This window comes from Chenopodium album, chromosome 15, assembly GCF_948465745.1.
Source record: "Chenopodium album chromosome 15, dcCheAlbu1.1, whole genome shotgun sequence".
NCBI classification, from domain to species: Eukaryota; Viridiplantae; Streptophyta; class Magnoliopsida; order Caryophyllales; family Amaranthaceae; genus Chenopodium; species Chenopodium album.
Window position 1 is genome coordinate 47,611,098 of NC_137848.1, and position 51,122 is coordinate 47,662,219.

The 51,122-nt window shown below is 34.0% G+C and overlaps 4 protein-coding genes across 6 annotated transcripts; 3 read left to right on the forward strand and 1 right to left on the reverse strand.

Moving 5' to 3' along the window:
- Positions 1-5,110: 5,110 nt before the first annotated feature.
- On the forward strand, positions 5,111-9,288 carry LOC145583235 (cytoplasmic tRNA 2-thiolation protein 2-like). Of its 2 annotated transcripts, XR_014100091.1 has the most exons (8): positions 5,111-5,517; positions 6,413-6,761; positions 6,845-6,931; positions 7,028-7,149; positions 7,293-7,371; positions 7,456-7,860; positions 8,665-8,789; positions 8,894-9,288. XR_014100091.1 is itself a non-coding variant. In XM_081640423.1 (7 exons), exons 1-7 carry the CDS (start codon positions 5,204-5,206, stop codon positions 8,707-8,709), a joined length of 1,401 nt encoding a protein of 466 aa, XP_081496549.1. In that variant the 5' UTR covers positions 5,111-5,203; the 3' UTR covers positions 8,710-9,288. The 2 variants fall into 2 exon arrangements, 1 of the variants encoding a protein (XP_081496549.1); XM_081640423.1 differs by having other exon boundaries at positions 8,665-9,288.
- A 219-nt stretch (positions 9,289-9,507) lies between these two features.
- LOC145583236 (tRNA-uridine aminocarboxypropyltransferase A-like) lies at positions 9,508-13,544 on the reverse strand. Its single transcript, XM_081640424.1, has 3 exons — positions 13,141-13,544; positions 11,971-12,407; positions 9,508-10,038 (listed from the first exon to the last, which is right to left on the reverse strand). Exons 1-2 carry the CDS (start codon positions 13,499-13,501, stop codon positions 12,010-12,012), a joined length of 759 nt encoding a protein of 252 aa, XP_081496550.1. The 5' UTR covers positions 13,502-13,544; the 3' UTR covers positions 9,508-10,038; positions 11,971-12,009.
- Positions 13,545-16,198: 2,654 nt separating this feature from the next.
- On the forward strand, positions 16,199-20,748 carry LOC145582380 (protein N-terminal glutamine amidohydrolase-like). The gene is made up of 6 exons (XM_081639382.1): positions 16,199-16,349; positions 18,125-18,230; positions 18,961-19,038; positions 19,222-19,349; positions 19,439-19,563; positions 20,079-20,748. Exons 1-6 carry the CDS (start codon positions 16,294-16,296, stop codon positions 20,234-20,236), a joined length of 651 nt encoding a protein of 216 aa, XP_081495508.1. The 5' UTR covers positions 16,199-16,293; the 3' UTR covers positions 20,237-20,748.
- A 3,663-nt stretch (positions 20,749-24,411) lies between these two features.
- Positions 24,412-44,407, forward strand: LOC145583238 (villin-3-like). 2 transcript variants are annotated; one of them, XM_081640425.1, is made up of 24 exons: positions 24,412-24,736; positions 25,243-25,383; positions 25,778-25,877; positions 26,881-26,949; positions 27,039-27,275; positions 27,368-27,545; positions 27,628-27,760; positions 29,483-29,642; positions 29,942-30,092; positions 30,173-30,273; positions 30,378-30,536; positions 32,727-32,795; positions 32,875-32,943; positions 33,855-33,992; positions 35,141-35,269; positions 36,049-36,196; positions 36,574-36,584; positions 36,680-36,820; positions 36,902-37,027; positions 37,938-38,000; positions 42,015-42,119; positions 43,044-43,299; positions 43,550-43,791; positions 43,883-44,407. In XM_081640425.1, the coding sequence occupies exons 2-24, from the start codon at positions 25,328-25,330 to the stop codon at positions 43,994-43,996; spliced, it is 2,955 nt and encodes a 984-aa protein (XP_081496551.1). In that variant the 5' UTR covers positions 24,412-24,736; positions 25,243-25,327; the 3' UTR covers positions 43,997-44,407. The 2 variants fall into 2 exon arrangements, with proteins under 2 accessions (XP_081496551.1, XP_081496552.1); XM_081640426.1 differs by having other exon boundaries at positions 25,319-25,383.
- The last annotated feature ends 6,715 nt before the right edge of the window (positions 44,408-51,122 follow it).

Consider the following 51,122-nt stretch of genomic DNA (forward strand, 5'->3'; position numbering starts at 1 on the left):
ATAGATGCCTCTTGCCCTACAAATAACAAACTTAAACTAAAAAATAGATAATGCTAGTACTTAGTCGATAAACATGAGCCATGATTTACTCCACCAAATAAACTGATTTCTAATACTCCTAAAAATCTACTACGCACTTTATTTGAGGAGATTAATATGGCACTAACAACCTAATATCCATTAATTCCTAACTTTTATGCACATAAAATAACTTAAGTACAAATTATTTTGAAGGAATAATATCAACACCTACTGGAAATTTTACACTTCATATTTAACAGAGCATAATATAAGATATTGAAAATAAAATTGGGTTTACAAATTTGGTCAAAGAAACTCAATTAATAAGAAGCTAAAGTAAGGTTGATTGTACTCCATAATTTAGAAGAAAATACGTATCATTAAAAATAAATTATATTTAAATATTATCATTCAATATAATAAATTATAGTCTAGTACTCTAGTATTATAAACAAGGTGCAATGCATAATCCCAAGCTCAAAATATCTATTTTTTATAACAAACTTAGCTTCTTATGAAATATCATAAAAAAAAAAAAAAAAAATCATCAAAGCTTTTAGGCGGAAAAAATTTAATAGAAAAGCAACACGTGTAAAATTGTGATGTCAGCGGTTGCTACTTTAGTATTAGTAATAGATGTGCTTATATTTATGAGACATGTTTTAGTGAATTGATTATGTTTGTATGGAATTATGGATGCAAGCATGTTGAAATTATATTGGAATAATTGTTTGTATGGAATGTTGATACAAGCATATTTTTATTGGATTGGTTTGTTAACCATATTTTGATTATTGAAGGATTGGAATTAAATGGTTTAAGTGGAATGAATTTATTAATTATTCCACAAAGTTATTATTATTTTATTGATTACTCAAGCATGACTTGTTAGTATGTTGAGTAAAAGTGGATTAAGCCGAAATGGCTACGTGGGTTGACTATGTTCAACAATTTTGGATAATTTGAAATTTAAAGGAATTAAACGTCAATTTGTGATATGATCACCATTTCCCTAAATAAGATTAAAAGTGAATTGATGTATAATTGTTATGTATGGTATACTTGAATAAGTCGGCTATTAATTAAATTTGTAATCACGTAAAGTGAAACATGGATGAGCAATAAAACTCTGGATTGGTGCACATCTAGAGTAATGACAATCAGGGGTTGGGGTATTAGCCGTGTACTTTTCTTGAGGCCGTCTGATCTACGAGTCTCTTGTTTCAAATACTTTTCAAAAACTAGGAGTTAGATGAGATCTCATACTAGCTATGGTCACGGAGTCGCGCCCGTGGCCATTGGATGTTTAATGATGTTTCCGAAAAGAGGCATGGGGTTTTTCTTTTATTGATGTTCCAAATGGAGCATGGGTTGGACAACCTTTTCTATTGCTTAATCCGATGAATAAAATGAAATGATTTAACTACTATTAACTAGTGAAGTCTTAGTAAAACTGACAGTTGAGTCGTGTGTTGAGTCTATAATTTAATTGTGTGTGATGATTGAATTTTAGTAGAATGCTAGGTATTTCTTATTATATTTTGCAGCTTGTATATACTCAGCGTTGCTGATTGCGTGCTTTTGTGTGTCTTTTTTTGGTCATGGCCTTCGCCTTTCAATGACACTGTAATGATCCAATCTTTACACTTGTAATATTGGGGAGCAGACTTATCACAGGTGTTTACATAGTTTGGACTTGCATCAAGGTGGTGGGATTTTGAGTGGAGAGTTAGTTATTGTTCGCAGTTTATTTCTTTTCATAAGTTTGAATTTATTTAAACTCTGGTTTTATTTATTTACTACTTTTGTTGGGTTTTGAATAAGAGCCTAAATGGTTCCAATTTGTAATACTTAATTTGGATTTATTTGTTGGTTTTGAAACTTATTTATAACTGAGTTAGTTTTTTCGCTGCTAAATTCTGAATTAACCATAACGTTTGAACACGTGGCGGTAGCACATCAGTAATTCTCTTGCATTTTATTAAAGGCATTTACAGGTTAAAGAGAAAATTATTGGGGTGTTACATGTAGAAAACCCAAAATTTAAAATTTAAAAATTCAAATGGAATATATTTTCAAAGCTATGTGTAGGGAATATTTCAAGCATCCCACACTTAAGCCCCACTGTGATCATACACTTAAGCATGATGACGTCCAAAGGGAAGGAAGCTAGAGTAAAAGAGTCGCCAACAAGTTTTAAAAACTTGTAAACCCCTTCACGATCCATGAGATCGCTAACTCCATAGTGGTCTGGAACCATGACTAGATATTCGGGGATGAAGGTACAAATCCAACCTAAAAGAGATTGAACCTGCCCTAAAATAGGCCTCTACTTTATTCTTCTCATATCCATGTGCGCTTTCTGACTAACATACAATCAATAGGTTAACCCTAAACATGTTTAATCTATGTTGGTTGAATTTAATGCACAAACAAATCTATTATTGGCGATCACTTGAATTATAATCATATTAGCCTAAACAAGATTATTAATTATCTTATTAAACGTGATTACAAGTACAAATTTCCTTTAAACCTGCAAGAGAGGGCGTGATTAAGCAATAACAATAATATATCAATCAACATAAAACAATCACCATTAATCATAATAATCTCAATAAAGCATAATGATAATTGCAAGATCCTAGGCATGATACTGACAAGATTAATAATAAACCCTAGCATGTCACTAAACAATAAAGATCAAGTCTTCATCCCTAACATGATAGAAGAAATAGGAAGAAACCATACATGATATTAGAAATCTTAGTTATTACCCTAAACATGATACTAGGAAGCAATAAAACATCCTAACATGATACTAGGAATCAAAATAATCAAAGCATGATTTCTATATCAAAATAATAACAATTAAATTACTTACTTGGATGCCTCGTATCTCTTTCTAATAACAAAATACACACGTTAGTAACTTCAAGGAAAATAATAAATCAAACTAAATAATTGAAATAGAGATTTGGGACCAAACCCTCAGAAATAATCAACCTTTCACGTCTAGGGCGAAGGCAACTTCGAACTTGGCTGGGTGTGTCTAGAACTTGTGAATGTGGAATTTTGTATGAGGGAAGGTTTAGAAAAGAGGGAGAAAGAATAGAATTAGATCGTTGTTAATAATTAAAAACGAAGATCTAGGACCCTATTTATAGAAAAATAGTCCGAAAACCGATCGAAAACAAATCAAATCCCATTCAGAATAAAATACGTTCTGTCGCGAACGACAGGAGTTAGCGCCAGACGACAGGCACTGGCGCCAGGCGACAGTCTTGTCATCTTGCGCTGAGTCAGAAATAAGACGTGCTTTGCACACGAAATCCTCTTTTTAATATGATTAAGCAGCAAATTCTGCGTTTATCTTTAAAATCGGGTTTATCATAAAACACTTATTTTATTCCAAATAAAACTCTTTAAAAATTATCAATCCTAATTCCATTAGAATTTAAAAGAACCTTCTAGATATTCTAGAAGATTAAAATCAATCCTAACAACTTTAGGAATAATAATTAATAAGCCCTCCTCTAGATCATCGGGCCACATATAAAATTCATTTCGAGCCCAATTTAGTATTTAGGCCATAACTTCCTCATTATTCGTCGGAATTGGGCTTATAATATATCGTTGGAAAGCTCTTTTCGAGCCCCATCCAACTACACTATTATTGGACCCTTATCATGGACTAAACTAAATTGGATTGACTATTTTCATAAATAGAGTATATAAAAAGAAATATTTTCAAAAACAGAAAGAGAGATATTTTAATAAAAACAACCGCATCACTAGACTTTTCACACCTTCACTTCGTTCGATAATCAAATGACGTGAAAGGTATTCATCACTGGGTTTGGTTTTGGGGAGACACATTTGGATGTCTACACTATGTTAAATAGGGTAGCTTAAAAAGGAAAAAAAATATAACATCATCCTTGCATTTTGGAGGGAAAAAATTAAATAAAAAAGTGACACATAGGCAGTGATAACATGGATGTTTGGATCGGGTTTGGTAAGGTCGAGTTAGGTCATGTCAATTTTTATTGTGTCTATGCGAGTCAAAATTTGAATTAGATATTTTTCGAGTTGGTTTCGAATCGGGTCGGGTAGTTTTGACACCTCTAATTATAAACGCTAAGAAAATTAGAAAAGGTGTTGATTCAAGTCATCGGGTCAAGTTTAGTTGGATCGAGTTTAGTTATTTATTCAATCGTGCATAACCCACCTACCTAGGTTAAATTTTGAATCAAGTCAATTTCGAATTAGGATATATCTAGTGAAATTGGGTGAGTTTTTTTTTTTTTTTTTAAGAAACATCTTTGGTAGATGCTAAGTAGAGTTGCCAAGAGTTAAACTAACAACATAAAATGATCTAGACTCCCAGCTGGGGAGATGGCTAGTGTTGGCATGATCTTTAGGAACTCTCATGGTGCATTTATTTTGGCTGCAACAAAGAACGTTGGTGCGTCTACTCCTGAGTGTGTGGAAACAATGGTTGTGCGGTATGCTCTTCAACTAGCAAGGAGATTTGGGCATGTAAGGTTGTGGGTTGAATCAGATGTCGCCAATGTCGTCATGGCGATCAATGCGAAGGAATATGGATTGTCTCCCATTAATGTTATATGATGATGTTAGATTTGATATGGCTTTGCTTGATTATTGTTCGTTCTCTCATGTTAAAAGAGGTTGTAACATTGTTGCTCACCTCATTGAACGATGGGATACAAGGGAAACTCGGAGTATGTATGTTCGGGTCCTTTCCCTCAAAGTATCACAACTTTGGCGGAACTGGATTTAATTTAATATAATTATTGGTAATTTTTCCTTCAAAAAAAAAAGATCTAGACGTAAAATAGCGGGATATTGATCCACTTAATGTATTTCAATTCCCAAAAAGAGGTCATCCTAGTTTCTCAAAATAGGAAATAAAATTTATTTTTCAAAAGGTTAAATTTGTAAAATTACAGGTATAATTGCTACTTACTAAATTAGCGATTTTACTAATTTAGTAAAATTACAGGTCTAAAAGTGCATTTTTTTCGGAGTTTACCATTTTAGTCCCAAACACTACAGTCAAACAGAACGGGATTCGTTCATAAACAAAGATCGGCTTAAAATCACCCTTTGTGCCTCTCTTCCCAATTCCACCCTATTCAGTTCAAGGGAACGCACCACCATGTCCTGCGGCAAGCCAACCTGCCAATCAGGAGGCTGCAGTAGCTACGACGACGAACAACCTCTCTCTCCCACCAAGCCTCCAATCACCACCAATGGCCGCCGCCAACCCCCCTTAAACCCTAACACATGCGTCAAGTGTAAGCTCAACGATGCCGTCGCCGGTGGTTCCGGCGGCGGCGATGACGGCCGTTTTTGCGCTGACTGCTTCCGTGGTTCTCTCTTCGGAAAGTTCAGGTTTTCCGTCACTTCTTCCGGCATGATTTCTCCCTCTGATAAGGTTCTCGTCGCTTTTTCCGCCGGCCCTTGTTCTCGGTAATTTTCTCTTGTTGTTGTTTCTTCATTGCTTAATCTCAGTTTATACTTTTTAGTAGAATTCTTTTGTTTGTGTGTTTTTGCTAGCATCACAGAAGCTTGATATTGTTGGTGAGTTGAGTAGCAAGTATTGTGATTTTATATTTGATACTGAAATCATGTAAGTGTGGATTTGGTTGTGGATTAATAGTGATTTAAAGTTCAGTTTCGCTGATTCGAGTTTAAGCTGCTAACGAACATATTGCTTTGCAATCTTTTAGGGAAATTAATTTTATCATGCTCTATAGAATGATTGAAATCAGGAATTTCATTCTGTCTCAAATTAGAGTACTTGGACTCTGACTTAGGGTATAAATGTTGGCATGTAAATCTAGTCATTCTCGTGTGATTCGTGCCCGTCTAACATAAGCCTGAACTTCTAATTCGTTGTTAGTTTGGTGCTTAGGAGGTATCTCTCATGATATGTACTGAGTATGATGAATAGAGATGCATTGAACTCTTCAAGATTTTGATTATATTAGTTTTTAGCATGTTAAGTCCTGGATCATTAATTAGACTACTAGAGTTATAAGTTTGCTTTTTAAAACAGGGTGGTAGTTTTCACCCTACGTGATAAGCAGTAGGAACAGATTTTACTTTTTTTTTTTTTTTTTTTTTTTTTTTTTTTTTTTTTTTGTGAAAATGCTCCGGTGCTTGTTTTATATTGAGTGTCACAAGGAGTTTTATCTGTTTAACTTATGATATTATGGTGTTTGTTGATACTAAATGCGAAAGTAAAATCTGACTGAATAGATTAGCCGATCACTTGAATCCTTAGCATATGTCAAGGTAGCAGTAATAGAAGATAACTGCTAGTGTTATTTCCTGTTCTGAAGAAGGAATTCTTATGTACCAGGGTGGCTTTACAGTTTGTCCATGAGATGCAAGATAAAGCTCAAAAGAACTTTGAAAAGAGTAGGGATAGGTCTCTTCCTGTGTTTGGGGTGGGGGTTGTTTATATTGATGAAAGCTCAGCTCGGCGTGTCCCAACTGCTGAAGCTGATGCAGCAATTCAACATATCAAGGCTGTTGTCAGTGATCTTGCCACGCCAGAAAAAACGTTGCACATTGCTCCTCTTGAGAGGATATATGACTTGAATCCTGCTGATGGTAGAGAGAGGCTGAGAATGCTTTTAGAAACTATCAGTGATAATACTGGTAAAGAAGATTTTTTGACGCATCTTCGTATGCTATGTCTACAAAAGGTTAGACACTGTTTGTTATCATTGCAGCAAGATTTATCATGGCAAAATTGGTTTTTTAAAGCTACGTGATGGCTCTTGTGCAGGTTGCTCTGGAAAACGGGTACACTCAGTTGGTACTTGGGTCTTGCACATCGACTATTGCTCGTCATGTACTTTCGGCAACTGTTAAGGTTGGTCTTTGTTTTTTTATCAGAGTTCTAACACATTTTTGGATCTTAGCTTAATTTTATGGGATTTTTAAAATTCTTTTCTACATTTTGGTGCAGGGCCAGGGCTACTCCTTGCCAGCAGATATGCAGTACGTTGATGCAAGATGGCATGTGCCTGTGTTGCTTCCACTTCGTGATTGTCTTGCACAAGAGCTCAATACTCTTTGTCAGCTTGATGGGTTTGTTAACTATATTCCTTCAGTGTGCTTACTTTTTTTTAAGGACCTCTATGCGTTTATTGTGTAGAAGCTCCTTTATGTCTTAGGTGCATATCATTCTCTTTCACGCTGATAACTCTCCTGTTCCATTTTTGACAGGGCAGATTAAAGACACTAGCGACAGTAAATGGTCCTCAGTCTGGAATCAATGCATTGGTTTCATCATTTGTCTCACTTTTACAGGTTAGAGAGTTAGGTATCTGTACTATTTCATGTGCAATTAGCATGAATCCTATCAGTATTTTAACAGATATTCTGCCCATTCAGGAAGAAAATCCTTCTCGGGAATGCACAATTGTGAGGACTGCTGGAAAGCTTACACCTTTCAGTTTTAATAGACTACCAGATGTTGATGACCCTAAGGCACGTCTAGCATCTCAAAGGCGTCAAAAGAAATTTAATATCAAGTCAGATGAGCATACTCCACCAGAATCGTTCTGTTCTCTGTGCAACAGCCCGCTTCATGCTTCTGACTCCTCAAGCTTAGGCATTATTTCTGGTGAGCAGCAGAGTGCCGAGACATTTGGAGCAACTTGCTGCTCAAGTTGCAGATACCAAATACTTCCTGACTACTCATTGTCTATGGACCAGTTCTATGCACTCTTACCCCAGCCAATAATGTCCAGAGCAGCAATCAGTGACGCCGCCAGTAACCATGCATTGCTAAGGCAAGTTTATCTAATTGCATTTTGTGCATTAAATCTTGCATAGTCAAATAATCCATTGAAATAGTGGTTAATACTTTGCATATGAGCTACTGTGTGCGTTTTTTATGTTCTGAAGTGTGATTGCTGGTTTGGATTAGTTAGTTATGTTGTTTGGTTTCTTTATTGATTTTTTTTTTTTTTTTTTTCCTTCTGGAAAGTCATTTATCTTAGAAACTATAATCCTTTTTAATAGGCATGGATTGGATGCATCTTATGTAACGAATGGTCAATGGATGACAGGCCAGTGGGTTTTTCCGAGAGTATAAATTGAACACTCCTCTCTGTTCGAATTTATGAGTGTTAAAACATATTGATGATCTTGTATATCAACAGCTGCCATGTTAGAAATTCATACTTTGTTTAGGTCTGAGAAGATTCAGACCTGTGTTCCCTTAATCACATGAAAATTAATCTGAGAGATCCACATAGAAAATGCCTTCAAAATGTGAATAATATGGTAGTTGGTACATAATATGGGAATCTCTGCTTGTAGCTAAGTTCCTGCCATCTTATTCATAGCTGTCAGGTTCTTTTGTTATCTTCTTCTTTTTTTTTTTTTTTTTTTTTTTTTTTTTTTTTTTTTTTTAGCTCTGGGGGATGCTGTGTTGCCATGTTGGGGATAGGGGGATGAGCGGAGAGGAGAAGAGAACAATTCAATAGTGCCTCTTGTTTTGAGTATTGTTCCTTGGGGAGAGGCACGCTTAACTCTTCTTCCTTTTATCCTGTTGATGTTAAATGCTGATGATCTCAATGACCTGTATACAGGGAGCAAATCCAGGATTTTCTACTTTCAGATAGTGAAGATGGAAGCTAAAGCTTGACAAACCAGATGGATGACTTGTCTCTGCACTGTTTGTAAAAGCCTTTGGTGATGTGATTTAGATGAATGATCAGGTCTCACGTCTTATAACTTGCTGTTTAATTGATTGGAGGATGTGCAAAGGCTAACAAGGTGCTGGCTACTGATGACAAGCTCCCTATATTTCTTGGCTTGGCAGATGCTGACCCTACATCAAAATCGTATGCTCAACTGTTATGGAGTTGATTCAACTCTGGCATTGAGGAGAGGGTAGACCTTCAAAGTACAGTGACAGTTTAGAAGCAGAAATAGCATTGCAGTATCCAAAAGTTGGTGTTTCTGCAGCAGCTGGTATTTTACTTGTTGCAAATTTGCAATCTATTTGTGATTCATTTCTGTTCTCTAGATTATGGTTTTGCAGAAACTAGAAGTTTTCTAGATTATTGCTCAATTTTGATAATCTTGTATGATAGATCAATCTTCCGAGATGGGTAATGCCGATGCATTAATTGTAATTTTTCTGACTGTTTTTTTGAAGTTAAAAGGGAGCCTGTTTGAAAGTACTTTGAGGTGAGAATAGCGTCATTCAGTCATTCAGCATATTACTCTCCTTGAAATTTCTGTTTCTTCAATATATTCTGCATTGAACTAGAATATTGGTTATGTAGTATTTTCTCCTTTTATCAGTGAAATAATGTGTTTTGATTAGAATTTAGAAGGAAATTATGGAGAGGAAGAAACAAATGGCAAAGTATATTGAAAGAATGAAAAAAGTATTATTCAGTATATAGTACTATTGTGACAGAGTGCATATAGTAAAATAGCCCAGAAATAAGATGATGTACAAGATAATAATAAATCAGACTACTAATGTTGTAGCAATAAGCAACTCTTTCCTTCATTTTTTATTTCCACTGATTCTTTCAATTCAGAGCAAGCCAAGTTTATATTGTCATCTTTCCTAACCTCTAAAAAAAAGCAGAGCTGAAGAGTGGAGCCATTTCCTACTCCCTTCACTCATGTGAACTGCGTACAAGTATGAAGTAGTTCCTTCACTATTCAGCTACTGAAATGTTGATTTACATGATTTAGCATGAAAAGAAAGGTGCTATGATAGTTGTATCAATTTCTAGCTTCTCTATGTTCTGAAGACAATGTGACTTGCATTGCACATGAAAATCTTGGATCTCTAATCAATATTACTATTCTGAATAGCAAGCATGAAATCTTTCAGGGTTGTTCTTCAAGTAAACAAAATACATTTCCTGCAATGACCGAGATACAAGATTTTGCCACTCACATTTGTAAACCTCCTTGTTATCTAACCTCTCACTATGCTTCAATCTGTAGACATTGTTCAAAAAGGGTCAATTAAAATGAAAAGGATAAAAATTAAATAAATAAGAAAATTGCTGTCTATTTGTTACTTGAACAAAGCAGATTACGTTGGCTGCAGATAGGCAAAAGGGGAGACCAAGAGCATCAAATAACATCTACAAATAACCACCAGTATACAGTAAGTAAATCTGACAAGTAGCCTACATAGTGCATATAATGCATTGATGCGGTTTTAACAGAAATTGCAATGTGTGATGTGCCAGGGTGATAAAATAATAACGAGTCAAGACTGGGGTATCTTGGTCCCACCAACTCAAACTTGAGCTTGGGAATTTCAGGCTCAACTTAAGCTCAAGCCTGAGTCATGCGTTCCAACTACAAAAATAAACTTTCAAGTTACTAAGAACTTGCAGCTAATATTTAGCAATGTTATCAAGTGCTCTGCTCATTTGTAAAATTTACTCCTATATTATACAACCTCTGTAAAAGGTAAAAGTGTATATGCTCACAACTGCTTAGCTCAATTAAGTCTCGAGCCAAGCTTACCTTTGCCAGGCTTTGACCAAGGCAAGCTCGAGTAGCTTGCAAGCATGCTAGGTTCATTATTACCTCTAAAGGTGCCTATGATGGAAGATTAAAAGTAACATGTTGTAGCTTGCAAGCATGCTAGGTTCATAATTACCTCTAAATGTGCCTACGATGGAAGATTAAAAGTATCATGTTGTAGCTTGCAAGCATGCTAGGTTCATTATTACCCCTAAAGGTGCCTACGATGGAAGATTAAAAGTATCATGTTTAATCCAAAACTAAAGGCAACTTTTGTTCTAGTGCAATCATGAAACAAAATAGCCCCCCAAAAATCAGTTTGAGAAATTGTACAGCAACAAATTTAAAGTCTTAATTCCAAAAAAAATGGAATTGACAGCACGAATCAAGAATACATCTCATGTTGTTTCAAAAAAAAGAATACATCTCATGTGGTCGTCCACAAAGATCCTCTTCATTTGCTGCTATCTAGTGCTACAAGTTCATGTAAACCCATTTCCTCCATACAGTCAATTTTTACTTCATCCATTTAAGTCAGCTTTAGTCTGCCTCGACTTCTTTCAAAATCTTCATAATCCCAAACTTCTACCTTCCCTATAGGTGCATACTCTGGCCAACTTTTCAAGTCAGCTTTAGTCTGCCTCAACTTCTTTCAAAATCTTCATAACCCCAAACTTCCACCTTCCCTATAGGTGCATACTCTGGCCAGCTTTTCACATGCCCAAACCAATGTAGGCAATTCTCCCTTAGCTTAAGCTCGACTACTCCAACATTCTTTTGAATATCTACATACTTAAATATTCAATTTCCCAGGGTGTTCGCACACATCTGTTTCACTATAAGCATTGTTGTTACACTCATCTTTTTAAATGCCCATCAGTATAACACCAGTCTAATTGTTATCCTGTAGACTTTCTCCTTTAATTTAAACCAATTGGCATGCTATGGTCGCATAATAACTTAGCCACCACACTTAATTCTATGAATCACATCCTGATCAGTATTTATATTTCTTTGTAAAATTGATCTGAGGTACTCAAAAAACTTAGCTAATGGCTATCTCCTTACCATCATATGTTACAACATCCTCACTCCTCTCTCTTACCAAAAGGAAACTAGACTTCTAATAAACATAGAAATATTCAATAAAACAAAAACATTGATAGAATATGGATGTATCCCAAAATTTTCTTACCCTTGATTTTCAAGGAAGCAGTGGGAAGGGGAATACATATATTGAAAATTGCTTGAAACAGGAACAGATTCTTCACATTCAGATCTGATGCATTCTAAAAAAAACTAGTAACTGGAGTAGATTTTTACATATTCTTGTTTCAATGTAATTTAACAAAGAACAAAAACTCAGTAATTGATATTCAATTATTCACTGACCTGCTGCTTCTATATTGTTTTTCCGCACCACACCCTTCTCTAACACTTTTGCCGTGGTTTCACAGGCTTAAGGTAGCAAGCCTGTAGACTAACCATCGACTTCAAAACCTCAACCAGCTTGGCTTCTATTTCTACCCCAGATGGCTCAAGAACTCTCAAAGCTCGAGCAACAGCTTCCATGGTACTCATGCACCCTTTAAAAGGTTCCTTCTTCAGAATGAGATCTGAATCATATATGGTCCCACCACCAACCTCAAAATCACAATCAAAACATACACGAGTAGCAAATTTCGATATAAATGGGAGACTCGCAAACATCATCTCCTTAGCATGTTTCCAAGTACCGTCAAAAACAATTAGAACAATCCCATTTGAGCACACACTATTCAATGATGATCTCCATTCATTTATTTCTATCGAAGGCATCAAATCCGTGCCTACATTAACAAAATTTAAAATATAAATCAACAGTAAAGATTATGTAAATAAAATTGCAGTCCACAGCTTTAGTCACTTCACTCGATCCAAGATATAGCAGTGCTGATAAATCATAGGTTCATAGATATATCTCTCCATGTACAAATTTGTTGAAACCTTTGCATAAACCATATAATTATACATTCGTCACAAAAATCAACTCAAAAACTAAGCACAAAAAACATAAAAATATATACTTTGTACACTCTTTTTATTTGAAACCGATGTTCCTTTACTTTGATCGGTATATTGGTTTAATGCAATTAAACAAGACATGCTTCGATTTAAAAACAATATCTTCCATCATGTTCTTTTGTTTGCATAATATATTCTTCTGATAAACATGTTTGAGTATTGAGGCATTCCCTCAAATTACGAAAATGTAATCCAATTAAACCAATGTCGTAACGAGGGCAAATACTAAAACGACTTATATTTTGAATAATTAATACAAGACGAAATCGTGTTTGGTAAGACTAGGGCTCTAAATGATCTAGTTCAATGCCATATAACTATATAAACATTGTAAAGTTCTTAAAAAAAAAAAAAAAAAATTATAAACATTGTAATAGTGCAAATAAATAAAAAAATTATTGTACCAAACACTCCAAATTACAAAATTCACAAATTTCATACTATACATATACATTATCTCACCAAATATTAACTCAAAAATTAAGCAAAAATCTATACCTGGAAAGAGAAAGACTGCGCGACGAATAGGGTCAAATTGAGCTGAATCATTGATTTCATGGTAGAGAGAATCAAGGGTTTGTGAGGAACCTTGGCGAAGTTTCCGACCAACAATGATTTCGCAATTTTGGAGGCATTTTGTGAGAACTGGAACTGTTGCTAATCTTTGGCGTTGTTCGTGAGGATGGTGTAGGATTACTATTTGGGTGTTGGTTGAAATTGGGTTTTGTGGTATTTTATCGCACAGGCAGACGTTCACTGGGCGGTCGCAGCCGCCGGAGCATATTTTCCGGCGTGTTCCGCCGGCGTCGGTGGGTGTTGGTGTTGGTGTTGCTGTGAATGGGAGTTGTTCTTCTTCCATTTGTTGAGTCGAGTCGTCATAAGTTCATAACTCATAAGCCCATTTGTTTTGAAATCAAATTTTGGGCCAAGTTCTGTGCTCATATGTCATTTAATGTTTTTGTTATTTAAAAAAAAAAAAAAAATGTCACTGTATTTTAAGGATTTTAGGTAAATAACGGCTTTAAAATGTACCCTATATTGAACTAACCATTTTTTTTTTCGAAACCAAAAAATATCACCCATTAATGTCAAAACAAATAAATTTTACCACTCTTCTCCAAATCCAACCAGTTTTCCGAATTAGTCCGGTCAGTTTAACACATGGTACATTTTGGGGTGTTTATTTACAAAAAATTCTAATTTTTAAAACTATTTTGATGATATTTTGATAATAAATAATCCCTACCTTATAAAAAATTCTAATTTAGTTTTAAAATGATGCAAATGAAATTTGATGATAGATTGATATGTATTCGTTTATAGGAGCGAGTTTCAGTTTCTCTAATTGAATTTTTTTCATTGACAAAAATGGTAAATAATCCCTACCTTATAAAAAGTATGAGATAATTTTTACAAATAGTATTTTGACAATTATATCCTTTAAAATGTTTATTTACTAATTTTCTCTCATTAATGTTAATTGCCTCTGTTTTTTAAACTCTTCAGAATAGTATACGGGCATTTATACCCCTAAAACATTTATTTACATGTTTTTCCTCATCGAAAATGTTGTCAATAACTAAATTTGTGACATAAGATCAAACCGAATTAAGAGCTCCCTAAAAATGACTAGGTATAGCGCGCATCACACGCGTTAGCCGTCCTGGTACTAAAAAAAATTATCAATATTTTACTGCTGTTTTGCTGCTAACGAACTCACCTTCTTCCTTTCGTCTATAAAGAGCTAGCTCCGTCTCCTTTTGTCTTCTTCAACCTTCCTTCTTCCTTTTTTGTTAGCAATGGCAGAGGAACCCCAACACCACAACAAACACTATGCTTAATACCATAACAAACTTCAACCCCAATATTGCATCAGTGCCATGCATGAGCTGAATCAATTTCCGAAGGAAAATAATGTAACCATTTTTCTTTATTATCTTTATTGAACTTTTCTGAAATATTTCTTACCGACTTGATTTTGATTTAAGATAATTTTTCATTTTTTCTCGCTTAATTGACATGTTACCAAGTATGTGATATGATGTGGCAAATGAGGTAACACTTTGAGAAATGGAGTATTTGGGTTGTTCTACTCTCATTACACCTAGGGGTGAGCAAACCGGGTACCCGGTCAAAATTTTAGGACCCGGACTTGGAATTGGTTGGAACCGGGTCCTAAAATTCGGAACCGGAATTGGAATTGGTTTAACCGGCTCCTAAATTTTAGGGATTGGAATTGGAACCACTGGGTACCGGTTCCGGTTCCGGGTACCCACTTATGTATGTAATTGTTAAAATATAATACAAATTATAATTCTTATTTTAGTTAGTATCATTATTAGTGTTTAATACTTATATTTATATATGCATAAAGCTATTTGTATTCATGTTAGGTATTAATAATACTTTTTTTATTGTACAAATTAGATACATGTAACATCTTTTTATTATTTAAAATTTATTTAGTTTAGGATATATTGGGTAACCGGGTACCCAACCGGTTCCGGGTCCAAAAAGTTGAGAATTGGAATTGGAATTGGTTATAACCGGGTCCTTAATTTATTACCCGGAATTGGAACCACCGGGTCCAATCTCGGTTCCGGACCCGCCAGTTCCTAACCGGTTCCGGTTCCAATTCCGTGTACCCGGAATTTTTGCTCACCCCTAATTACACCCACTTTGAAATACTCCTCTCTTAAAGTGTCACCTCATTTGTACTATCTCATACTCCTCTCACATTTGAATCCAACACTTTTACATACTTACCCTCACACTTACCTACTTCAAACACAATTCTTCCTATTTACCATATATTTACAAAATATTTACCGACTTCTAAAGTACGGAATAAATATCACCATTTACCACAAAAACAACTATTCTCATTGTAAGTGTTTGAACTCTCAATTAGAACTGGCAAAGTGGCAATCTTTATTCGACCTGAACGACCGACTCGTGACCCGAAACTTGACCTGAAAACAATGACCTAAAAACTGATCCAAAACCCGAATCTACCCTACCTGACCCAAAAGTGGAGCTAACTTGATCTTGACCTAACCCAAAGTTGATTTGATACCAAAATGAGTCGACCCGAAGTTGACACAATTTGATTTTAACCTGAATTACTTGACCTGAACAGACCTGATACTTGAAATGCCCCAAACTATAATTACCTAACACCCGAACTAAAAATGTCTGGTGCCATGAATGACTCAAACTGTTTCATCCCAACTGTAATTGAACTCACAAATCGAATAAAATTATTGATTTGAGCATGAATATCAACACAAAATGAACAACCCGAACATAACCCAATCCAAACCTACTTGACCCCAAATTGACTTGATTTGAACATACTCGATGCGAACTCGGGCAATACCCAACCCAAACATACCCATAACTCGTATTGACCTGACTCGACATAAACCGAACCTAATCCAAACATGACCTGACCCAAATGACCCGTTTATCAGGTTAAAGGCCCAATTTCACAAAACATGTTTTTTAAATTCCCGAATAGAATTGGCCAATCGTATATCGAAACGTTTGGGTCGGAACAGGTAATTGCAGAAATCAAAAGTACAACACTGCTGTAATTTCCTTTCCTTTGGCCTGGAGAACATTCCTGGTTGAACTGAGTTCCAGATTTCAATGGCTTCGCAGCAGGAGACAGAGACACCCCAGTTTGATCACACTCCGCTCTACTGGTATTTCATCTCTATCTTTTTTCAATTCCCGTAAATTATCGGACTCCCTGTAAATTATATGCATAATTGTATAATTTTGCTCATTTGACCTTGATTTTACGTACTTCATTTCCTTTAATTTTCTCAAACGGAGTAGTGTAATTTTTATTAATTGATTTTTTAGGTTTATGAGTTTCTTAATTGATTCATTATGCTGAGAATCAGACGCTTTTATTTGATTTTTGCTTTGATTATTTGCATTTGTTATGTTAAGTATCATTTTTATTGGTCTGATGGTTGTTCTCTATCATATACGCATAGTAGTAGTTATTTTTGCTTTTAATTTGACAATTTTGGGAAGAAAATTGGTAGAATGCTCAAAATTAGGGATTTAGGGATGTAAATGTGCTGATAGAAGCGAGCTCTGGACTGTTAATGTTCATTTATTAAATTTTAACTGAGCTTGTACATACATAGTCGAGGTTAATTTGAGGTCCTACTGTCTTTGTTCATGTATCATTGAGCGAAATCGAGTTGGTTCTCGAGTTCTAGGTAATTTTAAGATATTTTTTACTTGGATTTTTTTTGGTTGAATGATAGTTTGTTAAAAATACCATAAACATAGTTTAGATCATTAAGTATGTCGTGTTTGACCAATCAAATATCATAGGGAGAACAAATTTAATGTAAATGTACTCAGTACTCTTATAATAACAAATAAATTTCGTGCAAATTGCGTGATCATTATGCAGCCAAGTTGATCACAGACATTAATTAGAACTTTAGAAGTGTTCAAGATGTATTCAATTCTATGCCAAGTTAGAAAAATTGTTTGTAAGATTTTATGAGGAATTGACGAAAAATGTATACATTAACGTTTTTTTTTAAAAAAAAAAAAATAAATTGAGCTACAAATAGCATGCATTTCACTTGGAAAAATGAAGATCTTTTTAAAACATCTCGCATCTAACCTGAAAGAAGGAGGGGGGGGGGGGGGGGGGGGCGAGAAAGGATTCTTTATCTCAACTGAGATAGTTGTTCTATTTAGTTTATTTGTTGGAAGTTCAGGTTAAATCATATTTGCAAATATGTAATTCATAGCTCTCTATAGTTGTTTTGGTTGATAAATTAGGGTGTTATATTTATTTTTTTTCCTTTTTATTTTGGCTTATTTCTTGGATAAGGTTTGTATAAGCAAGGCTAAATGATACAACAAGCTTTCTATGGAATAGACAAGCTTCATAGGGGAAGGAAATGCCTATATATGCTTTATTTTCCTTTTTTTTAATCCACCTTGAATGGGAACTGCCAACTGCTAATGGGGAATTTATGAATAGTTTAAGTGTAATTTACATTCTAATGTCCACAGTAATGGAATTTCATCTCTGAATATGTGTTTTTCTTCATAAATGTCCATCACCACCCAATATCACACCGTAATGGTAATGTGTGGTAATGACAATTTGTGAAAGAAAAGATATAATTCGGGGTGAACTAGCATTGCCATGGGAATGAACTATGACTTTTCTTACAAATTCAACTACAATTCCATTCCCATTACCACCATATTGTCCATATATAACCATTGATAAATGGGCTGTAAAGAATATGATTTTTTTTTTTTTCATATTTTGCTCTTGTTACAGTGTTTAGAAACCTTATGACATGTATATAGAAGTACAGATCTCAAAATTTTTTTTGGCATGGAGTTTCTTTGAATCATCAGAATATCTAGAAGCTTCTCTCTCTATCTATCACTGTCTCATATTTATTTATTCTTTATTTTGTTTTGGTAGCGAGGAGAATGTGTACAGGCTTTCCAAGAAATTATGTTCAACTGGGGTTGCAGACACAGAGGCTTCTGATCTTTTTGTTGTTTTTATATCTAATGATAAGAAACAAGTATGTTTAACATTTTTATACTTAGTTCATCACTCTCCTTTTCAGTTTCTGACGGGCTCTGATCTTTATTTAGTACATAAGCTCCTCGTTCTGTGCACAGTGAATAATGGACATGCTGTTGAGTACATTTATTTTAGTTGTCTTAATAAGTTGTTCTAGTTGCTTATAGATTTTTGAGATTATCATTTATTACGTATCAGACTATAGCTGAAACCTGATGTTTAGACTCAGGGCCTGTTCTCTTACGTTGAAATTCAGTTCAGTTCAGCTCAGCTCAGCTCAGTTCAGCTCAGCTCCTAATTTCCTTCTCTTATAAAATATTCATTTCAGTTCAGTTCAGCTGAGTTCAGTTCAGTTCAGTTCAGCTGAGTTCAGTCAATGAGAACAGGCCCTCAGTTCAACTATCCTTGTCAGATACTTCACACTCTGAATGAGTATGGAGTTATAGACACTTCAATGTTGGCTGAAAATGAGCCTCTCTCTCTCTCTCTCTCTCTCTCTATATATATATATATATATATATATATATATATATATCTTTCTCTCTCTCTCTCTCTCTCTCTCAGACACACACACACACACACACCCCTACATGTGACACTCTCATCTGAGTCAAAGCATCATCATAGGCTGTATCTTTTTCAACATGTTATCATTAGGTACTACCTTACTGAAGATGGAGATTTGAAGTGTTTATAATGATAGGTGTTGATTTGGATGTTCGCTGTAGATTCCACTTTGGCATCAGAAGGCCAGCCATAGGGCTGATGGGGTTATTCTCTGGGACTACCATGTAATCTGCATACAGGTGATATTTCTCTTTCACGGTGATTCTTAAATGACTTTACTGCTTGAGAAGTGTTATTTATTTATTTTATACGAAGTATATACTATTTATATATTTATTGCTTATTTTTGTATGTAGGTGTACTGCTTCACCTCTCTATGTTGAGGATTGATTTTGAACTAATATATTTACCTCATATTGCAGAAAAAAGAAACTGAAAAGTCTCCGCTAGTATGGGATCTGGATTCTACTCTTCCATTTCCTTCTCCTCTAGCATCATATGTTGCAGAAACTTTTCGTCCATCATTTCCGCTCTTTTCTGAGTTTCGAAGGTGTGCCAATTTCCACTTAAAAAGACTTTTTACCACTTATTTCTATATTTAATGATTGTTCTGAAGCAGTTAGATTTTTCATTTTTCAGATTTTATCGAATTGTACATGCTCCCATGTTTTTCCGATGTTTTGCTTCTGATAGAAGACACATGAAGGATTCTGATGGGAATTGGAATGCCCAACCGCCTCCATATGATCAAATAGTTGCTGAAGGTACAATAAATCACATCAGATTAACTTTTATTATTGGGCCATTGCCATATGTTCTTGAAACTTCAGTATTCATAGTGTTTAAGAATGCTACAATTGTCTGTTGGCTTAAATGGGATTTGAAGTGAACACAAATCTTTCCTCCTGAAATTATAACTTCATATATTGCTGAGAGAGTTCATTCTACAATCAACCAATGCCTCTCATGAGGCTTCTATCTTGCCCTGTACTACACATGAATTAACCCAACGTTTCATGATTAATTATCAGAACAGCCCAGCATGTTCTATCTTATTATGTTTTTGTCTGAGATTATGGTAAGATTTGCTTTAAACTGTAAATCTATTTGCAATATAGTACTTCGTACGTTTAGGATTAATGTGGTGGTGTTCTCCCTTTGGTATATCAGGCAGTAAGCAATCATAAGTTCTTCTGAAAGTTCTTAATACTTGTTAATTTATTCTTAGGTTCATGACTAGCTGGACCATAATGCAATTTTTCTTGTCCTATTCCTGTAGATGGAACAGTGCATAACCTGAATGAATACATGGAAATTCGCAGTGCTGATGCTGTACCTAATATAGAAGCTGATTTGGTAAATGCTGTAAAAAACGAACGGCTTGGCGTGGTGGTAAATGAAAAACAGATTGAAGAATTCTTCTCTCTTCCTACATGAGCAATTACATGATGTGCCATTCCCTTCTGAAGCTTGTATGGTGTTTATTATGATGTACGTGTCTGTCGTGATAGACTTCTAGTTTTTGAAACATTCACATTTAGACTTGTTAATTCCTACATCCGTCCGGATTTAGTTGTCAGACTTGTCACACGCTAGTTCAAACTACACTTGACAATTAATTCTGGAAGTACGGTGTGTTAACAGAGTTGCTACATTTTTTGGGAAAGGAGAGGACTGGTTGTGGAATTATTTGGTGTCTTTTTGGGACTCCCAAGATTTATACTTGCGCCCATCTTTGTAAGAGAAGCATCAGAAGCGTGATGTACACATAGAGGAGTGTAGTTACAAATCCTGGAATGAATCAGTTTGCCTGAATAGAACCATTTCTGAGTTCTGACCGTCTTCTTGTAGCTGACTGAAAGTTTACTGTGTAATGTGTTAAATCAACTCTGTGTTTCACTTTGTAACGCATGTGTTGGGTATTAGTAAAATTGAAAAATTTACTGTGATATTGATGACTTGAGAAATTCCACATGGACTCAGACATTTGGACATGTTACATGTATCCTCTCATTTATGTTCGAAGCCTGTGCGTAAATCGTGCTAAGGTTATCCTACTGTTCTGTGAGAAATTAGAAGGCATCTTCCAGATGTACATAAATATGAAGATGAATATTCGTACATAGGCGCTTTCGTTTTGTACCTCTTTTGTGTTGCTTTGTGTGAACAATTTTGGCGTAATCACATGTTGACATGTTCTTATCACAGTTTGTTTGGACATCATCAGATGAAGGGTGTAGGACATGGGGTGTGTTAGTTAATTGATTGCCTTACTTGTCAAGTTTTTGAATGAAAATGATTTTTTTCCTATCACAGTTTGATTGCGTGCTTATTTTTAAAAATTGAATAATTTGTAAAAAATTAAGGTAACACTAGTATAATTGGATGTATGACAATTTCCTCACTAAAAAAAGAAGTTGATATGTTTGAAATTCAACTAGTTTATCCTGAATGATGCAAGGGTTTCTTTCAATGTGACTTGCTATATTATTATTTTTTTGAGAAAGCTTGCCACATCAATTTTGATGTGAATTTTATCATTTTTGGGAGGATGCAAATAGGTCAACTGAGTAATGCCAGTATGAAACTAGTCATAGTAGAATTGGAAGTTTTAAAAAATATGTAATGATAAACTTTGATTATGTAGGGAACAATGTCAAGAATCTGACTACTTGTATTATCTTATCTCTTTATTTTGGTTCTTTAGCAGTATTAATTTGCTAAACAATATTATTACTCGTAGTTTATCAATTAAGTTTATCGTCAAAGTTTTTTATGGTATAAAGAGAGCCACAAGAGCAATGATGTAAACGGGATTTAATCCTAGATTTTGAATACTTATCTTAAAACCTTAGCCAATTAAATTACTCTGTATTTAGCATCCCATTCATAATAATGAGATTATATAAATTGAAATTTTGTTCAGAGGATTAAAACAACCGGAATTATTCAAAGGGTGAAAATATGGTAAAAATCCCTAATAATGTACGAGGTTAATAACTAGAGTAGCAAAGCTCTTGAACAAAGCGGGAAGCAAAAGGGAAGTTGATGATTGGGTGGAATGGTGGGGTCAGTCCAGGCAAGCAAAGTATAAGGTGGTGCTTTGGGTCCTCTTAATAGTCCTACTTTTAGAAAGTCCAGCTAAATGGTTCAACAGAATGTTCTCTATTTTCCCTTTTCTAATCCTGTGGTGTAAGTTCACCGGATTCGCCGCATTCAACCGTGCATTTTTCTTTGTTAAAAATTGTTTGAATGAATAATAATGCTCTCTCTTCGTTTCGAAATAATGGTTACACTTTATATAAAAATCTATACTATATAACACAGGACCTCAAGATTAACCTATAAGGTGTTAGCTACTATGTTATTATTATATTGAGTGACATTTAATAAATATTAAATACTATATTCGTTTCAATTTGTTAGTTCCATATACTATTTGAGCGTTTTAAAAAAATCTACCCATATTGAATGTATTCCACTTTTAACTTAGTTTTTATTTCCTATTTTATACATATTAAATTGTGATTGGTTAAATTAATTGATTGTGAATTAATGACATGAGTCTAAGTAAAGAATTTATTCTTTTGAATTATGCAATTATGGTTGATGGTTTCCTAAAACAAAATCAAAAAAGTTTAAATAAGGCAAAACTATCTATGAATTGTTTTTGACTTTAATGTTAGATTTTAAATATTCTTCTTTTCTTATTTTATGTGATAGATTCCATATGTAACTATCATATTGAAATGGAGGGAGTATAAACAAAGACTATTATCATAGAAGTAATGCTGTAACTCGAGACATCGCCCAGACCCAAAAAACTAGTTATAATAATAAAATAGTGGTAATTTCATATTAAAGTAAAAAGTATTGTGAGTATTCATGATAAACTTATTAAATATGTAAGTGTTGCAATTAGTTAAGAACAAAGGGAGTATTTGATTTGTATTGATGTGTAATTGTAAAATACCAACCTATTATAATTACTGCTTAAAAATTTACATTAATATAATTGATGTAAGATAAAGTTACAATTACAAAAATAAGGGTAAAATATTGAGTAATTAAAACATCCTTTATGACCGCCTTCCCTTGTGATTAAAGTAATTAAACATTATGTATGAGTTAAATTTGCATTACTAATGTAATTGATGTAAGTATTTATTTCATCTTATTTTCATTTAATCTGATATAAACTTATTTTTTTTATCTAGATGATTGTTTGATTTGACTAAATTTTTACTTCTTGCCTATGTATGTTAAGTCATATGGACAAAATATAATTACAATTAACAACCTAATCTGACCATATGATTGATATAATCTTGAACATTAGTACCACAAATGATGCTTATTAGTTCTATGTGAGAAAATCAAGGAGTACTTAGTATTCATTCGATTCCTGAAAGATTGTTACATTTGATGATTTTATGCAATTATTAAGGAAAATAAGAAAGTGAAAAACATTGATTTGATGTCACATATATAAAATGCTAAGACATTAAATCAATGTTGAAATAGAAATATTTACATTGGAAGTATGTAAACAAATTTTTGTGGATGAAATACGGAGTAGTTGCTTAGGGAGTAGGTAATATTTTGGAAAATAAGAATAATTGCTTATTGGAATTTGAAAAGTAGGTAATATATGAGGGAAAATGCGTAAGTAAATAATTATAGGGTAATAATATATGTTGTCATCAAGGCTAAGAATTAATATTTACTTCGAATTATCTTTCCTGATTTGGAATCAATTAAGAAATGCATGACAAATTAGAATTTGTTATACACATCCGAGTGTACCATACACCCAGGGTCATTTGCTCATTTAATCAATAAATAAGCAAATAATATTTTTACGAGTGATTTCCATCAATATTGTTAGAAAAGTTATAAATTCCAAGGTTATGTTAGTTTTTGTAAATATTCCCTACATACCGTCCATGTCACCATTAAAATTGATTTATATATTTTTTAAAAAAGTAAAACAGCTAATTGAATTAGCGGTTTACTTACTTGAAATTCATGTACACGAAACAAAATAAATGAAACCGCTAATTCAATTAGCGGTTTCTTTTTCATAAACCCGCTAATTGAATTAGCGGTTTTGTTGTAAAATAGTATAAAAAAAAATAGTTGATGGCGTGGACAGTATGTAGGGAATATTAGCAAAAAGTGACATATTCTTGAAATTTATAACTTTTCCAATCATTTCTATGGAAATCACCCTATTTTTTCTCACTTGTTAATTGAATGAATAAATAAATCTGATTTACGGTATAACCGGGCGTACATAGTAGCCTTTCATGACAAATCACCGGCAAAATGACAATCGTAAGATAACAAGTACTCGTGCCACCTGTCTTGGCCGTATAACCTTTGTTACGCCTACAAGTCAAGTCCAAAGTAGTCAAAATCTCCAAAGAAAAGCAAAGAATACAATATTCCGGCACCCAAATTGCCTAACCCGACAAAACCGGTACCACCGGCCCACCGTCACAGTCACCCCCCGTCTTCCTCATTTAATTTTATAACACACCAGCCTGTCTTAACAACTAACCCCCCATTTTCCCACTTTATTACCAAATTACCCCTCCTTCTTTCTTTCTTTCCATTTTCGTCAGCAATCTTCTTCTTTCTTTCTCTCTCTGCAAATCTAAACATCAAAACTTCTAAATTTTAAAACCATCAAAATTATTTTTTAAAAAATAGTAAAAAGAAAAAAAAAGGAAGCAATTATTCAAATCTCCTTTTTTTTTTTTGGTATATCCCAAACCCCACCTATTTTTCCATAAAAATTGCCAGCTCCAAAGGACATTTTCTCTCTCCTCTTCTCCCTTTTTCTCTCTCCTCCTGCAATTTTCGTGCTCATTTTCGCCTTTTTTCCGTTCATCATCATCATCAAGCCTCGAGATCGTTGATTTATTGATTTAGGTTTGATTTTGATTGTTTTGGTTTAATTTTAAGCTTTAGTTAGATCTTTCTGATGATTTGTTTGAGGTTTTTTTGTTAATTTTTGATTGATTTTGCTGTTTTTTTTTATTGATCTGAGGTGTTTATTTGAATTTGTTTTGATGTTTTTGATCATTTGTGTTTGATTAGTAGCTTTATTGTTGTTTATTCATGCGTGAATTTGATTAATTTTTTTTTATTGAATTTGATTTGATCAACTTTGAAATTGAGAAGAAATGGCAGATTATATTGTTAGTTTTTGAGAGTTACTATTGCATGATTAAGGAAGAAGCTTCTAATACAAGTAGCTGTTGAATTTTTGATTTTTTCTTTTGGTGGGAAAATTATTGATTGTTTGAAGTTAAAAATCTGAAGAATGTACCTATGAAATGTATATGTGTCCTCTGAAGGCTCCGATGTTTACATTAAGCTTTCTTATTATTTTTGCTTATTTGTAAATCATGTTTTCGACTTTTCGGGTTCTGCAGTATTGCTATTTGATTGCTTTGATTTATAACTCGAAAGTAAACGTGTAAGAACTATTTCCTGCTTCAATTGGTTAAGAAATCGGCAATGTCAAGCACTACGAAGACTACTGATCCTGCTTTCCAAGGAGCAGGGCAGAAACCGTATCCTTATTTTATCGTTTGCTTGTATAGATAGGTAGTTGTCAATTTTGGGGTTTAAGTGGCCGGAAAGTGAAAATGAGAGTTAAATTTAGAATGATGATTCTTTTTTTTAATGCTTTTTCAATGCCTATGTCCTCAATTCTTTGTTTTATGATGAACCAACGAGGCTGAGGCTGCACAGTTCTCGAATCACTGAGGTTTTTTGGAAATTGAACTTGACGCTTGAAATTCTGGGAGGTATACATGCCATACATTCTAAATGCATAGACCTATTGCTTGAAAAGGATTGGGCTATTATAAGTGTTATTGCTTAAACCTACAACATTTTTGTTGATCTTGCTGCTTTTAATATCTCATGTACACAACTACTTGTTTGAGTCTTAACTCCTTGTAGAGGGACTGAGGTATGGAGAATTGAGGACTTCGTACCCGTTCCATTGCCAAAGTCGGATTATGGTAAATTCTACTCAGGAGACTCCTACATTGTCTTACAGGTATATTTAATTATTTGCATGATTTTTTTTCTAATTTTTTTTTTTTTAATTTTTTTTGTTTGCATTTGCAAGGATTTATTTTGTATGCTTTCCCTAGTTTTGGCTGCTAAGATACTTTTGATTTAATATGGTTCTAGTCAATAGTCATTATCAAAACATGTGTCTTTGTCATTGCAATTTGACAATCTCAGTTCAATTTTAATTGCTGATGATTACGGAATGTTGTGGCATGGTCCTTTTAGGGTTTGGACCCAGTTGTGATTTGGCTGAAAAGATAAATGTGTATGACTGTAATCTTTAAATGAGCTTCTTATGTGAGTAGTGATAACCTTTGGCTGCACTTTAATATTTTTGGGTAGGTGGGTGGGTGTTGGTAAGATTTCTTTTGGTTCTTAGGGATGTCAAGAAATCATTTTATTGCACAGAAATGTCTTGTCTTTATTTTCCTATTTACATCTTAACCATGATGGATCGCATTATAATACTTCATCCGTTTTTCTAAGTTCTAATCAGTTTCTGCTTTCATCCGTTTTTATAAGTTCTATTCACTTTGGTGTTTGTGGCTATATTACTTGTGAAACTTCTTGATATAAAATATTAGTATCGATATGGATATTCCATGCCTCTCTTTTTAGTTTCAGCGGCTTTGTTGATGCTAATCCTTCGCTTGAGTGGCTTTGTAGCTTCTGGAATGAGGTTTACTTGATGGAAAGGGATGAATAGCCTTTTTTTTTTTTTTTCTTTTTCGATCTCATTCTTTATGATATTCCCAATAAATGTAGTTGACTATCAAATATTGCCTATACCAATTAATGCAAGTAGCTACTATGAATATTTCTTGAATCATTTTATGGAAGAAATGTACTTTCTCTGCTCTGTATCAATCATCACCAATTTTCTCCTGTACCTTCATTTCTGTGCAGCTTATAAGTTATTGACCTCTCATCATGAGGGCTTACATTATGTTCTTCATGCCTATTAATGTTGATACATATTTTTGCAGACAAGTTCTGGCAGAGGGGGTGCTTATCTGTATGACATTCACTTTTGGCTTGGAAAAGATACTAGCCAGGTAGGTCTAATACTCTAATCTGTCTAATCATTCTTATTTCATTTTTCGGGCTGCTGTGTAGTTGACTGTGTGTTTTAAATTTATTTTAGGACGAGGCTGGAACAGCTGCTATTAAAACAGTTGAGCTAGATGTAGCTCTTGGAGGGAAAGCTGTGCAGCATAGGGAGCTTCAAGGTTTTGAATCTGACAAATTTTTGTCGTACTTTAGACCATGCATCATACCTTTAGAAGGCGGAGTTGCATCTGGATTCAAGACGCCAGTGGAAGATGAGTTTGAAACAAAGTTGTATATCTGTCATGGAAAACGAGCTATCAAGATGAAGCAGGTAATCTGTTGTAATTTCATTCTTAAATCAGCTTTCAGTTATTTATGCTGTTGGCTATACTTTGCAGAAGATAAGAATATCTGGATGTGCAGGTCCCATTTGCTCGTTCCTCTCTAAATCACGATGATGTTTTCATCTTAGACACTAAAGACAAAATCTATCAGTTCAATGGTGCAAACTCCAACATTCAAGAAAGGGCAAAGGCTTTGGAAGTTGTCCAGTTTCTTAAGGACCAGAATCATGAAGGGACGTGTGACGTGGCCATTGTTGGTATGAGAGAAACTTTTGTGCTTTCTCACTACCGCATTTATTGCTGGTTTGACTTTTTTCTAACCCATTGTCATTGATGTAGATGACGGAAACCTACAAGCTGAATCTGACTCCGGTGAATTCTGGGTTCTCTTTGGCGGTTTTGCCCCAATTGCTCGAAAGGTCGTTAGTGAAGATGAAGTTATTCCTGAGGAAATTGTGGCTAAGCTTTATAGGTACTCTCACTTTTTTAATGTTCTTGCAATTAGAAAGCCTAATTTAGGTTCTGACTGCATACTTCTTTGTATTTTAATTTCTGTTGTATGGACATCAAACACTCCAATCTGGATTACATAATAGCTTTGTTCTTGCTTTTTCCTGTTTCTGGTGAAGATGTCTCAACGCTATTGGTATTTGTTGGATCAAATTGGTTATCATGTACTGCAATTTATATTGAATATTTCTGTATTCCTGAGTAAATGGAATTTGGATAGTGAAAATATGCAATTGCTGGAAGATCTTATGATTGTAACAATGAAGTTCAGTGGTTGCTGCTCATTGGAAGCTGATAAGTGAGGAAATATCCATATGATTTGTTGCCAATCATTTATGTTGGTCAAGGAAACTCCTGTCCAGATTGTTGGGTTTCTTCCCCAAATTCCCACTCCCTTTTTTAACAAAATGACAAGCCTTTTTTAGTATTTGTATGTATGGAAGTGGAACAGTTGTATTTGGTTTTTCAGAGAAATGAAGCTGTTGGTCTGTGAATATGAATACATTGATGAAGTTTGCATCTGAAACCTACTGAAGATTAGATACCCTCACAAGCCTATTTCAAGAGCCACTGTTTCCATTGTATCTTTTGGGCCATTCTCTTTTTTCTAGCAATAGCTAGCACATATTCTTAGATAAAGCCTATTCCTATTTTTTATGCATGCATCCAACATTAAGATAAGTTTAAATTTAAAACCGGCAGATCTTTAGAAAACCACTGTAATGCTGATTCAGGCTACTTGTTTTAGATCTGGACAAATGTCTTCTTCTTCTTCTTCTTCTTCTTCTTCTTCTTCTTCTTCTTCTTTCCCTCACCCACCATGACATCTAGTCTCTACACCCTTATTTTATGGTTCCTCTGACTATGACAGGCCTTTACTTGCTGCTCTGCTCTTATGGGATGCTGGATATTCCCTTGCCAATAACAATGAGCCTACTAGATCTGTTGTTCATAATTGTGGTCTTAGGCTTGTGCTTAGCAAATTTTTTCTCTGCAATTTATCTTTCTTCAGTCATCAACTCTAGATCATCTGACTTTGCACTGCATCCTATTTTTGTATGGTTTGATTGTAAACATAGTGAAACTGGACTGTAGTGGATTTGATTTGGACTTCAAGATCTCATGGCTGTATATCTAATTAGTTTTTGACCCCTCTTTATCTCCTGGGTGGTGATTGTGTAAACATTGATGCTTATTGTTAAATCGGAGCTATTTGGGGCTAGATGTCGGATGATCCGATGATGCTATAATTGTTCTTTCTATTACGCAATAGTTATGGTGAACTTCCATGTAATCTGGCAAGGCACAATGCTGTATTTGTGGGCTATGATAAAATTTTTCGACGGATACTTCTATGGAATTTTCCTCCATTCTCATACCAAAATAAAGCAAGCTTAATTGCTCCATCATTCATGCCTGGTTTGTATTGCAAGCTTTATATCTCCTCTATATTAGCTGTAATCATTTTTAAACTTCCTGTCACGACTGAGTATTATATTAAATATATAGAATAAATTGAATTATACATTTTATAGTTTGCTTAGAGCTGATACGCAGTTGTGATATAGATGCTAATCATCATTTTGCAAAACAGAGCTCAAATTATAATATTATCATTAGTCATTGTTTAGAAACATACCTCTATGCTTTTGTGTGATTTTGGCTTTCTGATTTGGAACTGTAGCATCGAGGACGGTAAAGTTCAAGCTTTAGAAGGTGAGCTTTCAAAAGGAAAGCTGGAAAATAACAAATGTTATTTACTGGACCGCGGGGTTGAGGTTTTTCTTTGGTTTGGTCGTGTGACGCAATTGGAGGATAGAAAAGCTGCCTGTCATGCTGCAGAGGTATAATTAATTATTTAATTTTCAAGTTCTTCATCGTTTTCTTTTTTGGGTTGGTAGAGGACCTTCTAGCCTTTACAAAACTAGGGATCAAGCCATAGGAAATGCCTGGGGGCTGGATAATTAATGGCTTGAAGGTGATATGAGAATACCACAGGTGATCATCCAACCATGAGGTTGAGATACGTGAGACATGAATCCCTGATGCAATTTAATTGGCTGATTTCCTACTTCATAAAATGAGAACTAAGTGCATGTTTATTACTTGAGACTGTATTGATCTTGATAATTTTTTTTTGCAGGACTTTATTACTAGCCAAAAAAGACCGAAGACAACACGTGTCACTCGAGTTATTCAAGGATATGAGACACACTCTTTTAAATCTCACTTTGACTCTTGGCCAGCTGGGTCTGCTGCTCCTAGTAATGAAGAAGGAAGAGGAAAAGTAGCAGGTGATTTTATTCCTTTACTTGTCAAAAGACCAGTATCTTTGTTATTCTATCCAAACTCATCTTTCTGGGTATTTTGTTAGCTTTTCTGAAGCAGCAAGGTTTTGGTGCCAAAGGCACAAACAAAAGCACTCCTGTTAATGAGGATGTTCCACCCTTGCTTGAAACCAGTGGTAAAATTGAGGTACACTGCACTGCTTTTTTTGTTTCCTCTCATGTGAAATAATTGGTCATTGCTTTTGGCCTTTAAGGACATAGCTAAAGCAATTGATTATAATAAATTCTAAGGTATGGCGAATCAATGGTAGTGCCAAAACTCCCGTGCCAAAAGAGGATGTTGGCAAATTTTACAGTGGGGATTGCTACATTATTTTGTATACTTATCACTCTGGCGAGAAGAAAGAAGACTACTACTTGTGCTGGTGGATTGGAAAGGATAGCATTGAGGTAAGCTTTTAATGCATCATTTGACTTTTTTTTTTTTTCCTTTTGTTTTGGCAAGGATATATTTGCATCCTCAAACAGTGTTATGCTAAGAATTAGGATGATCCTTAGCCATTGCTTAAAGTGCATACTTTGTCACATCAGCTTTCTATTAAGTTAAATCAATTTTTAATGGACCAGACTCATTTCAAATTCTCATCATATCCGCTCAAATATTTATGCTTTATCCCTCAGACTCACTTCAGACTATAAAATACTCTTTTATTATTTACTCCCTCCGTCCCTTAATTACAAGCCTATTTCTCAAAAATTACGGGAATTAAGGAGGATGGGAATAGTTGAGAAATATTACATGGGAAAGATAAAAAGTAGAGAATTTTGTATTGGAATAATAAAAAGTAGAGAATGTTTTATAGAAAAGATAAAAAGTAAGTAATGATTTTTTTGGTGTATGTGTATGTTGTATGGGAAAGATAAAAAGTAAGTAATGATTGTGTGATATTTTTAGAAATAGGCACAACATTTTGGGACGCCCAAAAAAGAATACAGATTTGTAATTAAGGGAAGGAGGGAGTAATAAAATTGATCAAAACCCATGTGCCGAGATAATTGCTCGAGTCTTGTTCTGGGTCTTTGAAAAAATTGAAAGCAATGACCCTTGCTTAGGCTTCCCAAAAATGTATCCATTTTGTCAGCACTTATTTCCATTTTTTTTTTTAAAAAAAATTCTTACCTTGAGACTTCATTAAAGATTTTGCCTCGGACTACTGTTGAGGTTGCTCTTAGGCCATAGCTATTCTCTCCGTAGAACAGTATATTTTAGGCTACTAAGAAGAGTGTTTAGAAGAGTTAGAGAAGAAATCACCAACCAGATTATGAAATAGTAAAACATGATTATATGGATGATCAATGGAAATCACACTGATTACAACCAAGTCAACATTCAAAAGGTTAGATATATCCAATGGATTAACAATATGTGGCGAAGAATTAACGAATTAGGATGATAGATAAGGAGATGGCTACAATTTGTCATCTGATTAAGATTAACTAGCTATGGAAGATCGGCAACCACACTGTCAAAGCCATGTCCTTGAGGTTGAAGGTACTCTGAGCTTGCAAACACCAAGCTAGTTGCTGGTTGATGATTTCAAAATCCACCCCCACCCCCACCCTTTAAAAACAATGTTTTGGCGACAATTATAAATTTTATTTCGATTTTTGGAACACCAAGACTATTGCAAGATTAAACAAATTGATCGGACATGGGGTGATTTCGATCACTCGTTTAAAAACCATGCCTTTGAGATTCTTGGTAGTTTGAGCCTGCAGCCATCTGCTTGTCTCTAATGGCTAATTGATACTCCCTCCGTCCCGTTTTGATCTACCCTTATGATCAATTTTTATGGGAATTAAGAAGGGGAAAGAGGAAGTAGTAAAAGTACATTAGAAAGTTAAATTCACATGGGATTTGCAAAAAAGTAGAGAGAGAAAGCAGTGGAAGTACATGGAAAGCTAACTTTGCACAAATATTTTTGCAAAATAGAGGGTAATTTAAAAAGGGTAATTTAATGCTAGCCATAATTGGTAAAAAAAAATGAAATGGGTACATCATTTAGGTCCACCGAAAATGGCATAAGGGTAGATCAAGAAGGGACAAACCAACGGAGGGAGTATTAAAAATTATCAAAAAAAAAAAAAAAAGAAAAGAAAAAGAAAAAGCCAGGACAGGGTGTAAGCTAAGAAATGCATTATGATTTGGATCTCCATAAGAGAGGATATTGTTTTTTGAGAGTTCTTCCTCTCTCTTTCATGCATACACATAGTTGATGATCTAACTGTTTGAAATTAGAAGAGAAAATGTAAAATCTCAAAGTTAATAAAAGGGTTAAAAAAGGGTTGCAAAGTGTCTAAATTAGTGTATGTGATCCTATATAATCAGCCTTTACTTACCATGAGAAGTAAATCCATTTTTCCCTTGAACCTTGTATGTGTGTGTGTGTGTTTGTCACAATTATTCCTGTAGGAAAGTGCAAGTGCTTCATAGCACACTCTTTTATTAGTTAGTGTATGTGTTCCCGGTATCCCACATAATTCAGTATTTTGCTAGTTTTCTCTATTATCACTTGCTTTTGAGTTTTCTCATAATTCACTTCAGGAGAAGTTGAGCTTCCATTAACTTCTCGTTTACAGGATGACCAGAAGATGGCTGCAAGGTTGGCTAACACAATGTGTAATTCACTGAAAGGAAGACCTGTCCTGGTATTATCATGTTTCCTTTGATTGCATTATTTCAATTTCTAATATGTGGGTGGCTAATTTGAAGGTTTGACTGGTGCAGGGTCGTATTTTTCAAGGAAAGGAGCCACCTCAATTTATTTCAATATTTCAGCCTATGGTTGTGCTAAAGGTAGATTTTTATAATGCACTTGTTTCAAAACAAGTACCCCATACTTTGACTGTGTTGCGATTTTTTAGATGTGTTGTGTAAAAATTGTAGACAGTTAATGCATTGAAAATATGCATTTAGACTAATCCAACAATATTCATATATTTCTTCCTCTGTTTTTTTGTTGCAACATATTGACTTTCACATATATCAATGGATAACTTTGACCCTTATTTTTTTTTATAAATTTTTCCTCGAACATTTATTAAATATATATTTAGAAAATATATTCAAAGCCAATATGTTCTAATTTGCTTTGTGAAATGTGCAAAAGTCAAACTGCAGTTTTAAGTAAGCATAGAAAGTAATAATTTGGATCCAAAAGTTTAAGTAGTTGATCGTCAATTTCGTTTAATCAACCCTAATAGAACTGATTGGTTCATGAGTTTCCTAAATCACTCTTGAAATAAGTGCTCAATTATAGCAGAAAAAAAACTCTTACGTATCTTATTTATATATCTTCAAAACATGGTACAGGAGTTCCTTTATGGAGCTTTATTAAACTGCCATAAATCCTAAGAGAAGTACACTTTTGAGTTCATCTTAACCGTGCACAACAAATCTCACCAACTTTTATTATTAAAAAAATTATAATGTTAAACAATCTAAGTGACCAAACTAAGAAACCGGCAGCCGACTACAACTTAAATTCTTTTGATTATTGCCACTTGATTTTCATGATGATAACGCACATTATTACTGTAGCATTAAACCACTAAATAAATATAAACTAATCTATTATATTGATTGTAAGTTTGAGCTGGAAAATAACGCATACCAAATAAATCAAATGAATAAAATAAATTAATTATATTGAATCTCCTTGCGTTCACTCCAATTATTAGTTCTCTGAATTCTGTTTTCGTATATAGGGTGGTCTGAGTTCTGGATATAAGAAGTTCATTGAAGAGAAAGGGTTGACTGATTCCACTTATCCAGCTGATGGTGTTGCATTAATAGAGATATCGGAAACTTCCTTGCACAATAACAAAGCCATGCAGGTTGATGCGGTATGGTTTACCTGCTCGTTAGTAGTTTGAGTATGTTGAATTATGCTTTGTAATGTTTCACCTGTAATCATTGCGTCATCTCAGGGTTCTTAGTTTTTTATTTGTTTGGTACAGTCAATTGCTTGAAAGAATGTCTTGTGGAACTATTCTGAACTTCTGCCTTTTGCAGTACCAAATCTTGATTAAGATGCCTTGTAGAACTATTCTGAAGTTCTTCCCTTTGCATTGCCTATTTTTATTTATATTTGGGATATATTTTATGTATTACTGATGTATGTAACTGTCAATTGCCTGTAAGGATGTCTTGTGGAACTATTCTGAACTTCTGCTATTTGCATTACCAAGTTTTGCTTAGGGTGTCTTGTCGAACTATTCTGAAATTCTGCCCTTTGCTTTACCGGGATTTGATTAACATATGGCTTCCCTGGCTTGGAGCCTCTGTTTGTTAATACACTGAGTGATATTTACAGTAGATTGACTAATTCTAACATTGGTTCAAAATATCAACTCTTTTTAATTTTTTTTTTATGCCTTTTGGTTTTTTATATATGAGTGGTAAATTAACCTTAAACGTTGTTGTTGATCATTATGGAATGATAATGTGAGCTTATGTTGTGATTTGATTGTGTCTTATTTTTTCAGTTATCCTTGTGTCTAGGAACTGAAAGCTGCTTGCTATAACTCTATATTCTCTCACAGACATATATTGGAGATACTCCCTCCATCGTATGAAAAGTACATAGTTTTAGGAGAGTAAGTGGTGGGGATTTATTAAGTATTAGTGAATTAAAAATTAGGTTGGTATTCTTTATTTATATTAAATTGAGATGAGAGAAATTGGGGATTGTTGTATATGTAAGGTGCTGAGAGAAGATGAATATAACAAGATAAAGGAAGAATGAAAAACATAATTAAATTATTTGGACCCAAGTCAAGGGAAAATTGAAAAGTATCTGTATATCAAGAAATAAGAGAGAATGTGAAGTGTTTTTTGGGATGGAGGGAGTATTTGTTTACCTGATGTTTTTTTTTTCTTCTCAGATATAATTATATTATTCTGGATTGTCTGATGATGACTTCCTTATTAGTTGTTAGTTTTCCACTTTATCATAATCCATCTTCCATATTGATGACCATGTTCATTTCAGGTGGCAACATCACTGAACTCTTACAATTGCTATATTTTGCAATCGGGCTCTTCAATTTTCACTTGGCATGGCAATCAGAGCACTTTTGAACAGCAACAACTAACTGCTAAAATTGCTGAATTTTTAAAGGTTACCCTTTTTGCTTTTATTTTTTCTAATGAACATTAGCATCATGATTGGATGTAAGCATGTAACTATTTCAAGAATTATATAGAACTCGTGGATAAGTTTATTTCTGCTCCCCCTTTACTTTTGCTGCTGTTATCTTGATGTATTTCATCACCCTGGCATCATGGAAAGGCATGAGTTACCATAGCAGAAAACCTTTTGATGTATGAGGGATGATGCCAAGTTCCAAGACCGGTGCTCAATATAATTGCATCAATATCATATGTGATAAGACTCATAAGATCATCCATAATGAACTTGAACAATTTGCTAAATCCTGAAGTTTTATTTAATTGTCTGTTGCAGTTTGAACTTTTTACTTGCCGATAACTTAAGTCATCTTAGCATTTCATAAAATCACTGTAAAAACTTGAAAGTGAAGTACTATTTGCTCTGTTGTCAATTGACAAACTTGTGGTACAGTGGGGTACTGGAGTGCATAAAAGGGTATCCATGTTACATTTCCTGTTAAGGACAATTGGATATTTGCTTGACATAGGAACAGGAAATTGAAACAGACTATCTGATTAATTGTTATTAGAATGAAGTGTGTCTGATGCTTTATGATATGGATTTGGCTTACTGGCATTTTTATTATGGTGCGTTTTGCTGAGAAGTTCAGTGGTGGTATTGGCCTGATAAACAGACACTCTGGAAACCTTTTTTTTAGCTGCGATACTTTTGACTATATTTTAAAATTTGCTCATTGACTGATGCATATTGTTGATTTTCACTGCCAGCCTGGAAGTACTACTAAGCATGCCAAAGAAGGAACTGAAAATTCAGTATTTTGGTCTGCACTTGGAGGGAAACAACCTTACGCAAGCAAAAAAACATCTCAGGAACTTGTCAGGGACCCACACCTATTTTCCTTTTCTTTTAAGAAAGGTTTGATTCTAGTCTTTACCTGCAATAACCTATTTCACCCACATCTCCTGTATCTGCATAAAGCTCATTATTGTGCACATAAACGTCGGATTCTAGTATTATTGGGATGTCAAACTAACGTGTGAGTTGAAAGGATTTGATAACATATCATAAATAAGGGCACAATAGTTTGACATAAATGTACATTGAAAATGTGGAAGGGGAGCAATTTTTTTTTTTTTTTTTTTGAAACAATTCTTCCATTAAAGGAGTATAAAACTTGAGAAGGGAATTCATTTTTTACACTTTCAGCTTCTCATTGATTATTCGACAGAAGCTACTTCCTTACTAATACATTGTCTCCTTTTTTTTTTTTTGCCCTGGCTATTGATTTGCAGGAAAGTTTCAGGTGTGTGTTACATTAAATCAACTTGCAAATTGCTGAAATTCTCAGTGCATATTTATAAGATATATAATTTCTTGGTTCATATATGAATGGTGCAGATTGAGGAAATCTACAATTTTACCCAAGATGATCTGTTGACTGAAGATATGATGATACTTGACACCCATGTTGAAGTTTTTGTTTGGCTCGGTCAGTCAGTTGATACCAAGGAAAAGCAGACAGCTTTTGAAATTGGCCAGGTACTATATTGTAAACACATTGTGAATTGTAATTTTGTAGGTTTATATGAAACATCATCGTTAATTCTTGTTCAACTGCAGAAATACGTTCAGATGGCTGCGTCATTAGAAGGGCTATCTCCACATATTCCTCTTTACAGAATCACTGAAGGAAATGAGCCATGTTTCTTCACAACTTACTTTTCATGGGAACCAGCTAAAGCCATTGTAGGTGCATCTAAACCTAAAAAAAGTATATAGCTGCATACTTCTAGTATCTAAATGGCACTACTGGATGCTAGCTTTGCAAAATTCGAAGTTGCCTTTTTAAATAATTGAGATTTTAGATAATTCTGGAAAGTTATATTCCGTTGTTGGACAGCAAAGTAAGATTGCATTACAAAGCACTTTGTGAAGCCCTTATTCTTTTTTTTTTTTTAAGTTCCTTTCAATTGTTTATGGTGATAACAATAGGCTTATAAAGCATGGTAGGTCTTTCACACAACAAGTGTATTTTTACAACAAGCTTAATCACCCTAAATCACATAAAAGCTGTCCCTTTGTGAATCCGACTTATATGTGGTTTGAGGTGACTAGAAGCATGTTGTACACAACAATACTACCTTTGCATTATTTAAATTTTTTTATTTTTTTTATTTTTTTTATTTTTATTTATTTATTTTTTTTTGTAGCAATCAATATGTCTGTTAGAAACTCTAGACTTTTGACCTTGGAAGTAGTAAGATGACTAAGGTTAGCTTTTTTGAGTTAGTCATATAAGAGTTAGCTTCTTGATGAGACACAGGATTCGCCGTGCTGCTTGTTCTTGATTGTTTGTTTGATCCTGGTCCTTGTTTCCATCAATGTGATGGGACTGCTGATTTTAGTCTCTTGAACCCTATATTCTCATCTTGAGTAGTTTGTTGGAGCCATCTCTTTACGGAACATATTTTCTCAAATATTGTGGAAAAGATTGGTATTGTATGCCACATTATTTTTTGTGGTGTATATCATGCATAAATGATGCATTTTTGCAAGTTGTTTTGAATTGTAATGCCTTGTAATTATTTCCAAACAGGCGTTGCCTTTTCTTTTGGTTCTGTAGCAAATTTTCTGATGGAAATTATTTTTATCACAGGTTCAAGGGAACTCATTTCAGAAGAAGGTCATGCTATTATTTGGTGCTGGCCATTCTGCAGAGGTACATCATGAAGTGAATAAAATAATAATATATTTTTTTTTCTTCTTTTTTTTTTTGGTTTGTTGTATGTGGTATAGCATTTGACTTTAATAACTTTTGTACCTACCAATCTACCATTGTGGCATTCATCTCTGGGTAATTTATCTATACTTTTTCATTACTCTCCAATCTGTTACCTATGTGTCTTTTTCTATCTTGCACCTGCATCATCAACTTTCCAACTTTAGTTCAAAGCACTTTGTAACATAAAATTCTTCAGCTGGATTGGTTTTTGTGAACGTAGTGCTGCTTGTTTGCTGTGGTTATGGAAGTCTGTTAAGGTCTTCTTCTGGAAATCTGCCTGATATGTTTGTCAAGGGTTCTCTTTTGTTTGTTGCTCCTATGCTTTGCAATGTCACAGGAGGTTTATTCATGCTTGTAATCATGAGCTTTGACTCATCCAAGGGTAAGGAGCAGAGATTGTGCACATCAAAGTGCAGTACTGTTTTAGCTATTTTTTTAGGCTACTTCTAGGGCCAAGACAATGTTCACTTGGAAAAGTTGCTACCCAAATTGTCTTTGGTGTCTATTGTTTATTTGACTACTCTCTCCGTCTCATATTACAAAGCCTATTTGGGTTTTCTCACAGGAATTAAGGAGGTTGTAGATTCCTTAAAACAAATGATTGAGAGTACATATGTGCATGTGGGGTTAGAGAGAGATAGAGAGAGAAAAAGTAGTTGGGTATTATTGAAGAGAGGGAAAGAGAAAGTATTGGGAATTGATGTCAAAAGACATCATTAGTACAAAATAGACAAAGAAAAAAGATAACTCATCAAAAGGAAGGTGGTATTGTCAAAATGGACCAGTAATATGAAATCCATAGGTTGCTACTGAATTTCTTTTTACTTGTTTCCCTTAATCTAAACCAATTCATGTTAAGGTGGCATTGATGAAATGTAGTCCACCCATCCAAATTATGATAAATTACCCTGAAAGTGGTTCATAAGATCACAGTGTTCTGGGCTGTATCCAGTGCTTGATTGGGTTGACATATGATTTAGCCTTTTGAAGATGAGTTTGAGATAACATGTGGGCTTTGCCTAGCTTCTTGCTGGAAAAGACGGTACTTGGACCTTACTGACTTCGCACCTTTTTTTACAGCAAAAGAATTGTGGAAATTGTTATGCTTGCTTTTCCTTTACTGATGTAGATGAAAGAGCTTGTCAATGGTTCTCCAGCTTTTCCTTCAGCCAGTATTGGCTAACTTTTGAATTCGAAAGGCTGTATATACCTAGTTATCTATATTCATCAAAAATTTCTGCTATGTAAATACATAAAGGTTGCTCGGTATAACCTTTATTGTTTTTAAGTTTGTTAACAGTGTTCCTGGAATCCTGGCATAGCCTCATTGACAAACAAGAGGGAAACATGTTGTGTTAGAATGAGTGGTTGCATAATGGAAAGATTATATACATTTGAAGATTCTAGAGCTATTTTATTTAGAGATATCAATTTTCTAATCCCCTATTAAGGTCACTGGGAACTTGTTAAGAATCTATGTACCCAGGGGATGAGGCTAAGACTTAGCAAAGCATTCAACATATCCATTTCATTCCAGTGTTTTGTGTCATAAAGTGTTGGCTCCCAATATGTAAGACCAGGAAGAATGTATACTTGGTTCACTGCAGAATTATGAAAAGTGAATGGGCTATAGAGATGAGAAAAATTTGCTGTCAAATTGTGAAACCATAAAATCGGGTGTATTCCTCAATTAGTGGTCTGATACCATCATTGATCTAGCTGGACTTGTAACGAGAATTACTGGAAATTACCCTTGCTGCGCTGCCTTTGTTTTTTCATCCTTTTTGCTGCTGACCATTTCTTATTTTGTGACACTAATATGACAGAGTGGGTTCTCAGGGATTAGGTCATTACCATTTCCTTACTAATGTAATATCTTTGACATTACATATTCATAGACCCATTCCAACTTTGTCGTAGTCAATCACACACGCTTTCGGCCTACAAGATCATCTCTAACTTTCTCTATCCTGACCGAACAAAGTCTTATCTTCCTAATGTTTTTAGCAACACTAAAACCACGGCTTATATTAACTAATAAAATAAAGGGTGAAGCACATTTAAAGGTTATTTGTTCAAGTGGAGATAATTACCTGTTCCATAGGTTTGAGAGTGTTATTAGATTACCTTGTCACCTGTGTTGTTACCCCTGTTGTCTCATATACCCCCTCCCCCACCAACCTCCATAGGTTTGAGAGTGTTATTAGATTACCTTGTCACCTGTGTTGTTACCCCTGTTGTCTCATACCCCCCCCCCCCCCCCCCCCCCCCAAAAAAAACCCAAATTTTTAGCTCCTTCTTTCTCATTCCCATTGTTGCTGAACTGTGAGAGCCTTAATGATGGTGAAAAGAGAAAGGCAGGTTCTGAAAGTTTCCTATAGCAAATCATGACTTAGAAATCCGCCAGGAGCTTATATCAAGCTAGCAAGATAAAGGATGAGTGGGAAGAAAGAAAAGCTAGCACCAAAGATATGTGATCTTGCAATCTTCAGCCTACTAGAGAAGTGCTCAGTCCATCAAGGTCTACGCCAAAAGTGAAAGAAACTTTGAGCAGAGAAGCTCTGGCAGTGCTGGGAATCAAGCTGTATGCATTGGTGATAGTAGTGTAAGGGAAGTAGAATGCTGGTTATAGTGTGTGGGGGTGGCATGTAGCACCAAAGGTATGTGATTCTGCACTCTTTGGCCAACTGGGAATGTGCTGAACTCATCAAGGCCTTTGCCATAAATGAAAGAAATCCTCGGACAGAGCACCACAGTGGTTGTGGTTTTGATGGTGCCATTGGGAAGTGAAGGTGTTGGTGACTGATGATGGGATTGTAATGTTAGGGTTGGGGAGTGCACAGCGGAAGCAAATTAAAGATGTATTGATTGATAAGATAATTAAGAGATAGGTAATGGCAAGATAAGTAGTAGAGAATGGACACACAATATTTAACGTGGGAAAAATCATCAAAAAAACCCACGAACGACGAGCGTCGAAAAATAATCCACTATATGAAAATAGGAGAGTACAAGAACCCTTGCAAGGGTGAGTATTGCAAGAGAACTCTCACTATAGAAACTCGCAAAGGAGTAATACAAGTTAAGAATAGTGGATTAGGGAGATTGTGTGTGTGTAGAAACTCCGATCATGATAGATATCTTAGAGAGTTGTATTTGTAGGTAAATTCTCTCTAAGCATAGAGGGACATTCATAGAGTGATATGAGAGTATCGGAGTATTGGAGGATATGTAGGTGGATACATACCTCAAATGATGCCCAACACCTTATATTTATAGGTGATGTAAGGAGGTGGAGGAAGTGTGGAATTTTCTACACACAAGCTCTTCAAATTGTCCACATAAATCTAGAACTTTCTTGAGCATTCATTGCTTCTAGATCCTTCCACCATTCTCCATCAATTTCTTGATTATTTTAGAATTTTCTAGAAACCTTGACATATAATGAGTTGGGCTATGGAATTTGGGCCACACTTACCCAACATGTAAGATGGTAAATAAAAAGAGGGGTACTGGGACTGTTATCCTTGCAAGGGGTAGGTTAACTGTCCCTGTATCAGATTATCTGGTGATAGTGCTTTTTCGACCTCAAAAACAAGTTATTGGCCAGTTGAGACTAACCTGGCTCTATGAGAAGGAAACTGCCATCTTTGATTATTCTCAGTTGATCGAAAGTTAGGATTACACTGATTAGACCAGTGAAAGTTCAATCTATTCCTTAACTCTTCCTAGAAAAGGTTATGCAAATCCTTTTATATATTTTTTATGGACGAGACTATTCTCTCTCTCTCTCTCTCTTGGGGGAGGGGGGTGTTTGGGTGGGTGGGTTTTTACACAATGCTCTTTTTTGCAGGATGTCTGTCTGGTTTATTTTGTGCTGTTTTTATCCTTGGTTAATGACTGCAGACTTGGTAGATGTAAACAGATGACTGATTGTTTTTGATTTTGCAGAGTCCAGCTAGATCAAATGGAGGTGCTACACAGAGAGCTGAAGCTTTGGCAGCTTTGTCATCAGCCTTCAATCCCTCTTCCGGAGAAAAGTCCAGTTCTCCAAATGTGAGTAACTGTTATTGTTTCTCTTAATTTTTTTAAAGTTTGAAATGTTAATATATGCAAATTGTCTTGAAGAGGGGGGGGGGGGGGGGTGTGAAGTGAGTGTATATTATCCGTTATAATCAGCTCCTGTCTTCCTGTGGAACAGTGGAAATTTAACCCATTTTGTCTTTTACCTCTCATGGCTACAGTAACTGGTAACTAAAGCCAATAGGGGGATTCTGAGAGTGTAAAAAGTGAGAGCATGGTTAATAAAAAGTAGGGCAGAGTGTAAAGCTAATCAGTAATAAATGCAATAGTACCAACAAAACGAAACTGATGAAAGTAGAAAGTGTAACCAAAAAAAAAGGAATGGAGGTAGCATATTATAGTATTTTGGGTCATCCGATCCTTTGCTCGTCCCTGAGCTGTTGGAAGGCCTGGCCAAGGGCCTAAGGAAGAAAGGCCCAATTTACTAAAATATAAAATTGCAGCCAAAAAAAAAAAAAAAAAAGGCCCATAATTGAAATTTATGTTAAGTTGTTTCATATATAATATCGGTATTATGCTGTAAATTTTAAGTTGCAGTGCCATATTATACTATCAATAGCTTATTCTTCTAATAGGTGATTTTGAACAGATTTATTAAATTGTTGAAAATTTAAGGCATGCTTTGATCTGTGCCTAGGCTCTAACCACTGCTCAACATCATTATTTAATTGGTTATGGATACAAACTTTTCCCATTGAGAATCCCTTTAATTGTATAGATTAACTAACCAAAAAATTTACCTACCCCCAAAGGAATGCACACCAATACTCTATGAAGGATTACTCTATTATCCCTCTTCTACCTAAATATGCAACAGAGAATCTGTGTATTTGTGATTGTGATTCGGTATTTTTTCAGTTCAAAGTTATTTGATGCATGCAATATTTGTGACCACAGAAATCAAATGGGTCGAACCAAGGTGGAGCAACTCAACGAGCTTCTGCTTTAGCTGCTTTGTCATCTGCGTTGAACCCATCATCTGAAAGCAAGCCTGCTGCAGTTCCTACTCCAAGGCCAGTTAATACTGGTCAAGGATCACAAAGAGCAGCTGCATTGGCTGCTCTTTCATCAGCCCTTACAGCTGAAAAGACACCCGATGTATCTCCTCCCCGGTCTACTAGGAGTCCATCTCCACCTGCTACTACCCCTCCTGGTGAGTTACTCCAAAAAAACATATCAGAAATCAGCAAATTCTAGTTCATTTTACAGCCTTTATAAGCAAATCAAACCATTGTTTAAGAAATATGACCCAAAAAAGATGAGCAAAACCATTTTTATTTCTCTCTCTCTCTTTTTTTTTTTTTTTTTTTTTTTTTGGTAAAATGTGTTATAAACACACACCAAAAAAAAAGAAAAAAAGAAAGATAAACAGAACCTTGATAATATTCCTTTCTTTCCTGCAGCTCAAGAAGAGACTGAAAGTGCTCCAGAGGTGACTGAAGAGTCACAAGATGCTACAGAAGAAGTTAAGGAAACTGGGAGTGTGGAGCCTCTACCTGAGAGCAATGGGGAGGAGTCGGTGTCTAAAGATGATGCTGAACAGGAAGACTCCATTTCTGGAAATACACAGAGCACATTCACTTACGAGCAACTGAGGGCTAGATCTGAAAATCCTGTCACAGGAATTGATTTTAAGCGCAGAGAGGTTGGTCCACTGATAAGATCTGTAATTAACAGTATAATTATTTTTATTACTTCGATCCCATTGTCATTTTCTACTTGTTTCATTACCATAGGCCTATCTATCCGAGGAAGAATTCCAGTCTATATTTGGTGTGACGAAGGAAGCATTTTATAAACTTCCGAGATGGAAGCAAGATATGCAGAAAAAGAAGTTCGATCTATTCTAGTCTCAAATATGCTGCTGCACAAGTTCGTGATCTTTTTGTAAAAGAAGTGGATCTTACAGTACATTCAGCTTGGTTTGTTTTTCTGTATGGTGCCTGCAGGTTGGTTTGTTTTTATAGCTGTTAATATTGGTGTTGATTTTGGGATACTGGTCAGAAGAGTGATTTTTGTATCTCTTCACTTATTCCATTTGTTTTAGATTTTTATTTTTTATTTTTTTTATAAAAAAAAAAATGTGTCCATTCTTTTCTATATTATAGTAATCATGTATTCTAGACAATAAAACAAGATTTGATCCTTTTGTCCAAGGGTGTATATGTACTGTAAGAAGGTTGTGTTCAGGTTGATTACTCGAGAGTTTCAATGAATTGTTGTGTTGATTTATGGTATGTTGTATGTACAGTTGCGTCAAATACTCCTGCCTCCTCACCTGCCTCCCCGTCCCTCCCCAAAAAATGGTGAATGTTTACATGGCTCAGACAAATGTACGTCACTCTATAAGCAGTACGCATCTATGTATAGCTTTGGAGGACATAACATTTGACTTTATGTAAATTTACTACCTTCGTCTTGGTGAGTGTGTAATGATCAATGTATTACCATTTTTGTACAATTTATTTTAGAAAAAAAATAATATTCAGACAAATTTAGGTATGTTCGATCACAACAAAGTTAAGATAAAAGTTCTAATGAGTCAGTTTCACATGAATAGAACAAGCCGTTAGCTCATAAGATATAGCCAGGGAAAAAAAATTGTGGTCAAGTCTAGCAAAATAATTTTTCATCCCTTGAAAAAGTTTGTGTATGAAAGCATACTATATTACTATTCGTAAGTTGCTTAATGGAACATGAACTATCGCGTATTGTCTGAAAGAACTTCACACCACGCCCACCAACTGTTTATAGAATTGGCACACAATCAAAATTTTTAGTATCATGCTTCCTCTATTTAAGTTTAGTTGCAACGTTTTGAGTTTTACATTATTCACTCAACTTAGACTTTTGTTTGATCATTTCTACTCGAGAAAAAATTGATTCATGTGAAATCTTGGTAGACACATTTTAACATATACCATCAATATATCAATTTAATTTTACTAAATGATATTAACGTTGAAGTTTTGCTGGACAAGCATAAAAATGAAATCACCTTTCTGCAATTACAATGGTTTCCTTTGCAAATCCTTAGGATTCATTGTCTAATGTAAATTGAGCTTAACATTTAATTGAAGTTACTTGAACATGCTAATTCCTTCACTATATCGGGATAAAACCTTACTTTACTATATGTTGTTTCCCTCTGCTCCCTTATTCTTTACTTAACATCGGATCAATGTTTAAATTGGCTATTGGCGCACTAAAAGAACACAACATTAATATATTTTTATCTCTTTCTACGTAGAGAGTCACTCAAATTAAACTATCCGGTTTTAATAAGGAAACAAATGAAGCCATGCTAGCTTAGCAACGTCAACAAACATACTCGTTGCAGGTTAAACTTTTATGAGGTCATTCGTCGCACCCACTGTGATAATTTTTTCATAGTACGGAAGGATTCAAGATTTACTTTAACACTAAAAGATTGAAAGCGATTGATTCAAACTGTTTTTAAAAATTCAAGAATGCATAACTATATTAAAATGAACCAATAAACCTCATGGAATAGCTATTAAAGTGGCCTTTTTCATGACCTTAGTAATTAAGAATTGCTTTCTTTTCATCGTTGCCTCTCTACAAGTGCTCCATGTGTGTAGGTCGATTGAGTCCCTTTTTTTTTCGCATCTTAACCATACTATTTAGTTAGTGCACTTAGCTACTTATCCAAAGTACCTACCACATCTAATGATTACTACTTTACAAGTAGTATGATTAAACCAATACTAGTAGTTCCAAATATTAGTGTCACAAGCTAATTAATACTCCTAATTAATTAATTTTGTAATGATTGTCTTTTGGCATTCATTATTGATGTTGGATATTGTCAATTATGTCACTTTTTTTTTTCTTTTTTTTTTCTTTTTTTTTTTTTTTTTTTTTTGGGCAAATATTTTTACTTGTTGAAGACAACATAAATATATTCCAATTCCATGGAACCTTCACTTTTGAATAAATTCTCGCAAATTTCTATTGGGTAGAAGGAAGACATCAATCCACAACATAGGATCCTTTTTATTTCTTTTTATCTAATCCGAAAAGGACTAGTGCGCAAGGAATAAAGATACTAATCCTAAACCCACAGTGGTTAATTCATTATAATGCTATGTTAGTTCAAATATATGTGTATTATTATTATTATTATTATTATTTTTATTTTTTTATTTATTTTTTTGAGAAATATATGTGTATTCATTCTCAAGTATGATGTATAATAAAATATTGAATCATCAACAAATTGATGAATGAAATAATTTTAATTTTTTGTCTTGAAAGAAGTGGTTGTATTATTTGCATGCAATAGGATTATGGTAGTCTTTTTTGAAATTTTTAGTTACAAGGATGGCTAACACGCCTAACAATATAAAATTATTCTGTGTCTTCAAAGTAAAAGATTAAGGACATGTTCACATTTACTGAAATGAGCTGAACTGAAATGAAATGAACTGAACTGAACTGAACTGATTGGAACTGAACTGAACTGAGCTGAAATGAATTATATTTTATGAGAGAATGAAATTAAGAGCTGAACTGAATTGAACTGAACTGAAATTAAGCTGAAGTGAATAGGCCCCAAGAAAAAACAATTGAACAAATAATATACAAATTTTACATGTATAATTATCTTACGATAATCCAACCCAATGCAAAGAGAAATGAGGAGGAGATATCTAAATTTCTCATAAGGAGACAACCGTAGAATTTTAGTATTTTACTATTTATGTCGAATCTAAAGCTAAGTGAAATTTATATGAGAAGGGTAAAAAAAAAGCGATTGGGAGGCTATAACTCGTCATATGTGCTACCATTATAGGCATAAGTACTATTTGATTGCTTAATGAAACTTGAATCTTCCAATTATTCACGAAAATTACATAGTAAACACGATTAATAGCTAGAATGCCCTTTTGTTCGTTTATTGAAATAATATATCTAATCTATGAAAATTGAAAATAGATAGTGGATTGGTAAGACAAAACATGAAGCATGCGTTGACACAACAAATTTGTCAAGAAGTGGTAAGTGCCAAATTAAAACATTGCTTCGTAAAACTATCATAAGAAACTTACATTTAGAAATAAAATAATAGAATAAGTAGTGATTTATAGTCTTTTAGAGGTCAAATAATGGTACACTTCTATTTGTCTTTAGCACTTACAAAGTAGTGGAGAACAATAAAGGAAACAAAAGACGAGAACGCAACAAAAAAATTACAAATGTACTAAGTACTTGTGTTAAAAAAAATGGTCCAACACCTAATTAAACCCTTTTTTTAGGGCTCTTTAATCTTTGCTCTTTCTTCTCTTCTTTTTTTTATTTTTCTCCTCTTTTTGACGGGAGAACATTAAAGAAAAGCTTTGCTTCCTTAGGAAGAGTATTATCTAGCCACACTTTCATCTCATTATAATTATCTTTTACTAAAGCATGTGCTAGAAATATGTTTAATTATAATAAGCTTAATTAATTAAGATAGTTTCAAAGAAGAAAAAGTTGAACTAAATAGAGCCTTTGAGTTTGTAAGGTTTTGTGGGACGTTTGATGATACCTTTTTTATATCATTATATATGCAACTAAGAAACTAAAGAGAGAACTTTTTTTTTTTCGTTTTTTTTTATTGTTGAACAAGAGAGGATTAAACAATTGCCACCGTAATACTTGATCTTGATTTGATTGTGCTTATCTTTTCTTATGTTGGAGGGTTTACAACAATACTGGATAAGTGCTTAAAGATCATATGGTGTCTTTCTCAACAATAATTACATCCACTCTTTTAAATCTATATATTCAGGCAAAGTTAAAAGTTATTCAGCATTTTATGTCATTGTGAACAAAAAGAAAGATTCCTAATCAACATAATATGATTTCTCTTCACACATCAAATATTCCATTGGGAGTTTTCACTCCTTTAATCTTACCACCTATTTTATATGTAGTGAATATGTAGTTTGATACTGCCTAATATCTCTACAACTACATGTTACTCCCTTCATTTCAATATGATAGTCTCATATGAAATCAATCACATAAAAAAAAAAAAAAAGAATATTTAGAATCTAACATTACAGTAAAAAAACAATTCATAAATAGTTTTGCCTTATTTAAATTTTTTTTATTTTTTTAGGAAACCGTGAATCATAATTGCATAATTCAAGGGAATAATTTCTTTATTTAAAGTCATATCATCAATTCACAATCAATTAATTTAACCAATTTGAATTTAATATGTATAAAATAGAAAATAAAAACTAAGTTAAAAGTGGAATACATTCAATATGGATAGATCTTTTCAAAATGCCCAAATTAGTATATGGGACTAACAAATCGAAACAGAGGGAGTAGTATATTACTATTTTCATTTACTCCATTTCTAAATTTTCTTCCATTTTGACTCAATAGGGCTAAATTATATTTTAGAAATTTAGAAGAATATCTTATCTTATGAATATTGTATGAATTCCAAACAGAAAGATAAATAAGTCATCTGTATCTATAGAATCACGAATGATTTACAAAAATATAGCTTTTTAAAAACTTATTTACGATTTTGCGTTGAAATGAAACTTATTTACGAAAATACAGTCCACGTAGGCTTGGGAATACATTTGGAGTAATTTTTAATTTAGAGACAAACCGCTACCTTAAGTAGTGGTTTTTGGGTTTGTCTTTAATACTACAAGTAAAGATATGGAGTAGCAATTTAGTAGCGGTTTTACTACATAAACCGCTACTTGAAGTAGCGGTTTTACTCTAAAAAAAAAAAAAAAAAAAAAAAAAAAAAAAAAAAAAAAACAAAAATAAACTTATCCGAGTCTAAGTGGACAATAGTTCCGTAATTAAATTACGCAAAAGTGTAAATAAGTTTTCAAATAGCCATACTTTTGTAAATTATCCTAGAATCACCGGATACTAAAATCATTCATTTAAAAATCTTCCTTTCCGGTCCTTTTTTTTCTTAACCAAAATGAATATACTTCGTAATACGTAACTGGCATTGCTCATAATTTGTTGTATTGGGTAGAATAAATCTAAATCATTTTTAGAGAATAAATTGAAATAATTAAAACATTGTTAATGCCACCGTACCATTTTACACTCTTGGTACTCTAGAAATTCGTCTCACGAGTGCATGACGCATTGACAACATCAAAGTGTCATCCCTTATTTGGCCCTTATGATATCAATCATATATTAGTGTCGGTGGATTAATTTGTTTTATTTTTGAGAAAATATGATTTCCACAAATAAATTCACAATACAATGTTTTCAGCACTTAAATTGGTGGGGTTCCTTTTTATGAGAAAATCCTAGAACATTTATATAATGAGATACTACAGAGTACTATTTTAAGGTCTCAATTTATAACACTGTTTATAAAATGACATATCTTTCACCAAACTTTAGTCATTCTCATAAATCTGGCCACTTTATATTTGTTATATATTTTGATGGGGATAATTTTGTTTTTCCCTTTGGTAATTCCTATAAAATTGATCTATTATTTGCCAATAATTATAAAACAACCTACGATAATTACAAACACAGCCTTTTGTACTATTGTTCAATATTCATGTACTTGACAACATTGTCGATTTCTAGTGTCCCCTCTACAATATTGTATGTTTGGTACGGAGTATTAGTTTTGATAAGTAAAAAGTAAGTATAAATTAGTAGAATAAGTAATTTATCTGACATATATAGCAACTAATGCTTGAATAATATACGGTTGTTTCCATAAACACAAATTCTTATATGTCATGGCTAGACACATGGTGTGACCACTTTACATATAAGGTAATTAATTAAGTAATAGGGGGTTACGGTGATGAGTAAATGGAGTTACTTTGACGTATGTGGATTACTTAAATGAAAAAAAGGGGTTACTCTCTTACATAAGTAGAATCATTCTTTCAATTTTTAAAACAAAAAAATAGGGGTTATTCGAATGAATAAATGAAGTTACCTATTTCTAAATTAGTTGATATCACTCATATAATAAATTATAGTTACTTAATAGACAAAATGAGGTTACTCTTATGAACAAATAGGGTAATATAAATAAGGATTATTCTTATAAATCAATGTTATCACACCGTATGGCTAGCCACATGACTGCATACAAGACTTACTCTTCGATAGAAGTCTACTCCTTTTTGATTCTTAGAGTTTGTTACATGCTTCTTTTTTGTTTTTTGGAGTTGGCTGCACTTGTTCATGGTTTACCCTTATTAGTCATTACCCCTTAAAAGTATATATTCACATAAATATATCGAGCTAAATAATCAATACCTTTAATTATGCTTTTCTCTCCTCCCCCCCCCCCCCCTCCAATTCCTTTCACCTATATTATACATCAATACCTTTCTCGTTTCTCTTTAATATCTGTGTAAATAATTTATTTATGATTAGAAAGATATACTTCCTCTGTCTCTAAATTTTTGCCCCATTGCAAAAGTTTGGGTCAACTTTTATAAACTTTGACCATAAAATACTCTTAATCTATAAGTGATAATATAGTCATGTGAAATCTTGTTTGATGCGCCTTATTGTACATTTTATTGATATTTAGTTTTTATAATACACATATGAAAATGGAGACATAACCGTTTTAAAACACTTGTTGGAGACCGCAAAAAGTTAAATGGGGCAAAAAATTAGGGACGGAGGGAGTACAAAAGATAAATAATATGAACGACATTCCATTTCAAGTCCTAAAAGTACGAATTGAACTCAAGACCTTAACCAGTTTAATTGAGCTAAACTAATTGATATCCCTAATATTGTGTGTGCAAATTGTAATAATTATTAACAAAAATAAAAATAAAAAAAAAAAAAAAAAAAAAAAAAAAAAAAAAGAGAGATGAAGTTGTATTTTAGGGAGTGGACAAAGCATAAAAGTAGAGTATGTAAAATGGTTGGGTTTCTAAGAAAGATCTAACTTGACTTAATTTGTATGGTAGCTACCCAACCAAAGCT

Coding starts and splice junctions, on each gene's coding strand:
- LOC145583235 (XM_081640423.1), top strand. CDS start 5,204: ATGTCCTGCGGCAAGCCAACCTGCCAATCAGGAGGCTGCAGTAGCTAC. Junction 6,762..6,844: donor GTATGCTATGTCTACAAAAG/GTTAGACACTGT, acceptor GCTCTTGTGCAG/GTTGCTCTGGAAAACGGGTA. Junction 7,861..8,664: donor ACCATGCATTGCTAAGGCAA/GTTTATCTAATT, acceptor GTATACAGGGAG/CAAATCCAGGATTTTCTACT.
- LOC145583236 (XM_081640424.1), bottom strand. CDS start 13,501: ATGGAAGAAGAACAACTCCCATTCACAGCAACACCAACACCAACACCC. Junction 12,408..13,140: donor CGCAGTCTTTCTCTTTCCAG/GTATAGATTTTT, acceptor TTGTTAATGTAG/GCACGGATTTGATGCCTTCG.
- LOC145582380 (XM_081639382.1), top strand. CDS start 16,294: ATGGCTTCGCAGCAGGAGACAGAGACACCCCAGTTTGATCACACTCCG. Junction 19,039..19,221: donor ACCATGTAATCTGCATACAG/GTGATATTTCTC, acceptor CTCATATTGCAG/AAAAAAGAAACTGAAAAGTC. Junction 19,564..20,078: donor TGATCAAATAGTTGCTGAAG/GTACAATAAATC, acceptor CTATTCCTGTAG/ATGGAACAGTGCATAACCTG.
- LOC145583238 (XM_081640425.1), top strand. CDS start 25,328: ATGTCAAGCACTACGAAGACTACTGATCCTGCTTTCCAAGGAGCAGGG. Junction 30,274..30,377: donor AAACCAGTGGTAAAATTGAG/GTACACTGCACT, acceptor ATAAATTCTAAG/GTATGGCGAATCAATGGTAG. Junction 36,821..36,901: donor CAGCTTTTGAAATTGGCCAG/GTACTATATTGT, acceptor GTTCAACTGCAG/AAATACGTTCAGATGGCTGC.